Raw genomic sequence first — 72,089 nt, 5'->3', positions numbered from 1 at the left:
GACGCTTGTATTGCTCTCCCACAACCCTGTTTTCACAGTTTAGACTGCTCCCATTTCACTTGCCGCTACTACGGGAATCACTTTTACTTTCTTTTCCTCTGTCGAATATGTATGAAAAATTGTTGGATAAGACAATTAAATAAACAAACCCGAAAGTTGCATGAATATTTCACAAGTGTGTCACGAGTGTCAAAATCGGTAGTGCAGTCGTGAGTCAAAACTAATTCTAAAATCTCTCTCTGTCCTCGTTTTCTAAATCCTTCTTTTAAAACCGAGACTAGAGGCTCGATCATATCACTTATCGTTGAAAAGTTAGTGCCGCACCATCACTTGTCGTTTGAAAGTTCACTAGCATTATTCTCCCAAATTTGTTTAAAAAATTCCAAACTTTTTGGTAAATTATTTTATTTATCAATTTTACCATACTAATATTTGAGGTTATTATTTAAATTTGGATCTTTATGAATTTTTTTTTTTATTTTTAATTATTTAAATAATAAATAAGTAGGTTAAGGTTCAACAAGATGTGATTTAAATGATTTTATTGAGATAGAATAATAGATGAATCAATAGAGATTAGAGAATGACACATAGTAAGATCATAGTAAATGACCATAGTGGGCGAGATATGTGTCTGCCAACCATTTACCCAAAACAATCTCTGTTTCCGTATTAAAATGACCATGATCCCACGAAAAGCCTTCAAATGTGGTAAAGTTTACAGGCAACTCCCGAGAGTCGATAGTAATGATGTCTGGAAGCTCTTTTTGGACTGCATCTTCAGCTGCTCTCACTGCCGGCAAGTTATGAGTATCGTGCTTCATAAAAAAGTCATAAAGGGATATCTTAACAATAATGACCGGTAAAAATCTAGGTTTTATATCATTGCGGATGTCGGTGATGAACGTCTTTAAGTTGTCTTTGTATCTTTGAGCGGTGTCATTCATAGCCGCATCGCTTTCTCCTTGATACCAAAACAAAGCACGCACAACTCCACCTTCTTTTTCTGATGTTTTAATTCGTTCAATGAAATTCTGGTAAAAAGTTGCACTAGGATTGCTAGGGTTTTTCATCCATTGTTCAATTAAAGTGCCACCTCTAGCACAAGGAACCAAACCCACAATGCCAGCCTTTTGTCCAGCTTTTTCTTTGAACTGGTGAGCAAACGGTATCCCCAGACCAATCCCTGGAGTGTGACTAATGTCAATCCCCAAATGGAGAGGTTCATGTGCCATCTCCCATTGGCGCTCAGGGTTCAACCGTAGGATGGATGGGTCGGATTGACACTCTAATGGGACCTTTCCATCCCACGCAAGTTTCCCATTTTGATTTTTCTCTACCCCACCTCGCCCTGCCATGTTGCTCTGACCGGCAAGGATGAATATGTTTGTGGGAGAAGTAGCCCCTGAAAGGGAAGGGCTAAACAATATCATACACAACAAGATTGATAGTTTCAGCAAAACCATTTTGACCCCTTGTGTCTGCAAATAGACACAGAAGAAGAAAAGTATAAAGGAATTAAAAGCTACTTTTTGTGTCTATTTGCACAGACACAACTACTCTCCCGTTAAAACTCTTATCACTCTCCTTCTACTTTATAATTGATCTATGCTTCTCCATTCCTTTGTGAGTGATCCTCACTTTTTATACTTAATTTTGATTCTATTTTTAGTATTATCTAAGTTTCAAAATCAGTTTCAATCGGTCAATATTTGTGGATTGAGAGTATTTTTCGATCTTAATAATCTTAGATCACACCTAATTTGTCTAATATATCTATATATATAGAAGTATAAAAATAAATTTTCAACTATAAATTTTATTTTTATTTTATTTTATTTTGTTATTATTATTATTATTTTTTATCAATCTTGTCTCACATGTCTTATTCTAGATTGGATCTTTTGACATTAAAATATATTAGAAGATTTAAGTTTTGTTGGCTCCCCAAATAAACTCTAAGCTCCTTCTTCTAAATGGATGAATATTGTAGGTTAAATTAAACCAAGTAAAACGAAACCTAGGAACGTTCGACCAAAACGAGATTAGGAGCACGAAGGAGAGCCTAAAACGTTAATGAGTTAGATTTGATGAATTTTTTTGATGCATCAATAACATGTACTCTTTGGCTCTATTTATGTGCTATTATTTATATTATGAAATCTGAATGAACAATGTGATATATGTATGTACTTTCTTTTATCTTTGATGATGGCTGCGATGTTGATGTGACCATGTTTATGCCGTTCGAGACACTATGACGTATCATGTTTGATAAGAATGAAAGAAATACCTTGAATATGTATGTACTCGGATTATAACAACTGTACAAAAAAAAAAAATTAACAATTAAATAATAAAAATAATAAAAATAATAATTTTCCCTAAAACTAATCGCCTCTACCCTCTTCCACTCCCAACCATCTCTCCTCTACCAACTAGTTAGTAAAATTCAGAAGAAGCATAGGTGGTTCCTGTATCAATTAAGAAAAAAAAAAAAAAATACCAACAACAAGATTTACAGGAGAGCTGAAGATTTAATTGGAGAGAGATCTCCTTCTCATATATGAAATCGTGTCACAAGAAATATCAGATTTCCTTTTCCTTTATCTAATTATTCAGAATTATATCTATTGCCCAGTTATTTAGATTTTAATTAGTATGTTAGGGTAGAGAAATAACTAAAATCAATGAGGCCAATATTTGTCAAAAGAATTAAAAGAAAAAAAAGTAAATACGGAATAGAGAGAAAAAAAAAAAAGGAAGATAGAAAGTAAATATAGAGGAAAATGGAAGATTGGGTGAAAGAATAGATGAAATACATAGAATTAAAAAAATGGGAGATATGGAATTGATTATCTTTGCAATTCAAGAACCTATTAAAATTGGCCAAAGATAACTGTGAACGTAATTAAAATAAAAAGAAAAGGAAACACTCCATAGGAGTAAAGAAAATATACTTTAAATATTAAAGAGTTTTAAATGGATGGCATGAAAATGAAATTATAACAAACATAAACAAACATTTAAAACTTTATTCATGCAAAGCCTCTAGTATTCATATGATGTTTAATACATGGGCCAATGTAAATGAGAGAAATAATTTTATAGAAGTTCGAACTTGAAATTGATGTCATGAACTCACATAGGTTGACTTGGATTTCAAAGGACAGAATTAAACTTTCATTAACGATAAATTTGTGACAATAACTTAAACTAATCAGATAAGTGACTATAGGGTAGGCTAAAAATTGTATGAATTATGATGATGTATGAACTGTGTCGTATGATGCCGTATACTAGTATATGATGATGTACAAGTGTATGATGATGTACGAGTTATGATGCATGCTTGATGATGTGCGTAGTATATATATATTTTGATGAATGACTTACTTGATATGCTTGATGCACTTTATGGCAATATGATGAGTATGACGATTGCGTGACGTTTACCTTAATATGATGATGTTTTCCATATGGAGCATGCTATATGATGATGAGTGCCATATTGTATCATGTCGTTAGATTGACATAGGACACAACCCTAAGAGCATGAAAATGATATTAATATAAATATCCATGAGTATGTGTTACCTAGAGTAACAAAGAAATGAGATTAGAGGGTTGTGTCAGAAGAGACATTATGATGGATTTAGAGGGACCTCATGCATATTGTATTTTCATAAGCATAGGGCTACTTCCCCTAGAGATGATAAGTGCGGACGCGCATAGTATGATGATAAGTTCGAATCCACACAGATGAGGGTATTCATGAGATGCATGACACTACGGGGTTCTGCTTACCTCCAGACGTTGCTACAGATTAGTTTGACCAAAGGATCCAGGGGGTGTGCGAGCGCCTTGGAGATTCACATTCGCACGTGTGAATCGTGTGTAGGGAAGTACTACGCATCCAATCTGTCCAAGACTGATGGTCACCCTTATGATGATTAGAGATAGGTCCCTAAATCATTATTGCATGTGCTTGCATTTGCATGGCCCCCTATAGTGGGGCCACTTACTAAGTATTCTACGAAATATTCAGACCGTGTGCCACATCATCGATACCCCAACCACGTGATCGAGACCTATACACCCTACCCCTTCGTATGGTTACAGGTTCAGTCCTTGTAGCGGCGCAGTAGTTAGTAGGTGAACAAGACCTGAGAGAAAAGAGGCAGCAGATTCATATACGGAATCCATACAAATTATTCAAAGCTTTGGAAGGAATTCCAGGAGGCGGGCGGAAAAGGGGGGGGAAAGCTCTCCGTTCCTGGTTCTTCTGTAGCTGGATTCTCCGAAACCACAAGAATCATTAGTTAGAATGGGATTCCAACTCAGTACCTTTTGAGATTTTGATAATAGTTGCTCTTTGGAGAGCACAGTACGATGAAAGTTGTAAGCTGTGTTCGGGGGGAGTCATTGTCTATCGTTGGCCTCTATGGTAGAATCAGTTGGGGGTCTGAGAGGCGGTGGTTTACCCTATGGCGGATGTCAGCAGTTTGAGTTCGCTTATCTCCAACTCGTGAACTAAGCTGATACAAAGCTATATGATAGCACTCCATTTTTTTTCGATTCGGCAGTTCGATCTCGGAATCGAAGAAAAGTAATGAAACCCGCGATGGCTACTAAATAACCTCCATTGACTTTCTCAATAATAAAGCCTTTGACTTTTGTATACGTTTGCAAAATCTTGTTCAGTTCCAAGGGTTCCAAATCTTGTCATCCCTACCTATTACTTATCTTCTAAACAGTAACAAGGAATCAATTGAGGTAAAGGCAAGGCGCACTTGTACGGAGGACGACAGTATCGCGGGCAAAGATTGTGGTACGTGCATAGGGTAGACTCATATTTAAATTCCTAGTCTTAAGTTAGAATAGGTTGTTTTCAATTTCATTATTTTAAATTATTTTGTATTTATTTTTATTTTCTCTAAATTTCAGTATTTCGTATTTAAACACGTAAGACCATGGCTGTGTTTTCCAGAGAAGAAGTTGTTTTAAGCATTTTTCGAAGTTTACATTATAAATGATGTTCATGTAAGAGTTATATTTCCGTATTACAGATGAGCATGAGACGTTAGTAACGACTCTGAGTATGTGGAAATTTAGAGTCGGTACACGTATAGAACTTACAACATGAGTAATATAGAAGTATTGTATCCATCGTTTCATTGAATGATGTTTTTTAATTCGGATCTCGTACATGTTTAATGGGACCTTATACATGCAATATTATTTGCGTTTCTTTCTTTTCTGTCGGTTTTCAGTAGTGTGAAAGTGCGCTTGTCCATAGTTAGGCCTAAGGGGTATGTTTGTAACGACCCGAAAAAAGAAAAAAAAAAGAAAAAAATAATAATTATTATAAAAAATATAATAAAAAATAAAAAATAATAATAATAAAAATAAAGTATGGACCCTCTCTCCACCTTCCCCAAATATCTCCCCAACACCTCCAACTGAAAAGGGATCTGCAAAAGAAAGAAACAGAAGAGAAAAAAAAAATGGCTACTGGGAAGTAATGACTTCACTCCAAGAAGATTCGATAGGAAGGGAAGAGATAAAAAATTTATGGGTAAGTTAGATCTCTTCTTTTATTTTTGCAGGAGATAGAAAAATTGTTTTAGATCTCTCTTTTTTCAATTATTTAGATTTTTGGATCTCTTCTCGGAAATCAAAATTGATTGAAAATGGTTTTGTCAATTGCATGAATCATCATTTTTAGGAAAGAGAAGAAAATCATAATTGATTGATGCAGTTTTATGAAGGAAATTAGAATGGATTGTAAATGAATTTGATAGTGGAAGAGAAAGAAAAAAGAATAGATTGAAAATGACTTTCTGTTAATTGGATAGTCATGTTAGGAAAGGGAGGAGAACAGAATGGATTGAAATTGTTTTATAATTGCATAACCATTTGTAGGAAGAAAACAAAAATACAGAGAGAAGAGAACAAAGAGGTACAAGAAAGAAAATGGAAAATGTGAAAAATTATTATTGTTTGTATCCAGATAATATAATATTATAACAAACCATAATTGGATTGATGATTCAAAGCAGCATGAAATAATATTGACATATTTTCAATTTGAGTTTTAGAAAATTTAGAAACAATGAAAACTTGGAATTCGATTTTTACTGAAACCGTTTGAGAGGCGTATTTCACATTGTTAGTTGGATTATTAATTAAAATGTGAAATACTAATGAAAGGTGACGAACGGTGGGATATGAAGCGAACTCCAGCAACCTTTAGAGCAACTCTCGAGGAACGAGAGCTTACGTTAATTAAATTAGGGAGTACTTCGGCTAAGGCCAACCAGGTAAGTGGCTTTACTATAGGATAGGCTAAAAATTGTATGAGTTACGATGTTGTATGAACTATGTCGTATGATGCGGTATACGAGTTATGATGATGTATGACTTATGATGATGTGTGTGGGTTATGATACCTGATGATGTGCTCAGTATTTATATATTTTGATGAATGTCGTACTTGATATGTTTGATGCACTTTGTGGCAATATGATGAGTATGCGTTTACCTTAATATGATGATGTTTTCCATATTGAGCATGCTATATGATGATGAGTGCCATATTGCATCATGTCGTTAGATCGACATAGGACACAACCTTAAGAGCGTGAAAATGATATTAATATAAATATCCACGAGTATGTGTTACCTAGAGTAACAAAGAGATGAGACTAGAGGGTTGTGTCAGAAGAGACATTATGATGGATTTAGAGGGACCTCATGCATATTGTATGTTCATAAGCATAGGGCTACTTCCCCTAGAGATGATGAGTGCGGACGCGCACCGTATGATGAGCGCGTATGCGCACAGGTGCGAAAGCACACAGATGAGGGTGTTCATGAGGTGCATGACACTATGAGGTTCCGCTGACCTCCGGACATCGCTACAGATTAGCTTGACCAGAGGGTCCAGGGGGTGTGCGAGCGCCCTGGGGATTCACACTCGCACGTGTGAGTTGTGTGTAGGGAAGTACTACACATCCAATTTGTCCGAAACTGGAGGCCACCCCTAAGATGATTAGAGATAGGTCCCCAAATCATGATTGCATGTGTTTGCATTTGCATGGCCCCCTATAGTGGGGCCACTTACTGAGTATTCTTTGAAATACTCAGGCCGTGTGCCACATCATTTTTCAGGTAAAGGCGAGGCGCACTTGTACGGAGGACGGCGGCATTGCGAGCAGAGACTGTGGCACGTGCATAGGGTAGACTCATATTTAAATTTCTAGTCTTAAGTTAGAATAGGTTGTTTTGCATTTCATTGTTTTAAATTATTTTGTATTTGTTTTTGTTTCTCTAAATTTCAGTATTTCATATTTAAACACGTAAAACCATGACAGTGTTTTTCAGAGGAGAAGTTGTTTTTTTTTTTTTTATGAAATTTTCATTATGAATTATGTTCATGTAAGAGTTATATTTCCGCATTATTGATGAGCATGAGACGTTAGTAGCGACTCTGAATATGTGGAAATTTAGGGTCGTTACAATGTTAGCCAGCTGATACAGTGGATTCATGAATACGTATGTAATCCATGTGTAAAGAAGTATTATGCATTCAACTCTACTCGGAAGAGGAAGTCGAGCCCAAGGAATTAGGTGCCACCAATGGTGATACATGTTATAAGTGTATACATATTCTAACCCGAACAATTGGGTCACTTAATATTTTAAATACTCATCCTATGTCCAACATTTTTTTAGGTAAATGTAAGAGTTTCATGTACCGATGTCACGACTTAAAATGGTTGACCTCTACTTACTTAGCAACATTTTTGAGGTAAATGCAACAATAAATGGTTGCCCTCAACCTATTGAGCTAAAGCTCCTAAAGAAACTCGAAGCAACTCTGGCGAAATTCCAATTTCAAATGGTTGTTTGGAGTGAATTTCCCTCTACTTTTTCTTTCTAAATCTCTCCCTCACTCTTTTTTTTTCTTTTCTTTCTTTCTTATTTTTCTTAGTCATTTGCAATCTAATTTAGGCTAATTGCCCCTTGGACTTTGACTAATTTTCTCAAAATTTTAGAGTTTAGTATTCTTTATTTTTCTTGAATTATGTAAGCATTTTTCTCTTCTACCTCGTCTACAAATTCGGTCTCTAAGATTCTTAATAAAATTCAAGAAGTTTGATTTTAGAAAAAAAATCAGGTTTTAATTTTTTCGTGGAGGCTCGAGTGTTACAAATTCTTTCATCCTTAAAAACTTTTGTTCTCAAAACTCTAATGCCCAATTACAAGAGTAGGGCATCCTCTTGTCTATTTTCCTTACCTAAGTTGCTACATTGTCTTGTTGGTAACTCTACTAACGCATGACTACTGACATCGGCTCGTTACATATCAACCTATGGATGATGAACATGTATCAAACTATATAGTCCTTTTGGGAACAATTCCACGTTTCCCTATCCTTGTACGTTGTAACGACCCTAAATTTTCACATATCTAGCGTCGCCACTAACGTCTCATGTTCATCTCTAATGCATAATATAAATCTAAGAATGCTCATCTTTATTAGCGGAAAAATTTAAAACTTCAGATTACGTTCAAACATTAGAAAACACTGCCGGACTTACGTGTTTCAAACATCAAAGTGGAGTTCAAAGTAAGATAAAAACAATTACAAATTAAACAATTTAAATAAATGAAATGCAAGCACCCTATCCTAACAAAGTCCAAGAATTTTAAATATGCAACTATCCTATGCACGCGCCACAGTCTCTGATCGCGATGCCACCGTCAACCGTACATGGGAGCCTTACCTTTACCTGAAAAACAATATGGCACACGGTCACCGCAAGTGTTTGGGTTGCAGGCCGGCTCGATTGGACCGTGGGTCTGGTCTCGGGTTGGTTCAACTGAACCGTAGCTTCTGGCCTGGTTTGAGGTTTGGGCCGCTGTAGTTGGGCTGGGCCGAAGGCATAAGCCGAGGGAAAGAATAGGCTAGCTCTCTTGGTTTTTGGATTCGGGTTGAACCAAATCCGTGGATCTCGTCTTCCTTACCCGACTTCGGCTGATTTTCTGGCGAGTTTTCTCTCTCCTTCCCATGGCGTTTCCGTTGCCAATTTCGGTCCTTTTTCTTCCTTTTCCTCCTAATTTGTTGTCCTTTTTTTTCTTGGAGTTTTGCGGCCTAAAAGTTCCTAAAACCACAGATTTAAGAACGATTAGGAAAATCCAATTTTTCGACCTCGGTTATCGACGACGGCGCTAACGAAAAAGTACAAAACGTACCTTGAGTTATTGTGCTTCTATTAGGGATCCTTCTCGGGGTGGTAACTGATCATTTGGTGTCGGTTTTTGGGTGGTTGAGGGGCTCGTTGAAGAAATTGGAAACTCGCCAACGTTTATCCGAAATCTCTCTCTCTGTCTCTCTCTCTCGTATTTTCTTTCTTTTCTCCCTTTGCAGGTATTCTGATAGGTGCTGGGAGTCGTGGGCTGAAGGCTGAGCGTGGTGTGGCCGTCGTTTCGCGTGGGGGCCGCAAAACTCAGCGATTGAGTTTTTTTTTCATTTTCTTTTTCTTTTTTTTCTTTTTCTTTCCGGGTCGTTACACAGTAGCCTTCTACAGCCCGCAACCCAGACCACGACCCGAACTGGACTGCGACCCGCGCTTCGACTCGACGCTACCGCACGACGTGGCTCGCTTTGCTTGTAACGCCCCGTTAGGTTATATAGAATAATAATAATAATAATAATAATAATAATAATAATAATAATAATAATAATAATAAAATAATAAAATAAGCAAGAAAAAAAATTAAACCTTCCACCTCTCTTTTAATCTCTCCACCCTACCCTAAAATACCTCCTCATCCGTCATCAATAATTCTACAAACAAACCAGAAAAAGAAAGAAAAGATTTTCCAAAGGCAGATAGATCTTCTGTGGAGAAAGGCTATTTTCTGGGAGAAAGACTATTTTCTGGGGAGAATAAAGGCAGATAGATTTCATGGGAGAAAAAAAAAGAAATAATGGACAGATGGTTAGGCAGATAATTGAAGAGATATGTCATTTGAGAAGGTTAGTAGTCAGATTTACCTTTTTCTTTTTCTTGTATGGAAGGATATTAATATGTTGCAATTATTTAGATCTGAGGTAGAAATGATGATATCTTACCAATCAATTAAAATTTGGTAGGAGAAAAGAAATATAAAGAAAGAGGGGAAGATGGGGAAAACAGATCAAACAACAAAGGGAAGAGAGAAAAAAAAAAAAAAGAAGAGAAAGAGAAAGATTTAGAAATAACTCGATAGAAATGGTTGTAAACAACAGAGCAAAAAGAAAATCAGGTAATTAGACAGTTGAACAGAGTTAAAAGAATTAGATATGAGAATAGAATTAGAAAAGAATTAACAGAGTTAAAAGGAATTAGATATGAGAATAGAATTACAAAATAATTAGAATTAAAAGAAAAAAAATGGAAGAGAGGAAGATTTTAAGAAAGGAAAGAAGATTGGAATAGATTGTAAATGATTGCATAAACATTTCTAAGGAAAGAAATGAAAATCAGATTCAATTGAAAATGGCCCGTACAATAAGGAATTAAAAAAAATGACGATTCTTAATATTTTTAGGAAAGAAAAAAAAAAGAAAATCAGAATGATATTTTTAGAAAAGAAAAGAAAATCAGATTCCATGTAGATAAACAGTGATAGAGGTAAGTGAAAAATATGAGAAAATTGTTATGATTTGTACCCATTAAATATAATATTATTAGAAACCATATTTAGATTGAAAGATCCAAATAGCATAAAGTTTATTACCCAATACAATTTAGAAACAATGAAAACATGGAATTCGATTTGTCACTGAGACTGTTTTAGAGCCGTATTTCACATTATTAGTTGGATTATTAATTAAAATGTGAAATACTAATGAAAGGTGACGAACGGTGCGGTATAAAGCAAACTCCAGCAACCTTTGGAGCAGCTCTAGAGGAACGGGAGCTTATGTTAATTAAATTAGGGAATACTCCGGCTAAGGCCAACCAGGTAAGTGGCCTTACTATAGGATAGGCTAAAAATTATATGAGTTACGATGATGTATGAACTATGTCGTACGATGCGGTATATGAGTTATGATGATGTATGAGTTATGATGATTGTGTGGGTTATGATACCTGATGATGTGCTCAGTATATATACATTTTGATGAATTTCGTACTTGATATGTTTGATGCACTTTGTGGCAATATGATGAGTATGATGATTGCGTTACATTTATCTTAATATGATGATGTTTTCCATATTGAGCATGCTATATGATGATGAGTGTCATATTGCATCATGTCGTTAGATTGAGATAGGACACAACCCTAAGAGCGTGAAAATGATATTAATATAAATATCCACGAGTATGTGTTACCTAGAGTAACAAAGAGATGAGACTAGAGGGTTGTGTCAGAAGAGACATTATGATGGATTTAGAGGGACCTCATGCATATTGTATGTTCATAAGCATAGGGCTACTTCCCTTAGAGATGATGAGTGCGGACGCGCACCGTATGATGAGCGCGAATGCGCACAGGTGCGAAAGCACACAGATGAGGGTGTTCATGAGGTGCATGATACTATGGGGTTCCGCTGACCTCCGGACGTCGCTACAGATTAGCTTGACCAGAGGGTCCAGAGGGTGTGCGAGCGCCCTGGGGATTCACACTCGGACGTGTGAGTCGTGTGTAGGGAAGTACTACACATCCAATTTGTCCGAGACTGGAGGCCACCCCTAAGATGATTACAGATAGGTCCCTAAATCATGATTACATGTGTTTGCATTTGCATTTGCATGGCCCCCTATAGTGGGGCCACTTACTGAGTATTCTTTGAAATACTCAGGCCGTGTGTCACATCATTTTTCAGGTAAAGGCAAGGCGCACTTGTACGGAGGACGACGGCATTGCGAGCAGAGACTGTGGCACGTGCATAGGGTAGACTCATATTTAAATTTCTAGTCTTAAGTTAGAATAGGTTGTTTTGCATTTCATTGTTTTAAATTATTTTGTATTTGTTTTTATTTTCTCTAAATTAGTATTTCATTTTTAAACACGTAAGACCATGGCTGTGTTTTCCAGAGAAGAAGTTGTTTTAAACGTTTTTTGAAGTTTACGTTATCAATTATGTTCATATAAGAGTTATATTTCCGCATTATAGATGAGCATGAGACGTTAGTAGTGAATCTGAGTATATGGAAATTTAGGGTCGTTACACTACTGCTGCCACGTGTCACACAGCGGCGCAGGTGGTGCCTTGGCTCGGCTCAGTGCAAACGGCTCGAGCTCCCTCCGGTGACGCTCCAGTGGCTCCCAGCGGTTGTTCAGCTTGGCTCACCTGCTTTCAGCCCGATTTCCACTGTTTTGACCCTCCCAGATCTGTTTTCGGCCCCGATTATGGTATTCGTGGCCGTTTTAGAGCCGTATTTCACATTTATTGAATTATAGGTAAATTAATTGTGAAATACTAACGGAAAGTGGTGAATGGTGTGATAGGAAACAAACTCCGGCAACGTAGGAAGCAGCTCTCACGGAACGGGAGCTTACGTTTAGCTATTTAGGAAGTACTTCGATCAAGGCCAACCAGGTAAGTGGTCTTACTGTAGGATAGACTAAAGATTGTTTGAATTATGATGATGTGTAAGTATGACATTGTGTTGTGATATCTGTTGAATGTGCGCTATTTATGTTTCGATGCATGACGTACATGTTATATTTGATGCACTTAATAGCTTCTATGATGAGTATGATGTATGCATGACGATGTTATTAACATGATGATGTTTTCTATGTTGAACATGCCTTATGATGTTGTTTACCATATTGCATCATGTCGTTAGATCGACATAGGACACAACCCTAAGAGTATGAAAATGATATTAATTAAAATATCCACGAGCACGGGTTACAAAGTGTAACTAAGAGATGAGACTAGAGGGTTGTGTCAGAAGAGATGTATAATTAGACTTAGAGGGACCTCATGCATATTGTATGTTCATAAGCATAGGGCTACTTTCCTTAGAGATGATGAGTGCGGACGTGCACCCTATGATGAGCGCGAATGCGCACAGGTGTGAAAGCGCACAGATGAGGGTGTTCATGAGGTGCATGACACTATGGGGTTCTGCTGACTTTCGGACGTCGCTACAGATTAGCTTGACTAGAGGGTCCAGGGGGTGTGCGAGCGCCCTGGGGATTCACACTCGCACATGTGAGTCGTGTGTAGGGAAGTACTACACATCCAATTTGTCCGAGACTGGAGGCCACCCTTAAGATGATTAGAGATAGGTCCCTAATTCATGATTGCATGTGTTTGCATTAGCATGGCCCCCTATAGTGGGGTCACTTACTGAGTATTTCTGGCCGTGTGCCATATTATTTTTTCAGGTAAAGGCAAGGCTCCCATGTACGGTTGAGAGTGGCATCGTGATCAGAGACTCTGGCGCGTGCATAGGATAGTTGCATATTTAAAATACCTAGACTTGGTTAGGATAGGGTTCTTGCATTTCATTTATTTAAATTATTTAATTTGTAATTGTTTTTTTTTATCTTATTTTGAACTCGAGTATGATGTTTGAAACACATAAGTCCAGCAATATTTTCGAATGTTTTTACGTATTCTGAAGTTTAAAATTTTTCCGCTAATAAAGATGAGCATTCTTAGAGGTATATTCTGCATTAGAGATGAGAATGAGACGTTAGTGGCGACTCTAGATATGTGGAAATTTAAGATTGTTACATACTGGGCCAAGACTAATTGTTGGGCCTCAGCTTATTGTGCTGGGCCGCAAGTGTTTGGGTTGCAGGCTGGCTCGATTGAACCGTGGGTCTGGTCTCGGGTTGGTTCAACTGAACCGTAGCTTATGGGCTGGTTTGAGGTTTGGGCTGTTGTAGTTGGGCTGGGCCGAAGGCAGAGGCCGAGGGAAAGACTGGACTGGCTCTCTCGGGTTTTGGGTTCGGGTTGACCCAGATCCGTGGATCTTGTCTTCCTTACCCGACTTTGGCCGATGACCTCGGTTACCGACGACGGCGCTTACGAAAAAGTACAAAACGTACCTTGAGTTATTGTACTTTCGTTAGGGATTCTTCTCGTGGTGGTAATTGATTGTTTGGTGTCGGTTTTCGGGTGGTTTGGGGGCTCATCGGAGAAACTGGAAACTCGCATCCGAAATCTCTCTCTCGTATTTTCTTTCTTTTCTCCCTTTGCAGGTATTCTGATAGGTGCTGGGAGTTGTGGGCTGAAGGTTGGGCGTGGTGTGACCGTCGTTTCGTGTGGGGTCCGCAAAACTCGGCGGTCGCCGGAAAACTCGCGAGTTTTCTGGCAACTGAGTTTTTTTTTACTTTTTTTTTTCCTTTTCTTTTTCTTTCCCTTTTTCTTTTTCTTTCTTATGGGGTCGTTACATACATGCTTTCAACAACTAGCGTGCTGTCGTTACATACATGCTTTCAACAACTAGGGTGCTCCTATAGCTGCCCCACCCACTCTCCTAGGGTTTTGACTTCAAAATGTCATGAAATCACAATTTGTCTTTTAGAAAATTCTAGAAGGAAAATTTTGATTTATTTTACGAACTTGACGTTGATAAATACTAACAGATGCAAAAAAGAACAATGTTCTGGACACGTAATGGTTGCCAAATCCTCCTATATTTTGATTACTCGTTAATGGTTGCCAAATCCTCCTATATTTTGATTACTCGTTAATGGTTGCCAAATCCTCCTATATTTTGATTACTCGTTAATGGTTGATCCAGTTTGATAGATTCGCCATTCGCCCTCTGAAACCAAATCTATTCGCCGAGCCCTCAATAGTTCTTTGTGGTTTTCAAGCCCAGAGCTATCAACCACTCGGCCATCTCTCCAAAAGAGATTTCTATCTGATTTATATTCCATCCCATCAAATAGAACATTGTTATTTAAGTGGATACCATTATAGTCTATACTATAAAAAAATTTCATTATATTTATGTAGATATATATGATCTAGTATCCCCTTTCTTTTTGTGAATGAAAAAAGGACTACCCTAAATCCCATACATGCTAAAGTCTTAAAAAAGAAGTATTATTAAATTGATACATTTCTCGTATTTCATATCCTCCTTTTTCATTTCCTAACTTGGTTTAGATTCTATTTGTCATCTTATATCTTTATTTCCTTACAAAAAGTAGTAGATCATTTGGTCATGAAATATCATAAGGAGTTTCAAGGACATTTTGGTCATTTCTCCCTAATCATTTTGGTCATTTCTTCCTAATTCTTGGTTTAAACTCTAACGGGCCATTTACATTGAATTGAAAGGTTGGTCATTTTCATATATAATGTTGGCATGCCATAATATGCTTAGCATTAAAATTTTATGGGTAGCAAAGTTTATTTGGTGTGGATTAAGGGTCTTGACTCACGATAACACCAATAATAACTTAGCTGAACTTACTTAAATCTCATAAACAATAACAACTAGGCTTCTGTAAACTCTTTGAAAGATAATATTTCAATGTGGATAATTTCATTTACCTCATTCGATATGTGTCACTCTATGCATCTAGGTTATTATTTTAATTTTGATCTTTAAGAACAAAATTGGATTATTTTTAATTATTTAAATAAGAAACTTCCACAAAAGTGGAGTACTAAGTATGTTATGGTTCAACAAAGATGTGGTTTAAATGATTTTATTGAGATAGAATAATAGATCAATCAATAGAGATTAGAGAATGACACATAGTAAGATCATAGTAAATGACCATAGTGGGCGAGATATGTGTCTGCCAACCATTTACCCAAAACAATCTCTGTTTCCGTATTAAAATGACCATGATCCCACGAAAAGCCTTCAAATGTGGTAAAGTTTACAGGCAACTCCCGAGAGTCGATAGTAATGATGTCTGGAAGCTCTTTTTGGACTGCATCTTCAGCTGCTCTCACTGCCGGCAAGTTATGAGTATCGTGCTTCATAAAAAAGTCATAAAGGGATATCTTAACAATAATGACCGGTAAAAATCTAGGTTTTATATCATTGCGGATGTCGGTGATGAACGTCTTTAAGTTGTCTTTGTATCTTTGAGCGGTGTCATTCATAGCCGCATCGCTTTCTCCTTGATACCAAAACAAAGCACGCACAACTCCACCTTCTTTTTCTGATGTTTTAATTCGTTCAATGAAATTCTGGTAAAAAGTTGCACTAGGATTGCTAGGGTTTTTCATCCATTGTTCAATTAAAGTGCCACCTCTAGCACAAGGAACCAAACCCACAATGCCAGCCTTTTGTCCAGCTTTTTCTTTGAACTGGTGAGCAAACGGTATCCCCGGACCAATCCCTGGAGTGTGACTAATGTCAATCCCCAAATGGAGAGGTTCATGTGCCATCTCCCATTGGCGCTCAGGGTTCAACCGTAGGATGGATGGGTCGGATTGACACTCTAATGGGACCTTTCCATCCCACGCAAGTTTCCCATTTTGATTTTTCTCTACCCCACCTCGCCCTGCCATGTTGCTCTGACCGGCAAGGATGAATATGTTTGTGGGAGAAGTAGCCCCTGAAAGGGAAGGGCTAAACAATATCATACACAACAAGATTGATAGTTTCAGCAAAACCATTTTGACCCCTTGTGTCTGCAAATAGACACAGAAGAAGAAAAGTATAAAGGAATTAAAAGCTACTTTTTGTGTCTATTTGCACAGACACAACTACTCTCCCGTTAAAACTCTTATCACTCTCCTTCTACTTTATAATTGATCTATGCTTCTCCATTCCTTTGTGAGTGATCCTCACTTTTTATACTTAATTTTGATTCTATTTTTAGTATTATCTAAGTTTCAAAATCAGTTTCAATCGGTCAATATTTGTGGATTGAGAGTATTTTTCGATCTTAATAATCTTAGATCACACCTAATTTGTCTAATATATCTATATATATAGAAGTATAAAAATAAATTTTCAACTATAAATTTTATTTTTATTTTATTTTATTTTGTTATTATTATTATTATTTTTTATCAATCTTGTCTCACATGTCTTATTCTAGATTGGATCTTTTGACATTAAAATATATTAGAAGATTTAAGTTTTGTTGGCTCCCCAAATAAACTCTAAGCTCCTTCTTCTAAATGGATGAATATTGTAGGTTAAATTAAACCAAGTAAAACGAAACCTAGGAACGTTCGACCAAAACGAGATTAGGAGCACGAAGGAGAGCCTAAAACGTTAATGAGTTAGATTTGATGAATTTTTTTGATGCATCAATAACATGTACTCTTTGGCTCTATTTATGTGCTATTATTTATATTATGAAATCTGAATGAACAATGTGATATATGTATGTACTTTCTTTTATCTTTGATGATGGCTACGATGTTGATGTGACCATGTTTATGCCGTTCGAGACACTATGACGTATCATGTTTGATAAGAATGAATGAAATACCTTGAATATGTATGTACGTCTCATATTGAACTTTACAACATGACTAATGCGGAAGTATTGTATCCATCGTTTCATTGAACGATAATTTTTAATTGGGATCTAGTATGTGTTTAATGGTACCACATACATGCAATATTATTCGTGTTCCTTTTTAATTGGGTGTTAGTCCACAGTCACGCCTAGAGGGTATGTTAGTTAGCCGACGTAGTGATTCATGCAGACATGTATGATCCATGTGTAGAGATGTATTATGCATTCAACTCTACTTGAAACAAGAAGTAGAGCCCAAGGTATTAGGTCCCATCAATGATGTACATGTTGTATGTGAATATATTGTCACTTAATATTTTAAACACGGTTCCAATACAAATCTACATGGTATTTGGGAATCATCTAGATCATGAATAGAAGATAAGTTACCTTAGGAGCATTATGGTCATTTTACAATGTTGCTTGGTTTAGCTACTTAACCTTATTTAATGACAAAAAAAATTTCAGATATAATCTTAACATGCCATAATATGTTTAACTTTAAAATTTAATGGTTAGTAGAGTTCATTTAGTAGGTTATTTTAACGTTACTTAAATTTCGAGCAAATCGATCAGTTAAGGGTCTTAACTCACGATTCTTGATGTTTTTCTTTCATTCATACTTAGTTTAAGGTTCATACTAAGATCAAGTGATTCCTATATATATTTCTTAAGAAAATTTCAAGTTGGCTACTTACCTCGTCGTCGACGTTAAAGGCCTCCGTTCTCAAGCTTCCAATAGCCACTTATGGTCCTCCCCATGCCTCTTTTGCTGGTTACAACACGTGCACAACAACTCTGCATGTGCTACATATGTCACCAACTACCTCCACTATAAGTCAAGTTTCTCAGCGAACAACTTCTTTTTCGACTGAATGGTGAAACCAAGGCTAACAAACAACACCCTAATCTTGTGAGTAACTAGAACCAACATCCAATTTATCATCGCCCTGAACACGCATGATACTTCCCTCTCGTGGATTGACTACGTCATTGGTGACTTGAATCCGTTGAATAGGGACCCGTGGTTCATCTATCTGTACAAAATGATGGACAATTTATTAAAATCATGTTTGTCATCGAAGGTGAATTTGACGTCAGCTTCATAACCACCACCAATGTCCTTGTCTTGATGACGATCAATGTCCTCGTATTGAAACATTAAGAATGAAGTCATATACTCTTTTGGTCAACATTCACTTACTTTGTGTTTACTCATAATAAAATCAAACTAAAATCTGATGTTTAAGTTGTATGAATGAATCATTCATTCCTTCACGATTCAAAAAAGAGGTCAAATTCATTTTATTTACTAATTAGGTATATCCTTTTGATCAATGGTGTACCTAATATGAAGTAAACAATTCAGTTATTTATTGTGACTAATTTCATGTGACGTGTATATTGTATGAGTAATAAAATTCATTTTAGGCATATTAGTTATATTAATGATATATCTAGTACGAAATTACATTGACATACTTCAATGTAACGACCCTAAATTTCCACATACTTAGAGTCGCTACTAACGTCTCATGCTCATCTCTAATGCGGAAATATAACTCTTAAAATGAACATCATTTATAACATAAACTTCGAAAACGTTTAAGACAACTTTTGCTCTAGAAAACATAGTCATGGTCTTATGTGTTTAAAATACAAAATACTTAAATTTAAAGAAAATAAAAATAAATACAAAATAATTTAAAACAAAGCAAACAATTCTAACCTAAGACTAGGAATATAACTCCGGGAGTTATATCAAGTCTATAATTTAAAACAAAGAAATGCAAAGCAAACTACCATTGATAACTCACTAAAGTAGAGTTATATCGAGCCTTTTTATAGTTAATTTTTAAAATAACCCAGGCCCACCGCTAGCGTCTTCTTTGGGCTTTCCCTTTCGGGCTTCCCTTAAAGGCTTTAAAATGCGTCTCCTAGGGGAAGGTTTCCACACCCTTATAAATGGTAGTTTGTTCTCCTCCCCAACCAATGTGGGACATCACAATAAATGTAACAGATCGGATAAAAAAAATAAATATATAACGGAGTCGTCGGCAGGACCAAAAACTTCAGTGAACGCGAGTTTTCGTTTGCACACGACCCACAAAGGGCGGCCAAAGTCTGGGTTGTCAAGGAAACTTGATCCCAACCTTTAGCCACCCCAAGGCACCTGCAAATAAGAAAAAAATAAGTGAAAATGAAGAAGACAGAGAAAATCCGACGAAACTCCGGCGAGGCCAAACCCTACGAAATCGACATCAAAACCTCGATTTTACCAACAAAAGTAATCCCAGAGCCTTTTACACACATCAGGGATAGATTTAGATGAGTCCTACACGTTGTACACCGTCAGCAAGGGAGACGGAATGTCGGATTTCCGAACTCTCTCAGATCTGGGAGTGTGAGGCCTTTACAAACCAAACCAATACCAAAAACAGAATTAGGGGAGAAAGAGACTCGGGAACGGAGGAAAAAAGAGGAAAAAAGGACGTCGAAACGACATTAACGAGGAGAGAGAGAGGTCAGCGGAAAAACGCGGGCAACCGGGTGGAGAAGACGAAGTCCGACCCGAGGGCTAGATGCCGCAACCCGAATCGAGTCCAACAACCGTAAGCCAGTCCAACACCCGACCACTACCACGACCCAAACGCCTCAGCCCAAACCCGTAAGCCCAATTACGGCCTAACCCATCAGCCACGGCCCGAGAGACCAAACCCAACCAACCCGAGACCCGCAAGCCCAGTCCAACACCGACACACACAGCCCAACCCACCTACACATTTCCCTCAGCCCAGGCCAGCCCATCACCCGCGACGCAAACGAAAACCTACGAGTGACCCGACAACTCGCGCCTCAACCCGAGACCACTGCACATGCGTCGCCCTTTGGTTGTGCCATGTGGCACGTTTGCGGCACAACACCTCTCGGCTCCGGTGGCTTAATTGGCTCGGCGGCGGCTTCTCAGCTCCGACGGCTTATTCAGCTCGAAAAACCTGTTTCCGACCTATTTGTCATCGTTCCGACCCTCCCGGACTTAGTTTCGGCCCCGTTTAAGGTAAAATAGATCATTTTAAGGTCGTATTTCACAAATTCAAGTTGAAAATTAGTTATGTTTGTGAAATACTAACGAAGGTGTCGAATGATCCAATAGGAACCAACCACCAACGAAAGCGTAGAACGTTTATGAGGTGCTAGGAGCTTACGTTTATATTTTAGGGAGTACTTCGTCTAAGGCCTACCAAGTAAGTGGCTCACCCATCATAGGTTACGCGTTATTTATTGTATGTTGACACGTGCCCGTGGATTCACATGTGTCATTAAATTGTATGCTAAATTGTTGTGCTTAAGTACGTAATCATGTGAACGTAAATGTATGCTATGTATGCTGGTTAGTCTGATGTGATATATAATGCTTATGATGTTTATGTTGTTCTTGAATGATTATGGCATAATTGTATGAAATATATGAATGGAAACAGCATGACTTGTATGACATGAAATAAGGTAAACTGCCCAAAAATATAACCCCAACAGTAATATGTATGATACGTAAATGAAAAATGAGAAATGACATGTAAACACGAAATGTGACAGTGGGGTTATGTTCAGTAATGACAAATGTAGAAGTATTGGGGACCTCATGCCTTTTTGTGTGTTCATGCATTTAGGGGGATACCTCTATCCCATCACGAGGGTATGGACGCGTACATCCAATGGTAGAACAACGATCGTTATGCTTTGCATAGCGCTGCCGTGACGGTTCTAGTTTTAACGGGTCCCAGCATAAGGGGCTCCCAGAGTATGCCCACCGGCTAAGGACAGTGGCCCAGCGGTGTGCGAACTAGCTGGTGAGCCCATACTCGCACGTATGGACTGTGTGTAGAGTATATGGTACATGTCCAAAGTTACCCGTTAGGATAGCACCGTAGGAAAAACGAAACGAAAGATAGGTCCCATCATCTCATTGCATGTGATTGTTGCATAACCCCGATAGGGGGTCACTTATTGAGTATTCTAGAAATACTCAAGCCTCGTGCTCCTTTACTGTTTCAGATAAAGGCAAGGCACCCATGTGAGATCGACAGCGGCATCGTACACCTCGAGACCGTGGCACATGCATAGGGTAGTTATTTTTCATTTCCTAGTATAGGTTAGTATAGGTTGAATCGTAATCGCATAATAAACCATAGGGTAGTTTAAGACAATTATTTCAGTATTGTTCTTTTTCCTTTCTTTCCCTTGTATTCGTTTTCTTTTTCACGAGGTAATAAAAGACAAGTGTAAGTCGCATTTATGATAAGAGCCCATTTAATGTAAATTCCGCATTTCAAGGTATAGTAATGACTTTAGATTAAATATGTAAAATTTAGGGTCATTACAATTTTGCACTCATACTCACTATTTTCTCATTAATTGCTCCATTTATTCTAATCAGTATACATGAAATAGTCAATTGCGACTTAATATGAAAAGAAGTTCAATTTGTAAAATCGAGCTTAATTGTATACGTAATTGAGTTATTTGGTAAAATTTTAGAACATTCACGCTGAACCATGATGCTGTAGCAAATCGGGAAACAACACTGCTTGCATCTGGAAATAAATTGTTGACTCTAATGCTGAAGTAATTCGGAACGCAAACTTTTCGGGGATGACATGGAAATTTTAATCCACATTAGCAGTCCACGTTGGTCATTGACTACCAAATTAGAAACATCCTAGGTGGACGATTTTATCCTTTCTAAGCCCTAAATGAAAAGAAACAACATTATAAAAGGAAAATGATACCTAAAATAGAGGAGAGCCACACTTTGGGAGAGAAATCGGATTAGATAGCAACAGCTTCCGCTGCTGTGAACTGCTGTGAAACTAGAGAAGAAGAAGAAAAATCCTAATCCAACAGCTGTTGACAGCAGAAGGAAAAGGAGACCAACAAGGATTGATTAGGGCAAAGAGGTGGACGTGAGAGCTCAAGGGAAAGGAACTTCCATTGACGAACGGCAACAAACCGGGATAACTCTCTATTTCCTTATTCTCTTTTCTCATTCCATCAATTTTACATGATTGAGATGTGAATTCCTCTATTTAATTCAGTTTTTATGGAGAGCTAAACTCCACATGGCGCTCGCACACCCCCTAGACCCTCTGGTCAAGCTAATCTGTAGCGACGTCCGTAGATTAACAGAACCCCATAGTGACATGCGCCTCATGGACACCCTCATCATCATACTTTGCGCATTCGCACTCATCATCATACTGTGCGCATGCACACTCATAATCTCTAGGGGAAGTAGCCCTATGCTTATGAACATACAATATGTCTGAGGTCCCTCTATATCCATCTTAATGTCTCTTCTAACAAAACCCTCTAGTCTCATCTCTTTGTTACTCAAGGTAACACATACTCGAGGATATTTATACTAATATCATTTTCATGCTCTTAAGATTGTGTCGTCTGTCGATCTAATGACATGATGCAATATGGCACTCATCATCGTATAGCATGCTCAATATGGAAAACATCATCATATTAAGGGAAACGTCGTGCAATCATCATACTCATCATATTGCCATAAAGTGCATCAAGCATATCAAGTACGTCATTCATCGAAATATATATATACTACGCACATCATCAAGCATCATAACTCAATCATCATCATAACTCATACAACATAATATACTCATACATCATCGTATACTAACATACGACATCATACGACACAGTTCATACATCATCATAACTCATATAATTTTTAGTCTATCCTATAGTAAGACCACTTACTTGGTTGGCCCTAGCAAAGTACTCCCTAATTACCTAAATGTAAGCTCCCGTTCCTCGAGAGCGGTTGTCGGCGTTCACTTCCAATTACACCGTTCGTCACCTTTCGTTAGTATTTCACATTCTAATCAATAATTCAACTAACAATGTAAAATACGGCTCTAAAAACGGCCTCAATTACCTTAATCAGGGCTGAAAACAGGTCCAAAAGGGTTAGAATGGTGGAAACCGGGCTAAAAATAGAAAACTGATAAGTCACCAGAAAAGTCATCGGAAGATGCCGGAACAGTCGCCGGGAAGCCGCCGGAACAGTCATTGAAAAGTTGTCAGAACAATCACCGGGAAAGCTACCAAAAATCCACTAGAAAGCTGCTGGAAAAGTCAGTCAAAAGCTACTGCCTGTCGCCACAAACCACTGCACCGTCCAAGTCACTCAAGCTGAAGGGCTGCTTGCGTCGTAGCTTGACACGAGACGACATCTGAACGAGCCACAACAGCCCAGGCATCTCAGGTCAAGGCGCTGGTCGAAGTTTAGTTCAGATCGTGGGCTCTAGTTGTAGGCTTGGCTATTGGATCGAGCTACGTTTTAGGCCTCGGTTTAGCAGGCTGGACCGCGGATTGGTTAATGGGCCACTACAGTGAACTGGGATAAAGAAACTTGGGCCACGGGTATCTGATTCGGGTACCCGATTTGGGTCCGGCCTGGATCCATCGAACCTTCTTCACCATAATTTTTCATGATTTTCAATGATGTTTCTCTTTCCTCTATTCATCCTTTTCGATGCCGATTTCCACCCTTTTCCTTCTTCTTCCTCTCTATTTGTCTTCCCTCCTTACCCGAAATTTCGTAGCTTGAAACTACCTATAATCACAAATCTCTAGATGTTTAGAAAACCCAAAAACTCGACCTCGCTTCTCAATGATGACGCTTATGAACACGGTCGCTTATGAACACGGTACGAAATGTACCTTGGGTTGATTGGCAGTCGTCAGGGATCCCTCTTTTGCAGTGTAACTTGGCATTTTGATGTCGGTTTTTTGGGTTGTTTCGTTCGTGGGTTTCATTTTTGGATAAACTACGAATGCTCTCTCTCTCTCAATTTTAATGCTCTTTTCTTTGTTGATTTTTGGCAATCGAGAGGAAATTGTCGACCGAGTAAAAGACGGCCGAAGGAAAACTTCTTTAAAGAAGAAAATAACGAAAAAACAAGGTGAAAAAGAATATTTGAGCTGAAGACCTGATTTTGTCATTCAATTATCATATTTAAATAAAAATCTATCCTTAAAAAAGAAAATGGCAACTTAATTGCCCTCGTTCCACTTAACTTAATTTGTGTCCGTTAATCTAAGAAAGAGGGATCCTTCAACAATAGAATAGGCAATGCTTAATCTAAGAAATAGGGATCCTTTAACAACCAAATATTGGAAATGTGTGGCTTAATAGGAGAAATAGGGATTCTTTAACAATAAAATAGAAAAGGTTTAACTTATCTAAAATTCTCCTATTCGTATTTCTACCTTACTGTTTTGAACTCCAATCTTCAAGTTCGCGCCAGTCAAGATGGTTCACCTCCTCCCAGTAAGTCTTCTATCCTCCGGTACCTAAGCCACCAGACCATCATCGTGATCGGCATCCAACGTCAAATCCACAATACGAGGTGTTGCAAACTTCACTAAATCAGGGGGTGCAGCTGGAGTTGTGGTTGGGGTTGGCGTAGGTGTGTTCGGTGTAGCTGATGGCGGCGGTGACGGTTCCCGATGCTGCACTCCTCCTTCTCTAGGCTCGGTGATAAGGTACTTCACCGTGAATTGATAAGGGTTTTTGTCTGCCACGGTCACGTCGTTCCACTGCTAGAAGGTGGTCTCGTCAAAACTGACGTCGCGCAACACGTGAGCTCGCCCCTCCGCAGGATCATAGAACCTGTACACCTTGCTTCTAGGTTCGTAGCCGATGAAGATGACCTTTAGCCCTCTGGGATCGAGCTTGGCGAGATGGTGACACCCGTCCTTCATGTATGCGAACATAGCCGAACACTTGAAGATGACGTACCGTTGGTTTCTTGTTGTACCAGGCCTCGTGTGGCGTCTTCCCGTTGAGGCTTCGCATTGGCGACCGATTGAGGAGGTAGACGGCCGTCATTACCACCTCTCCCCAGAACCTCCTAAGCATCCTGTCATGATTTTGATGCTCGACGATGGTCTGATTTTGATGCTCCACCACCCCGTTCTGCTGGGGGGAGTAGGACACCATTAGGTGCTACTGTATGCCAAGCTTGTCACAGTGCTTACTGAAGCTCTTCGCCTCGATCCGTGCATAACACTCGCATCTTCTTCCCGCATTCAGCCTCTGCTTGCGCTTGAATGCGTTTAATTGCCTCTGTCGTTTCACTTTTCGTTTGCAGTAGGATCAGCCAAATGAAGTTGCTTTTGTCATTGACCAGCAGGAGGAAGAGGATCTGGTCGCCTGGGGTCGCCAGCTCGAACGGCTTGCCGGCGCGGAAGGATGCCTGAGATGGAAAAGGGGTATGCCTCTGCTTGCCAATGAGACATTTGTCGTACAGCCTGTTCACGCCTTTGATTGTCGGCAAACCGTGCACCATCTTCTCCTTATGTAATTTTTGTAGGGCAGGAAAGTTTAGGTGCTCGTACATTGCGTGCCACCTCCAAGATTCTTCTTAGGTCCTGGCCGAGAAGCTAACTAGTTGCTCTATCTCCAACTCTAGGATGTAAAGGCGGTTTGCCGTGCACCGAACTTGTGTGAGCAGCTGTCGTCGATCATCGCAGATCTTGAGTAGCCCGTGCTCGATGGAAATGTGGCAGCTGGCCTCATCGAGTTGACCCAGGCTCACAAGGTTAGCCTTGAGCCTCGGGATCAAGTACACGCCGGTCAGCTTATGGTGCTTACCTCCCTTGCCAACGAACAGATGGTGTCGCGCCCTTCGATCTCGACGACGAAGCCGTCGCCGAACTTAACCGTCACACGAATACCCGAGTCAAGCTCGGAGAACGTCGAGTAGGACTGATGCACTCACCATGAAAAGAACGTCAGAGAGAACTTAACCGTTCCACGAATCACCTAGAGCTTTGATATCAACTGTAAAGATACTTAATTTCATACATGGTAGGCTAGTCAGGCCTAGGGTATATGTTAGCTAGCCGACGTAGTGGATTCATGTAGACATGTGTAATCCATGTGTAGAGATGTATTATGCATTCAACTCTACCCGAAAGAGGAAGTAAAGCCCAAGAAATTAGGTCCCATCAATGATGATACATGTTGTATGTGAATATATTTTCTCACCCGAATAATCGGGTCACTTATTATTTTAAATACTCATCCTATGTTTAACATTTTTTAGGTAAATGCAAAAGCTTCATGTACAGGTGTCACGACCTAGAATGGTTGTCCTTAACCTATTAAGCAACATTTTTTTAGGTAAATGCAACCACAAAGAATGGTTGCCTATAACCTACCAAGCAAGTCTTGTGAGAAACTCCGGCGAAGTTCACTTCAAACGTCTGTTTGTAACGAATTTTGACTTTCCCTCTCTAACTCTATCTCTCCATAACTCTAAAACCCCATCTCCTATTTCTTTCTCTTTTTTTCTTTTCTTTCTTTCTTCTTTTTGTTCATCGTTGGCAATATAAGGCTCACGCATATCCCTAATAAGGAAGGGATTGTAAATTTTACGAGTCAAGATTGACTCTAACCAATTTTCTCAATTTTCACTCTTCTATATTTTTCTTGAATGTCTCGGATTTAGGTAAGCAATTTTCTCTCTATCTCGTCTAGATATTTGGTCTCTAAGATTCTCAATAAAATCTCAGAAGTTCAACTTTAGAGGGAAAATCAGGTTTTAAATTTCTCGTCGAGGCTCGAGTGTTACAAATTCTCCGCTCCTTCAAAACTTCATTCTCAAAAGTTCTAATGCTCAATTACAAGAGTAGGACATCCTCTTGTCTACTTTTCTTACCCAAGTTGCTACATTGTCTCGGCGGTAACTTTAACGACAAATGACTATGGACATTCGCTCATTACACATCAACCTATGAACGATTAAGACGTATCAAACCACATAGTCCTCTTGGGAATAATTCCTCGGGTTTCCTGTCCATGTACATGTTATCAACAACTAGGGTGCTCCTACAGCTACTCCTGCCACTTACTTGGTTGGCCTTAGCCGAAGTACTCCCTAATTAACTAAACGCAAGCTCCCGTTTCTCGGGAGTTGCTCCAAAGGTTATCGGGGTTCACGTTCAATCACACCGCTCGTCACCTTTCGTTAGTATTTCACATTTTAACCAATCATCCAACTAACAATGTGAAATATGGCTCCAAAATAGCCTCAATTACCTTAATCGAGGTTGAAAATAGGTCCGACCAGGTTGGAATGGTGGAAACTGGGCTAAAAATGGCAAACTAAGAATTCACCGAAAAAATTGTCGGAAAGCTGCTGGAACAGTCACCGGTAAGCCACCGGAAAACTGTCAGAACGTTCGCCGGGAAAGCTGCCAGGAAACCGTCGGAAAGCTACCGGAATAGTCACCGGAAGCCGCCGAAAAACTGCCGACTACCGCCACAAACCGCCGCACGGTCCATGCCGCTCAAGCCGAACGGCTGCTTGCGCCGCGACTTGACACGTGTCAGCATCGGAGAAGGCCACGACGGCACATGCATCTCGGGTCGAGGCACGGGTTTAAGTTCAGTTTGGGTCGTGTTTCGCGGGTCGCAAGCTTTGGTTGTAGGCTGTGCTATTGGGCCGAGCTAAGTTTTGGGCCTCAGTTTAGCATGCTGGACTGCGGATTGGTTATTGGGCCGCTGTAGTGGACCGGTCTTAGGAAACTTTGGCCGCGGGTATTCGAGTCGGGTACCCAATCTAGGTCCGACTCAGATCCATTAGATCCTTTCTTCTTCACCCAAAATGTCAGGGCAATTTTCCAATGATGTTCCCCTCTCCTCCGTTCGTCATTTTTAACGCCGATTTCCGCCGTTTTCCTTCTTTTTCTTCTCTATTTGTCTTCCCTCCTTCCTTACCCGGAGTTTCGTGGCTTGAAACAAACTATAATCACATATCTACGGATGTTTAGGAAAACCAAAATCTCGACCTCGCTTTTCGAAGATGCATATGAACACGGGACGAAACATACTTCGGGTTGATTGGCAATCGCCGGCAACATCAGTAATGTTGGCGCAACTCAAGGAGGGACTTTATGACGGTTAAAGCCTTTACCCAATAAGCCTTGTAATTACGTCTCAAGTTCCTTCAATCCTATTGATGCCATGTTATAAGGCTTTGGGGACGGGGTATTCTTGGTAGGTCTTCCAAAAATACGTCGGGAACTCATTTACTACTGGTACGTTTCCTAGGGACTTTTCTTTTCCTCTTACCTCTACGACACATGTTAATACAGCCCGACCACCTTGTTAGACTAATCTCTTTGCTTTCATCATCAAGACTACCTTTAAAGTAGTCCCGGTACTTGTGCCTTTAAACTCAAAGTTAGGACCCGCTAGTGGTGAGAATACCACTTCCTTTTTATGACAGTCTATACTAGCACGACTTTCCGCTAGCCAATCCATGCTTAGTATTACGTCAAAATCGGTCATCTTTACTAGTATTAGGTGTATGCTTAGAGTTTGGTTTGCTAATATTGCTTGGTCATTCTTTACTCTATCCTTAGTTACTAGGGTTCTAATTCGAACCCGGTCTCTAGCCTCGAGGCTAGCCCTCTTCAGTTTCACCTCATCCTCTTCCTCTAGTAGGGGTTGTCCCCTTCCTCGTCTTACTCTTTCCCGTGGTCTAGGCAGCATGATTCTAGAAACCAAGATAGTATCTCTTAAGTCTAAGGCTCATCAGTATGCATATATACTATTAAAAATACATATACTAAAGTCACATTATATTGCAAACAAAATCACTCAGCATGCAACAAATCACATCATACATTATAATAAATACATGAAATGTCACAAAAATTTCAGTAATATCAATAGAAAAATGCATGAGTTTGAAAACGTTTCTCTTTTCTAATCTTGTGCAAGGCGTACCTGAAGGTGACGGGCCATCGATGTTGGGACCATGGAACGTGCCAAGCCTACATTATAGGCTAGTCTACAAAATCTAAAACCTAGAGCTCTAATACTGACTATAACGACCCTAAATTTTCACATACTCAAAGTCGCTACTAACGTCTCATGCTCATCTCTAATGCGGAAATATAACTCTTCAATTGAAGATCATTTATAACATAAACTTCGAAAATGCTTCAAACAACTTCTTGAAAAACATATAGGTGTTTAAATATGAAATACTGAAATTGAGTGAAAATAAAAACAAATACAAAATCATTTAAAACAATGAAATGAAAAATAACCTATTCTAACCTAACCTTCGTCGCGTTGTAAAGTCTTGAGGGGAAGCCCGAAAGGGAAAGCTCATACCTAGGCTAGGGGGCACTAGGCAACTCATTGGTGGGGTGATACCCAAAAATGACTAAGTACTTGCTGCACTTCCTGAGAAAGAAGTCTTGATAACCGAAATAACCGATTTTAGGTTGGTTGGGTATCGAAATAACCGATCTTTTTAGGTTAGCTAAATAATGGTTGTCAGAAATAACTGATTTTAGGTTGGTTGGGTTAATGACCTGAATAATGAGTTAGTGACCTGAATAATCGACAGAGAGTTCACCACCCAACTCAATCTAACATTTTATTTTTTGGGTTCAATTATATATATTATATTAATAACTAAAATCTTATATAATTAAAATATCAAATATTTATAAGTCTCGATTACAAAAGTTAAATATTCAATGTCTGATTAAAAAAAATGTCAACCTCCAAACATAGAATTTATTTGTTTTAAAAAATTCAATTCAAATTGAAAAAATATTAACACAATCCAGCAATTATAGTTTTAATTAAGTGGTTCGAAGATTAGGTTGGAGAAGATCCAACTATTGAAAACGAAAAGACACTAAATTTTTTACTGGATCTAATTTTCGGTATTTTAGTAATTTTCCATTTTCTAACTATATTATTATTATTCAGAAAAAAAAAAGTCAAAAAAATTCTTTACCCTTGGTTGGTTATTGAGGGAATAGAGCTGAGCGGAGCGAAAATTTTTTTTCCATGAGATAGGAAATTCAAACTATTAGCCTCACACGAGGTTTGTGAATAAGTGATTGTCTGATAATGAGCAAGGAATGTCCGTCTTTCTACTAAAGAGGATACATTGAATTCATTCGATATTCAATCAAAATTTAATTATTTATCAAATCTTTATTTTGTTTCGTTATTCAAACAAAATTTGATTACTTTTAATTATTTAAATAAGAAATCTCCACAAATATTAGATTTAAATGATGATTTTATTGAGATAGAGTAATAGATCAATCAATAGAGATTAAATAATGACACGTAATAGGATCAAAGTAAATGACCATAGTGGGCGAGATATGTGTCAGCCAACCATTTACCCAAAGCAATCTCAGTTGCGGTATTCAAATGACCATGATCCCAGGAGAAGCCTTCAAATGTGGTCAAGTTGATAGGCAACTCCAAAGAGTCAATAGTAATGATGTCTGGAAGCTCTTTTTGGACGGCATCTTCAGCTTCTCTTACTGCTGGCAAATTATGAGTATCGTGCTTCATAAAAAAGTCATAGAGGGCTATCTTAACAATAATGACAGGTAAAAATCTAGGTTTTATATCATTGCGGATGTCGGTGATGAACTTCTTTAAGTTTTCTTTGTATCTTTGAGCAGTGTCATTCATAGCCGCATCGCTTTCTCCTTGATACCAAAACAAAGCACGCACAACCCCACCTTCTTTTTCTGATGTTTTAATTCGTTCAATGAAATTTTGATAAAAAGTTGCACTAGGATTGCTAGGGTTTTTAATCCATTGTTCAATTAAAGTGCCACCCCTAGCACAAGGAACTAAACCCACGATACCTGCCTTTTGTCCAGCTTTTTCTTTCAACTGGTGAGCAAACGGTATTCCCGAACCAATCCCTGGAGTGTGGCCGATGTCAATCCCCAAATGGAGAGGTTCATGTGCTATCTCCCATTGGCGCTCAGGGTTCAACCGTAGGATGGATGGGTCGGATTGACACTCTAATGGGACCTTGCCATCCCACACAAGTTTCCCATTTTGAGTTTTCTCTACCCCACCTCGACCAGCCATGTTGCTCTGACCGGCAAGGATGAATATATTTGTGGGAGAAGTAGCCCCTGAAAGGGAAGGGCTAAACAATATCATAGACAACAAGATTGATAGTTTCAACAAAACCATTTTGACCTCTTGTGTCTGTGCAAATAGACAGAGGAAGAAAAGTATAAATGAATAAAAAGCTTATAACTTTTTGTGCCTAGTTGCAGACACAACTACTCTCCCGTTAAAACTCTTATCACTCTCCTTCTATTTTATAATTGATCTATGACTCTCCATGCCTCTGTGTGTGATCCTCACATTTTATACTTAATTTGATTCTATTTTTAGTATTATTTAAGTTTCAAAATCAATTTCAATCAATATTTGTGGATCAGGATTATTTTTCGATCTTAATCACACCTAATTGTCTAATGTATCTATATATAGAAGTATAAAAATAAACCTTCAACCATCTATTTTTTTTTCTTTTTTTTTTCATCAATCTTTTTTTTTTCATCAATCTTGTCTTGCATGTCTTTTTCTGTAGAATAAAAGACAGATCTTTTTGACATTAAAATATGTTAGGGTTTTTCAATAGAATAAAAGAGTGTAGGTTAAATTAAACCAAGTAACATTCGACCAAAGCGATCTTAGGAGTACCAAGGAGAGCCTACACCGTCAATGAGCTAGATTTGATGAGCTTTTTTATGCATCAATCACATGTACTCTGTGGCTTTATTTATGTGCTATTATTTATGTTATGTGATATGAATGAACAATATGATATATGTATGTAATTTCTTTTATCTTTGATTAAGACTGCGATGTTGATGTGACCATGCTTATGCCCTTTGAGACACTATGACGTATCATGTATGATAAGAATGAATGAAACACCATGAATATGTATATACGTCTCGTATAGAATTTACAACATGACTAATACAATAATATTATATCCATCGTTTCATTGAACGGTGATTTTTAATTGGGATCTCGTACATGTTTAATGGGACCTCATACATGCAATATTATTCATGTTTATTTCTTTTCTGTCGGTTTTCAGTAGTGTGAATGTGAACTAGTCTATAGTCAGGCCTAAGGGGTATGTTAGCTAGCTGACATAGTGGATTCATGCAAACGTGTGTAATCCATGTGTAGAGAAGTATTATGCATCCAACTCTACCTGGAAGAGGAAGTAGAGCCCAAGGAATTAGGTCCCACTAATGATGATACATGTTATATGTAAATACATTTTCTAACCCGAACAATCGGGTCACTTAAGATTTATGTAAGCATTTTTCTCTTCTACCTCATCTACAAATTCGGTCTCTAAGAATCTTAATAAAATCTCAGAAGTTCGACTTTAAAGGAAAAATCAGGTTTTAAATTTCTCGTGTCGAGTGTTACAATTCTCCCCTCCTTAAAAACTTTCATTCTCAAAAAGTTTTAATGCCCAATTACAAGAGTAGACGTTCTCTAGGTTTGATTTAGATTTAATTTAGTTATTTGAATTAGATTTGATTTAGTTATTTGAATTAGATTTGATTTAGTTATTTGATTTAGATTTACTTGTTTCGGTATATACTGTAACCCTATATAATAGCCAATTTCATTCAAAAGGATTGGAGGAGAGATTTCTCCCCATTCTTAGGATATTTTCAGTTTGACATGTCCTAAACTTAGCCAAATTAAAACCAGAAGCAATAGTCTTAAAACTAGAAGAAACAGTCTTCTACGTGTGTCGTAATAAAAGTATGTCGAGTCTTAAAACTAGAAGAAACAGTCTTCTACGTGTGTCGTAATAAAAGTATGTCGATGGAGAGTTCATTTGTGCAGTCTGCAATTCCAAAATTTGATGGGTACTATGATCATTGGACGATGCTCATGGAAAACTTTTTGGGTTCAAAAGAGTACTGGGGTTTGGTGGATAATGGGATTCTTGTAGCAACAAAAGACATCGTTTTCACAAATGCCCCGAAGAAGCACATTGAAGATCAGAAGTTGAAAGATTTGAAAGCAAAGAATTATCTATTTCAAGCATTAGATCGTTCGATCTTGGAGACAATCCTCAACAAGGATATAGCAAAGAACATATGGGATTCTATGAAACAGAAATATCAAGGTTCGACACGAGTAAAGCGTGCACATTTGCAAGCTCTTCAGAAGGAGTTTGAAATGTTTCACATGAAGGCAGGAGAATTTGTGAATGAGTGTTTTGCTCGGACCCTTAGCATAGCCAACAAGATGAATCTAAATGGTGAGAACAAAGAAGATGTTGAAGTAGTTGAAAAGATTCTGAGATCTATGACTGCCAAGTTTGATTATATTGTGTGTTCCAGTGAGGAGTCCAAGGATACAACCATCTTAACCATTGATGAGTTGCAAAGCAACCTGCTTGTGCATGAACAACGCATGAGTTCTCATTTTGAAGAAGAATACGCTTTGAAGATCACTCATGGTTAACAATCTGGAGGAAGGGGTCGAGGTCGTGAAAGTTTTAGAGGTAGAAGAAGGGGATGAGACAGACAAACCTTCAACAGAGCCATAGTGGAGTGCTATAATTGTCACAAGCTAGGACATTTTCAATGGGAATGTCAAAGCAAGGAGAAGGAGACAAACTATGCAGAGACTCAAGAAGAGATGTTGCTGATGGCTTACGTGAATATGAATAAGAGCCAATAGAGAAGATACGTGGTTCCTTGACTTGGGATGTAGCAATCATATGTGTGGGAAGTAGGAATATTTTTCAGATTTTGATGGAAGCTTCAGAGATTCAGTGAAGCTGGGCAACAACTCAAGTATGGTTGTAACAGGAAAGGGTAATGTACGGCTGAAGGGAATGGAATCATACAGATAATCACAGGAGTGTTCTATGTGCCCGAGCTAAAGAACAATTTGTTGAGTATCGAGAAATTGCAAGCAAAGGGGCTTACCATTTTGTTTCAAAATGGAACGTGCAAGGTGTTTCATCCTGAGAGAGGTTTAATCATGGAGACAAAGATGTCTTCGAATCGAATGTTCGTACTGCATGTTATATCTCAGCCTGTAGCATCCACATGTTTCAATACAATCACAAAAGATATTGAGCAACTCTCGCACTGTAGATATGGACATTTGGGCTTTAAGGGATTAAAGACCCTTCAGCAAAAGGAATGGTGGATAGTTTACCACAACTCAAGTCAACATTGAGACTATGTAAAAATTGTCTGGTGGGAAAACAACAAAAACAAACCACAAGAAAAGGTAGTTGATTACTTTCACAAATTACTTTAGCAGAAAAACATGGTTTATTTCTTAATAAAAAATCAAAAACCTTTGCTGTATTTACAAACTTTAAAATTCATGTTGAGAAGGAAACAAACTCATTTATTAATGCCTTACAAGCTGATCGAGGAGGAGAGTTTACATCACAAGAATTCACCAATTTTTGTGATGTAAATGGTATACAAAGACAACTGACAGCTGCATACACACCACAGCAAAACGGAGTTGCGGAACGAAAAAATAGAACTATTATGAATATGGTTCGTAGTATGATTTTATAAAAGAAAATTTCGAAAAGTTTCTGGCCTGAAGCAGTCAACTGGACTGTGCATGTACTAAATCGAAATTCAACATTGGCTGTTAAAAATAAAACTCCAGAAGAAGCTTTGAGTGGAGTCAAACCTTCGGTTGAGCATTTTAGAGTTTTTGGATGTATCTCTCATGTTCATGTGCTTGACAGTAAAAGAACTAAGTTGGATGATAAGAGTTTGAGTTGTATTTTGCTAGGAGTTAGTGAAAAGTCAAAGACTTACAGACTCTATGATCCAACTTCACAAAGGATCATAATAAATAAGGATGTTGTATTCGAGGAAGATAAGAGTTGGGACTGGGTAAGACCTATGAAGAATCCATTATGTGGGATCTAGAATGGGGTGATCAAGAGGAGGCAACAGATGTTTTGTGATGAAAATGAAGAAAGGAGCGAATCTGATATAGAAGCTGCAGAGGAAAATATTTTCTCTGGCTCTTTGGCTGAAGCAAGCTCTCCTAGCTCGAATAAGGGGAGGAATAGGAAACCACCAGTTTGGATGAGAGACTATGAAACAAGAGAAGATCTTTCTGAAGAAGATAATGAAGCTCACTTGGTCATGTCTACCACTACTGATCTTGTAAACTTTGAAGACGCATTGAAGAGTGAGAAATGGAGGCAAGCCATGAATCTGGAAATGAAAGCAATAAACAGAAATGACACATGGGAATTGATGGAGTTACCTGAGGGCGGAAAGAAGGTTGGAGTAAAATGGATTTATAAGACGAAATTCAATGAAAATGGGGAAGTCGACAAATACAAGGCTAGGCTTGTAGCAAAGGGGTATACTCAACAGCATGGGGTAGACTATACTGAAGTATTTGCATCTGTTGCGCGCATGGAGACAATTCGTTTGGTGGTAGCACTTGCAGCTCAAAGAGGCTGGTCCATCTATCAGATGGACATGAAATCTACATTTCTATATGGTGACTTAAATGAAGAGGTCTTTGTGGAGCAACCCTGTGGATATGTGCGAAAGGGACATGAGCAGAAGGTTTACAAGTTAAAGAAAGCACTCTAAGGGCTTAAGCAAGCTCCATGTGCTTGGTACAGCCGTATAGAAACCTATATTATGACGGAAGGTTTTGAGAAGTGTGACTATGAGCATACTTTGTTCATCAAAAGAGGAAAAGAAGTCAAAGTATTAATTGTAAGTCTCTATGTCGATGATCTCATGTTTACTGGAAATGATGAATTAATGTTTACAGAGTTCAAAATTTCATGAAAAATGAGTTTGACATTGATCTTGATAAGATGAGGTATTTTCTTGACCTTGAAGTCTTACCAAATTCTAGTGATATTTTTGTAAGTCAGAAGAGCTATGCTTTGGAGGTGCTGAAACGGTTTGGAATGGACAAAAGTAATTGTGTTCATAATCCTATTGTCCCGGGATGCAAACTTATGAAAGATGAAGATGGAATAAACGTGGACAAAACTTACTATAAGCAAGTTGTAGGCAGTCTTAATTATCTCACAGCAACTCGACTAGACATAATGTTTGTAGCGAGTTTGATTAGTAAATATATGGAGAATCCCACTGAGCTTCATTTACAGGCAGCAAAAAGGGTCCTACATTATTTGAAGGGAACATCTGGGCTTGGAATTTTCTATCGGAAACGAGGAGATGATGATTTTTTTGCATACACAGACACTGATTACGCTGGAGATTTGGATGAGAGAAAGAGTACTTCAGGCTATTTGTTCTTATTGAGTTCTGGAGCAGTATTATGATCGTCAAAGAAACAACCAATAGTAAGTCTATCTTCCACATAGGTGGAATTCATGTGCAATACGAGGCAGTATGGTTAAAAAGGGTGTTGGAAAAGCTGAGTCAGAATCAAGACAAGGTAACTATTATTCGTTGTGATAGTAGCTCTGATATCAAGCTTTCAAATAACCAAGTAATGCATGGTCGGGATAAGCACATAAATGTGCGTTTTCATTTCCTTCAAAAGCTCACAAAGGCTGGCACTGTGGAGTTGGTGCATTGTGGCACACCGGAATAGTTAGCTGATGTGATGACTATACCACTAAAATTAGATGCTTTCTTGAAGTTGAGAGGACAGTCTATTCTGACATAGATATAAATAGATTACTATTTGTATTACTATTTGTGTTCATGAGTGTTTGATTTAGTTATTTGATTTAGGTATTTGATTCAGATTTCCTTGTTTTCAGTGTATTATGTAATGCTATATAATAGTCAATTTCATTCTTCAATAAATGAGAGATTTCTTTCAATTCTTGTGATATTTTCGGTTTTCTCTATTCTTTACATTCTCTTGTCTACTTTCCTTACCCAAGTTGCTACATTGTCTCGTCGTAATTCTACCGACACATCAACCTATGGATGATGAAGACGTATCAAACCACATAGTCCTCTTGGGAACAATTCCTCGAGATCCCTGTCCTTGTACATGTTTTCAACAATTAGGGTGCTCCTAGAGCTACCCACCTTTGATGTTTCACCCTCCTAGGGTTTAATGGTCACAACTAGAGCGTTGTCATCTATTAGAGTGTAATTACAATCACGTGACTTCAAAATGTCATGAAGCCAAAAGATGTTTAGGCCTTGAAATATCATAAAGAGTTCTAAGGACATTGTCTAATGACCACATTTTATCGTTACTTGGTTTAGCTACTTAACTTTGTCTAATGACCACATTTTACTGTCTAATGATGGATGATGAAAGTCCCACAATCTAGGGAATGATCATGAGTTTATAAGTAAAGGAATACACCTCCATTGGTATGAGGCGTTTTGGGGAAGCCCAAAGTAAGAGAGCTTATGCTCAAAGTAGACAATATCATACATTTTGTTGTCTAATGACCACAATTTACTTGGTTTAGCTACTTAACCTTGTCTTATTGTAATTCATAATATCTATCTAAGATTCTATATCTATTATTATCGAAGCAAATAAAGCAAAGGTCTCCTCTTTCCGTCTGCTCTTCCTGAAGTGAGCGAATTGCATGTAGAGATCCATCCGTAGGGGCTTATAGTTTAATTGGTTGAAACGTACCGCTCATAACGATTATATTGTAGGTTTGAGCCCTACTAAGCCTACCATCCCTTCCCTTACCTTGACCTAATACAAGGCAGTCAAAGTCCTTGTCTAATAACGTTGTATTACCGTTACTTGCTTTAACTACTTAACTTTGTTTTAAGAGTTGTTTTATACTAAAAATTTTGCTTTTAATAATAAAATTTTAATAAATTAATTTATTTACCAATTTTGTTATAATAATATTAGAGCTTTAATTTTTTTTTTTTAAAAAAACTATCCTTTAAAAAGATAATATTTCAAAGCTGAAAATTTCATTTGCCTCATTAGATATGCGCCACTCAAAGTTCAACCAGATGTGATTTAAATGATTTTATTGAGATAGAATAATAGATGAATCAATAGAGATTAGAGAATGACACATAATAAGATCATAGTAAATGACCATAGTGGGCGAGATATGTGTTTGCCAACCATTTACCCAAAACAATCTCTGTTTCCGTATTAAAATGACCATGATCCCACGAAAACCCTTCAAATGTGGTAAAGTTTACAGGCAACTCCCGAGAGTCGATAGTAATGATGTCTGGAAGCTCTTTTTGGACTGCATCTTCAGCTGCTCTCACTGCCGGCAAGTTATGAGTATCGTGCTTCATAAAAAAGTCGTAAAGGGATATCTTAACAATAATGACCGGTAAAAATCTAGGTTTTATATCATTGCGGATGTCGGTGATGAACTTCTTTAAGTTGTCTTTGTATCTTTGAGCGGTGTCATTCATAGCCGCATCGCTTTCTCCTTGATACCAAAACAAAGCACGCACAACTCCACCTTCTTTTTCTGAAGTTTTAATTCGTTCAATGAAATTCTGGTAAAATGTTGCACTAGGATTGCTAGGGTTTTTTATCCATTGTTCAATTAAAGTGCCACCTCTAGCACAAGGAACTAAACCCACGATGCCTGCCTTTTGTCCAGCTTTTTCTTTGAACTGGTGAGCAAACGGTATCCCTGGACCAATCCCTGGAGTGTGACTAATGTCAATCCCCAAATGGAGAGGTTCATGTGCTATCTCCCATTGGCGCTCAGGGTTCAACCGTAGGATGGATGGGTCGAATTGACACTCTAATGGGACCTTTCCATCCCACACAAGTTTCCCGTTTTGAATTTTCTCTACCCCACCTCGACCAGCCATGTTGCTCTGACCGGCAAGGATGAATATGTTGGTGGGAGAAGTAGCCCCTGAAAGGGAAGGGTTAAACAATATCATACACAACAAGATTGATAGCTTCAGCAAAACCATTTTGACCCCTTGTGTCTGTGTAAATAGACACAAAAATGAACTAAAAGCTACTTTTTCTTGTTTAAAAGAATAGATAACTTTTTGTGTCTATGTGCACAGACACAACTACTCTCCCCTTAAAACGCTTATCACTCTCCTTCTATTTTATAATTGATCTATGACTCTTCATTCCTTCCTCGAGTGATCCTCACATTTTATACTTAATTTTGATTCTATTTTTAGTATTATTTAAGTTTCAAAATCAATTTCAATCAGTCATTATTTGTGGATCGAGAGTATTTTTCGATCTTATTCATCTTGGATCACACCTAATTTGTCTAATATATCTATATATATAGAAGTATAAAAATAAAACTAGTATAAAAATAAAACTAACCCTAGATGTTTTTTTACACTAATCTTGTCTTACCTGTCTTTTTCTATAGAATAAAAGACGAGATCTTTTGACATTAAAATATATTAGCTTAATATTCAGGAGGTAAATAAATATTTTCTCATTTCTAGGCCAAAAATAGTTTTTTTTTTTTTTTTTTTTTTTGGTTTAAATTTGAAGAAGGTGTAAATATCCACGTTAAGTTACAAAAATTTAATAAGAGTTTTTATGTGATATAATTTGTATCAAATTAGGTTTCTTACTACATGAGTGAAATATGTATGTGAATATTTTGACTTTGTTTTTCATTTATTAATGTATTTATTAATGTGACGTGTTAATGCAAATTATAAATTTGTGAAAGATAATTTCACTACCTAGAACAAATGAATATTACTTGTAAAAATAAAACAATAAATGGATAGCAAAACTTGTTGGAAGATCGTGTAATCTTTTTGTCTTATTCTATTATTTTGAACCGTTTTAAACTCGTTTTTGCCATAGTTATGACCTGAAAATATATAAAACTGAACCTAGGAACGTTCGACCAAAGTGAGTTTAGGGGTATTAAGGAGAGTCTAAACCACCCAATGAGCTGGGTTTGATGAATTTTTTTGAAGCATCCATAACACGTCCTCTATGACTCTATTTATGTTATGTAATCTAAATGAACAATGTGATATATGTATGTACTTTCTTTTTTTATCTTTGATTATGACTGCGATGTTGATGTGACCATGTTTATGCTCTTCGAGACACTATGACGTATCATGTATGATAAGAATGAATGAAATACCATGAATGTGTATGTACATCTCGTATATAATTTACAACATGACTAACACGAAAGTATTTTATCAATCATTTCATTGAACACTGATTTTTAGTTGGGATATTGTACGTGTTTAATGGGACCTCATACATTCAATATTATTCGTGTTTCTTTCTTTTCTTGTCGGTTTTCAGTAGTGTGAATGTACGTAGTCTATAGTCAGGCTTAGGGGGTATGTGTGTAATCCATGTGTAGAGAAGTATTATGCATTCAACTCTACCCGAAAGAGGAAGTAGAGCCCGAGGAATTAGGTCCGATCAATGATGATAGATGTTGAATGTGTATATTTTCAAACCCCAACAATCGGGCCAGTTACTTAATGTTTTAAATATTCATCCAATGTTCAACGTTTTTCATCAAATACTAGAGACTTCATGTACAGGTGTCACGACTTAGAATGGTTGCCCTCAACCTACTGAGCAACATTTTTCAGGTAAATGAAACAATACAGAATGGTTGCCCTTAACCTACCGATCAAGTCTTGTGAAGAAACTCTGGCGAAATTCCAGCTCCGAACGCTGTTTGGAGCGAATTTTGATTTTCCCTCCCTAACTCGACTTTGACCAATTTTCTCAATTTTCACTATTTAATTTTTTATATTTTTCTTGAATTCGTGCGATCTATATAACCATTTTTATCTTCTACCTCATCTAGAAATTCAGTCTCTAAAATTCTCAATAAAATCCCAGAAGTTCGACTTTTAAAGGGAAAATCAGGTTTTAAATTTCTCGTCGAGGTTCAAGCGTTACAAATTCTCCCCTCCTTAAAAACTTTCGTTCTCAAAAGTTGAATGCCCAATTACAAGAATATGATATCCTCTTGTCTACTTTTCTTACCCAAGTTGCTACATTGTCTCGACGGTAACACTACCGACACATGACTACAGGGATGACAAAGCCCTAGTTATGACCCATAAAACCTAGGAGGGTGAAACATCACAAACGAGAGGTAAGGGTAGCTCTAGGAGCATCCTTGGTGTTGATAACATGTACATGGATAGGGAACCCGAGGAATTATTTCCAAGAGGACTGTATGGTTTGATACGTCTTCATCGTCCATACAGTCCTCTTGGAAATAATTCCTCGGGTTCCCTATCCATGCACATGTTATCAACACCAAGGATGCTCCTAGAGCTACCCCTACCTCTCGTTTGTGATGTTTCAACATCCTAGGGTTTAAGGGTCACAACCAGGGCTTTGTCATTCATTAGAGTGTAATTACAACCGCGTGACTTCAAGATGTCATGACGTCAAAATGTGTTATTTAGAAAATTCTAAAAGGGTCTTGGATCTTCGATAAAAATTACTCGAGATATTTTCCTTTGAGCTTTTCTTAGACCCTAACTTGGTTTAGGTTCCAAATTTTCCATGAACAACTTGAAATCTTGAATATATCTATTTCCTTACAAAAGCAGTAGATCATTTGAAAGATGTTTAGGCGTTGAAATATGTTAAAGAGTCTTAAGGGCATTTTGGTCATTTCTCCCTAATTCGACTTCTCAAACTTTACAAAGCCATCAATCATCATGAAAGCAGACCCACATTATTTGGAGATCATTTAGATCATGAACCGAAGATAAGTTACCTCAGAAGCATTACTGTTATTTTACATTGTTGCTTGGTTTTAGCTTGTGCCACACACGTCCAATCTATCCTCACCCTGAACTCACACGACACTTCCCTCTCGTGGATTGACTATGCCCCTAGTGACCTAAACCTGCCGCATACGGACCCTCAGTACATCTGTCTATACAAAATGATGGATAGTTTATTAAGATCATGTTCGTAATCAAAGACCAACTTGACGTCAATTTCATAACCACCACCAATGTCCTCGTCTCGAAGACGATCAATGTCCTCGTCTTGAATACTCTTTTTGTCAACATTCACTTGCTTTGTATTTATTTGTAATAAAATCAAACTAAAATCCAATGTTTAAGTTGTATGAATGAATCATTCATTCCTTCTCGGATATGGAGCCAAGTGTGTATGAGAGAGAAAGAGGTAAAATTCATTTCAGTTCAATTATTTATTGTGACTAATTGCATACTAGTAATATAATTCATTTTAGGTATATTAATTATGTTATTGATATATCTAGTACGAAATTACATTAACTCTCGAGGACTTGAGTGATATGCAAATTACATTCTAGAAATGATAAAGAAAAAGAACCAACCCAACCAGACATTTCAAGTTGGTTGGGTTAATAACCGGAATAATCTAAACATAGTTCACCACTCAACCCAATAAGTTAGTTCGAGAGGATGATCAGCCACACTAGGATTCAGACACAGCCCAGACTCCTACGGGAGGCAACAATGGGGAATTTTCTGCAATGGGCAAAAGCTTGACTGAGCAATGCCGCGTGGAGGTAGAAGGCCTACGGGTCGTGAACTTCTTTTCCCGGAGAAGAAGCACTGACGGTATCTGGGGAATAAGCATCGGCTAACTTTGTGCCAGCAGTCGTGGTAATACAGAGGATGCAAGCGTTATCTGGAATGATTGGGCGTAAAGTGTCTGTAGGTGGCTTTTTAAGTCCGCCGTCAAATCCCAAAGCTCAACCCTAGACAGGCGATGGAAACTACCAAGCTGGAGTACGGTAGGAGCAGAGGGAATTTCTGGTGGAGCGATGAAATACATAGAGATCGGAAAGATCACCAACGACGAAAGCACACTGCTGGGCCGACACTGACACTGAGAGACGAAAGCTAGGGGAGTGAATGAGACTAGATACCCCAGTAGTCATAGCCGTAAATGATGGATACTGGCGCTGTGCGTATTGACCCGTGCAGTGCTGTAGCTAACGCGTTAACTCTCTATTTTTTGGTTGGATTGTCGAAGTGGTTGTTTTTTCTTAATTATTTAAAAAATTATATTTATCCATAATATATATTACATCAATAACTAAAATCCAATAAATTTAAAATATCAGATGTTTATATGTTACAACCCTTCTCTAATATCGATTACAAACTTTAAATACGTAAAAGTAGAGTAGGATAGGGGTAATGTAGGATTGAATTGAATTGAGTTGTAATCCCATTTTTAGGTTGATCGAGTTGACTTGACTATAATACGTCAACCTCCAAACTGGCAGAATTTTCGGTTTTAAAAAATTATGCCCAACTCAAATTGAATTTTTTTTAGCACAACCCATCGGTTATAATTTTAATTAAGTAATCTAAGTTGGTTGAGTTATCAAATTATATGAACACCCCAATGTGGTGATAAAGTTATTTTTAAAAACATGAAATTGATGAACAGTAGAATGATTTTTGTAAGATTATATTATAGATTAAAGAAGATTGATACTTTCATATCAACTGTGCCTATCCACTCCTAATGTTCTAAAACTAGAGCTTCATAATGCCATTATTTTTAATTTAAATTTTGGGCTAAAAATTTGGAGAAAGCAGTTGGACTGTGCAACGATCGAAATTTGGATGGAAACAAATGATTTTTTTTTTTTCGAAATTAATTCGTAATAATCTCCGGATCCAAATGTTCTTCGCTAGCTCATAAACTCCTCAAAATTAGCTGGATTTTTTTTTCATCCGAAGAACAAAAGATGGAGAAATGTAAAAAAAAAGAAAATACAGAACACTTTCTGAAGTCCTGAAAGGAATTCGCAGGTTCTTAATTCTGAATTTCTTCAATTTTTTCAATTTCCCTTTTGTTATTTGCTTCCTGATTCTTCAGAAAATGTCAGGTTAGGGTTGCAAAATCAAATTGATTACGCTACCGGTTGCTATCGAATGATTCGAAATTGAAACCGGTTTTTATTGTACTCGATTAGATTTTCGTTGAATTTATTTTGACTCGTGATTGTTTATGGAATGTTTGTTTTTTCTTATGAAAATTTTACAGGGTTTGTTTCCGGGATTTCTTTGACGAGTGTAGGTCTTTGCATGGGCAATCCATTTTTGAGGTTTGCAAGGACTTGGTGGCGTTGTTAAGATGTACAGGACAGTGGCTACATCTGCGGCCACAACCACAGCAACAACAACAACAGATAGCGTTGATTATGTTGTAAATTTGGATCAAATTCCACGGTGGAGTGATGCAGAACATAGGTCTTCATTGGAGTTCGTCAACGAAGATCCTTCCTTCTCTAATTCGTATTTTCCTGATCCTCTGACGTCTCCATCTGACGCGGAGGGCGGTAATTATCGAGTGGTTTCGAGATTTCCCGTCGATCATGAAATTAATTCCAAAATATATCTGTGGCGGGGGAATCCTTGGAATCTCGAGGTAGATGCTGTCGTGAATTCTACAAACGAGGTGAGTGTTATGTTCTTCATCTCCTTCCTTCTGCAATAGAAAACCTTAATCAAATAAACAAAAGGGAAAGCAATGAGATGCTAAAAGTCCCAAGAACTCAATAATAGTTCCATTAGAACACACGGGACAATCTCAGCCCCGAGTTCTGTACAGTTCAAAGAAGAAGAAAAAACATAGACATAGTTGCAAGCACAATTCTTCAATGGGTACTAATTATCCCTCGTAATCATATGGTTTTATGTGGTTGAGCTTTAAGGTGGGTATCATTTGAAGTGGCATATATTAGTGGGAAAATTAGTTGAAATTGAAAATCTGTTGATTATTATGTTTTGGTATGGCTAATCCACTACGAAACGTATGCATATTTCACATGGGATAAAGTGCCCAAAACTGAAATGCCTGAGCTTAAGCAACATTTAAATTATGGGTGGATTGAAAGTTTTGTCTGATAAAGTTGAAAGGACATAAGTCTGTCCTGTAACATAAGAGATAGAAGATGAGAGCTTCATATCCTCCATTAGTGTTGACTTTTGACTACTGGAAGACGTACTTAATTCCAAGCACCGACCATCATCATCATAGTAGAAAATCATCTTCTCTAACATTGCACCATACCAACCAAGGCAATTATTTTTACGAATTGTTGTATGAGATAATAGAGGAAGTAGGATAGTACATTGATATTTACCTTTATGAAGAGTGAGGGGAGATCATCACTTGTTCCTCTATTTAATGATGAAGGACCTTTTGGTTCAAGACATGCACCTGGAAGTTGTCGGTTAGAGTAATTGAGTTATTAGTGGGTGAATAAGAATTGATATTGAGGAAGATGGATTAGGGAAGACAACCCTAGGTAAGGGGAAAACGAACAATATAGGCAAGAAGATCGTTGCCCTCCCATGTGCTCTTCCTTAACTACTAGGAGAGATGATCAAAAGAAGAAAAATAAGCATCTTTAAAGAAAGTAAGATAAGGTAGTACAACATTTAAACTAGGATAATAGTAATTCCCTTTTTGAACTAAAGATAACCGAAGAAAGTACATATCAAAGATTTTGGGTTTAAACTTTGTGAATCCAAAGCAAACAAGTATAGGCTAATATTTTTGGTCATGAGAAATAAAGGCTTTAGAGGCTTTATAGGAACAAATCCTAACATGAAATTTCGCCAATCTGCATTCAAGCTATTGAAGGAGTTTTATGAAATGGTACAGGAATTTCAGATATTCAAGTAACTCCTCCACAGTCACCATGATTTATCAAACCAACAACCTGACTCTTGATTGAATTGGTTATCGTCAAGACCAAACTGGCATCAACTTGGAACCAAGTTCTTCTAGTGTCATTAGTTGATGGATAGGTCATGTCACATGAGTGTATGATGGAAACCCATTCCATAAACTTGGTGGATAAAATTAAAAACCAGAAACTCTAACCATCTTCTGAAGTGGTTCCACATGATGATCAAGCTTAGCACACAGACAAAATGAGAATGTGAGATGTTGAGACAAGAACTAGTAATGAAAGTAAACAGAAGTCGGACTTACTCACTATATTATGCTATTTGGTTGCTATCTTTATTGTATTGGGTTTGAATAAGTTAAATTTTATGTACAATTGTCATGCCTCTATAGGATGTAGAGATGCTTAGCTCATTGTTTATGACTTGACAGTATCTCAATCTATTCATATTGAAAGAAAATGAAGAGGTTGTCAGCACAATTGTAGGCATGGTGGTGGTCTATGGCCTATCACTTTAAAACCTCTTAGCATAAAAGCCTGTTTGGTGAGAGTTATGTTGTTGATACTGGTTGATCTGCAACACGGATTTGTATCTGTAATCAGAAAACTCCTTTTCCGGTTAAGTTTATATAAAATGAAATAAGCTGCTAATTTCTATATCTGCCATCTTTAATGATTGTAAAATTAAATTATACAGAACTTGGATGAAGCACACAGTAGCCCTGGTTTGCATGCTGCAGCAGGACCTGGTCTATCAGAAGAATGTGGAACACTTGTACGCCTGTGATTCTATTTACTTCAGTTTAGCCTTTGTTTATTGTTTTTTCCCTGATTAAGAACTGGAAATATTCACAAATTAACATATGCATATATCTTATAAGAAAAAACTGTGGATAGTTTTGGCCTTTTAGAGGTACAATGGAGGACTGCACTATTTTCAGAAAGATTTCTTTATAGAACTTCTTTAGACAATAAGAATGTCAAAACCTGACTCATTATATACATTTCACATCCTGAAGGGTGGTTGTCGCACAGGAATGGCAAAAGTCACTAATGCTTATGACCTTCCTGCTAGGTGAGTATGCAGTTGATGTTTGGATCTAGAGTAAAGACCTATACATCCATTTAATCTTTGGCATTCTCTTTTAGGAAGGTCATGCATACTGTAGGTCCAAAATATGCTGTCAAATACCATACTGCTGCAGAGAATGCTCTGAGTCATTGCTACCGTTCTTGCCTTGAACTTCTCATCGAAAATGGGCTTCAGAGGTTGTGAAAGTAGTTGATGCCACATTATTTTTTTTCTCCATATCGTTTGCTCATCTCATGCATCTCTTGCCATTTTTAGCTTACATGTTAATGACGATTTAATGCAGCATTGCTATGGGTTGTATATATACAGAGGGAAAAAACTATCCTCGTGAACCTGCTGCTCACGTAGCAATAAGTGAGATATTTTCCTACATGTTCCTTTAAGATGTCTATGTTTTTCTCTATTCTACTATGATTCAATTTTCTTGTGCTACTTTTGTTCACAAATTATGGCATCCATTAACTGCCAATTTACCTAGTATGTTTAGCTTAGTAGGGATGTTATCAGGGCGGGGTAGGGGCTCGGAAGTATTTTGGAGCTAACCTACTAGGGAGTTGGGCTTGAGGACTTGCACTGATCCATGCTAGCAAGCTCTGGTATAAGAAACACAAAATTGTGAAAAGTTTTCTAAATTTTTTATCACTTCTTTATTATTTTTCTTTGATGGTTATAGGTCCATTTGGATCTAATCTTTACGATTTGTGATTGTTACCAACTTGCATTCTGTAAATCAGCATAGCGATTGCATTTAAATCATCGGAGATGATGAAATTTCCAGTAGGTAGCGGAGGGAAAGTAAAGAAAATTTAACATCTTATCCTCATTTTTATTTTGCTTCTTCTTCTGTTTAGGAACTGTGCGTCGTTTTCTTGAGAAGCAGAAAGGTAAAATTAAAGCTGTTGTATTTTGTACAACATCATCAATCGATACTGAAATATACAAAAGGTACTTCACTTTCAAGTAACTGAGGCCTGTCATTCCTAAAGGATATATTTTCCATGCCGTATACAATATAACAATCCTTGTTGCATTTATTCGATTTGCTTTTATATGTTTCTGAGCCAGGTTGCTTCCTCTGTACTTTCCCCGTGATAAACACGAGGAAGAAGTTGCATTGTCAAAGCTTCCTGCAGATGTTGGAGATGAGAATGGTGAGACTATTATAGATGAGCGGAAAATCAGGATAAACACTTTGCCCAAAAAGAATGTTCTGAAACCTCCCCAAGTTCCCGATGATCCTCCTGTCAGTCATGTAAGGTTGACACAGAGGTTAGTGTAATGATTTATGCAATGTAACAGTTCTTTTTCAAAAAATATTTCGTCTTCTATCTGATGGTAGATTCATGAAAATTGCATACCTGTATGAGTCAGAGTTGCCCTGAATTTGATGACATTGATCTGTGGCATCTACTTTATCTGCGTTTATCATGACTCCCAGGCCAGTTATATTTATTTGAAAGAAACGAAATTATACTGAAAACCTGAAAATCACGAAGGTAGAGCAATCCACCCTACAAGCTATGGGGATCACCAAAGTGGACCCCTATCAGCAAAAGTACGAGGAAGATTGTAGTTACAAAGATCTTGATGAAGAGAAAAAGTGCAAGGTTTCTTGCATTCTACAACTCCGAAGGGAAGGTCGTGATTGCATCAGACCATTTGTTTTTTTTTTTTTTTTTTTGATATTCGTCGAGTGGGTGGGCTAGCTTGACTATTCTCATAGAATAACTACTTGACTTTCTACATTTGGTTGTCAAGGTAGTTGTAAGATATTAAATCCTAGATAGGTGACCACCATGGCTTGAACCCATTATCTCTAGGCTCTTTGTAATCTCTAAGGTTGACTCTGAGAAAACTTTATGATCATGTTGATTAGATCTTCTTGGATACAAAAGAAGGGTTTTGGGATGAAAAAAATTGGCGAGTTTGGATGTGGAATTGTATTAGGTCAATAAACTTTTCCATCTTTGTTAGAGGGAGGCCCCAAGGCAAGGGTAAAATTTTCGCTATGAGGTTATCTGCTATTGCCTTTCCTCTTCCTCTTAGTGGTTGATGCCCTAAGTAGGTTAGTGTGGGAACAGAGAAGGGTGCGATTGAGGGTTTTAAGATGGTAAAGGATTTGGTTCATCGGTCACCTGTAGTTTGCAGAGATAGTACTTTCTTTTATTGTTTGGGTCGGGTGGTGTCTTTTGTCGATTTGAATAGGTTTTTGTCATTTTCCAAAGAGATTTTTAGCCTTAAGATGAATAGGGGGAAAAGTTCCATTATAGGTTTAAACTGTTGTCCTTCCAAGCAAGGCTCGTGGGCTGCAATGGTAAGGTGAGGGGTTTCCCATTCTTATTTTTAGGGCTTCCAAGCAAGAATCTTGAGTGGATGATGAGGAATTTCTTATGGGAAAGGGTGGAGGAGGGGGAGGATCCCACTTGTTAAGTGGGAGATGGTGTTGAAGCTTGTGTAACTTGGAGGAGTATGTATAGGGAGCTTGAGATTACGTAATGAAGCTTTTTTAGCTAAATGGTTGTGGTGATTCTTCGTGGCTGACACGCTATGGGTGGGTTTATAGTGGGGAGTTGAGGGGCTCAAGCAAAAACCTTATTTATCTCAATTTGTCAGTTGCTCTCCCCAACACAAAGTTTATTTTTGGGATGATCTGTAATGACCTACTTTTTCAAATACATTTCATGGACTTAAATAATCATATGTAATATTGTAAAACATAATCGAAATGGAAAGAAAATATCCCTTATTAAAGTTTAGAATTGGAAATGCTACTAATCTACCCTAACAAAGAAGTTATGACACATAAGTGTGGAAAACTATCTAACTTGACTTTATTTCCATGGCCTCCTTAGTTGGTGCCATCATTTGTACATAGGGCCCATGTCGGTTGAATTTGACCCACGATTGAGATATGTTGAAACAAGTAAAAGAGGGGGAAAAAAAACTTGAGGAGAGAGAGTTTTTGGAACAAAGTAATCTTAAGCACTTTGTTGTTGTGTTGTTGTGAAAAAAGCATACTTCTCCTGCGTATTTATAGTGGAGAAAGCACTAACTTGCTTCCTAAACTTTCTTCCCAAGCTAAGAACTACTCACAATCTTCCTAATTAAAGCACAAAGCTTGGTTCACAACTACAACAAAACTTAGTCCACAATTTGGCAACTACTAATTCTCCTATAGTTGCTCCATAAGTTAGTTAGTAACTTGTTCTACTAAGTCTACTAACAATACCTCTACTCAGTCTGCTAACAATTCTCCTAAAGTTTCTATAAAAGTTAGTAACTTGTTCAACTAGCTCAAGTTTATTAGCTCACAATCTCCTCTGTAAACTTGATTTTGTTCGAGATTCTTCACTCCTAGCAATTCCTGCATCTCTACAAACTTAACCCTTGCTAGGGCCTTGGTTAGAATATCTGCACATTGCTCTCTAGTGCATACGAACTCCAAACGGTTTGTCTCTTCTCAACACACTCCACGGATGAAGTGGAAGCTAGTGTCACTGTGTTTGTTGTATCCGTGAAATACCAGATTTTTCATGAGTGCATCTACAAATTTGTTGTCGACTTAGAGAGTTACCGGCTTTAGTTCACTTTTAGTCACTTCACTCAACAAATTTTTCAACCACAATGCTTAGAACGACGCCGCAGTTGCTGCCATGAACTCGGCCTCACAGGAAGATAGTGCCACAATTCCCTGCTTCTGAGATTGCTAAGAGATCAAATTTTCGTTGAGATAAGATGCCATTCCTGCGGTGCTTTTTCTATCGTCAATGTCTTCAGTTTAATCACTATCAGTAAAATCGACTAGTTCTTTAGGACCACACCCTCTTTGATACTTCAACCCGTAGCTTGTGGTTCCCTTCACACAGCGGAGAATGCGCTTAATCGCTTGATGATGCATCATAGTGGACTTTTCCATGTACCTACTCATTATTCCAACAACATATGAAAGGTCCGGACGGGAATAAGTCAAGTACCTTAGGCTTTCGATGACACACCTATATTTAGTGGAATTCACCAAGTTTTCGTTAGCATCTTTCCCGAGTTGTAACTTCGCTTCCATGGGATACTTGGTCGGGTTGCACTCTGCCATCTTAAATTGCGGCAACAACTTCTTAGCGTAGGCCGATTGCTTTAGCATGATGCAATCTTTCCTTTGGTCCATTTCAACACCGAGGTAGTACGTGAGTAAACCGAGATTAGTCATCTCAAATTCTTTCATCATTTGCTGTTTAAACTCTTTGACGCCTTCCACATTTGTACTAGTAACGATTAGGTCATCAACATACACGCCAACTATGAGTGTTTTAGTCCCATTGTTTCTTGTATACACTGCTTGTTCTTGCGAGCACTTCATGAAGTTTAGACTCTTTAAGCTCTTGTCTAGACGTATGTTCCACGCTCTCGGTGCTTGCCGTAAACCGTAGAGGGCCTTTAACAACTTGTACACTTTGTTCTCTTCGGCTTTGATGACGAACTCTTCAGGTTTGGCAACATACACTTCTTCTTGGAGGTCACTATTTAGGGATGCTAATTTGACGTCCAAGTGATGGACCTCCCATCCGTGTTGAGCTGCGAGGGCAAGAATCAACTTTAGAGTGTCCAATCTAGCCACAGGCGTGAAAACCTCCTCAAAATCAACTCCTTGTCGCTGCACGTATCCCTTCGCCACGAGTCTTGCTTTATGCTTGATGACATTTCCTTCGCTATTCTTCTTTAATTTAAACACCCACTTCAAACCGATGGGCTTGTGTCCGGATGGTAAGTTAGTTAATTCCCATGTCTTGTTCTTCTCAATGGCTTCAAGCTCTTTTTGCATGGCCTCTTTCCAAATCGTCTCAGATGCTGCCTCACAATAGGTGGTCGGCTCCTCGGTCGCGAACAACACTAACTCATCAGGATCCAATACTTCTTCAAGTGTATCCGCATAAATTTCTGCAAGAGTAAGAGACTTCTTTGGTCCATCCTCTATTGTGGATCCTCTTGTACCCTCGCTTGAGCTCTCTTGTTCTAGAGAGTTCATCAAGCCTTTCGATGTCATCGGTGATGATATGTGTGGACTTGTTGGTGTTGCTGTAGGGGCACTTTCTAGGTCTGATGCGTCTCCCTCTTCTTCTAGAGTAGTGAACTCTATAACAGTCTGCCTGTTATCGCCAACACTGCACCAATCCCACTCCTCTTCTTTGAATATGACATCTCTACTTGCACGAATTTTCTCATGTTGCAAATCATATAGTCTTTGCCTTGGTCCCATCCTCTACGCCAAAATACATCATCTTTTGGTTTCTGTTATCAAGCTTTTTGATATATGACTTTGCCCTTTTAACATGTGTTGTACAACCGAAGACTATTAGGTACTTGAAGTGAGGTGTCTTGCCGAACCATGCTTTATAGGGGTTGTGAGTGTCCAACACCTTTGTCGGTAAACAGTTTAGAAGATAAACCGCATGTTGTATTGCCTCACCCCATAAAATCGCCGGGACTTGCATGCTCTTGAGTGAACTTCTTGCAGTGTTCATTATGGTGTGGTTTCTTCGTTCGACCACAACGTTTTGTTGTGGAGTGTACATTGCGGTGAGTTGACGCTTGATACCTTCCTCTTCATAAAACATCGAGAAGTTTTGGGATAAGAACTCGCCACCTTGGTCGGTGCGCAAGGTTTTCAGCTTGTGATCAGACCCGTTTTTAACGAGTCTTTTGAACTTTTTGAATGCACATAATGCCTCTCCTTTTTCTTTGAGCATGTACACCCACATCCAACTGCTATAATCGTCAACAAGTAAGAGAAAATATATGTTACCAGCAATCGATGAGGGGGTGATCGAGCCATACAAATTTGCATGAGTCAGTTGTAGTGGTCGCTCAGCACGAAAATTGGTTTGAGCTGGGAACGATAGTCTTGTTTGTTTGGAGACTAGGCAACTTTCACATAGCTGGTTTGGGTGTATGATTTTGGGTAGCCCCGTAGCCATCTTCTTCTTTGCCATCATTTTAAGTGTCTGAAAGTTCACATGCCCAAGTCTTTTATACTATAGCCAAACTGGGTATGCAAGTGTTGTCAATAGGGATATAGGCTAGCTGGTCTCCAATAGTATCTTGTACAGGCGGTTATGCGACCGTTTTACCTTCATCAACAAAGTTCCTTTTCTATCGAACATCTTGAGGAACTAGCCAGCTAACTCCACTCTACTTCCTTCTTCTGTCATCTGAACAAGACTAATAATATTACTCTTCAAGTTTGGGATATAGTATACCTTGGTCAATAAACATTGGTCACCATTCTTGCATTGAAACAAGATGGATCCTTTGCCTTGGATCGATACAATTGATCCATCGCCAAATTTCACGTTTCCAATGAGCTCCTCATCAAGCCCCTGAACTTTGTTTGATCTCCGGTCGTGTTTGCTGGCTCCGTTGTCAAGGTACCACATGTTGGTCTCCACTCGGTCTTTTCCATTTGTGAGAAGGTTCGCCATAACCTTTTCTTCGTTGAGCATCAACAGGTTAGTCATCTTCTCGGCCAACATTAGTGCGGGCTCTTGATCTTGCGTGAGTGTGAGGTTTGCCTCCTCATCTCGCTTCTTGTGGCACTCTATCATATAGTGCCCATATTTTTCACAAGAGAAACACTTGATCACACTCTTGTCCTTCCAGTGGGTGGCATTGTCATGGGTTTTTGAGGTATTGTCATGGCCTCCTCTACCACCACGTCCACGACCTCTATTTTCCTTGTTAGGGCTGCCATGCCCCCTCGTACTTGAAAAAGAAGAGTCAGCCACATCATTCTTTTTTGTCCGTGCGAGTCACTCCTCATGTGTGAGAAGAGGTCTTTTTCCTTCTCTTTGTCTTCATAGCTACGAATTCTCTCCTCATGGACCCTCAGACGACCAACGACCTCCACAACTGATATGTTCTTGAGGTCGCCAAATTGCTCGATGGAGGTAACAATTTGCATGAATCTTGGGGGAACAATTTGAAGGAACTTCTTGACGAAGGAGATCTCCTCCACCATGTTGCCTAATGAACGGATGTCACTGACAATCGCTGTCAACTTCATGGCAAAGTTGTTTATTGACTCACCATTCTAAATGCGGATAGCCTCCAACTCACTCTTCAAGGTCTGTACCTTTGCTTCCTTGACACGTTCCACACCCACATGCATTGTTTGTAGCGTCTCCCATGTTGCCTTTGTTGAGTCCTTCTCTGCCAACATGAGAAGAATGTCCTCTGGGACTACTTGATAGATGGCGGCAAGAGCCATCCTATCCTTACGCTCCTCAACGTCACCATGCTCGATGGCATACCATATGCCTTGTGCCTGAAAGTTGACACGCATCTTGATCGACCATGCTGCGTAGTTACTCTTCGTGAATAACGGGTACTGGAGCATTACACTCCCCTCCTTTCCGCTTTTTATTGTTGTCACTTCTCCTCCGGTGACTTTGTATGGTGACGACATTTGTTTTGGCATCCTAGCTCTGATACCAAGTGTTAGATTTGACCCACAATTGACATATGTCGAAACAAGTAAAAAAGGTAAAAGAGAAACTTGAGGGGAGAGAGCTTTTGGAACAAAGTAATCTTAAGCACTTTGTTGTTTGTGTTGTGAAAAAAACATATTTCTCATCGGTATTTATAGGGGGAGAAAACACTAACTTGCTTCCTAAACTTTCTCCTCAAGTTAAAAACTACTAACAATCTTCTTAATTATAGCACAAAGTTTGGTCCAGAACCACAAAACTTGGCCCACAATTTGACAACTACTACTAATTCTCCTATAGTTGTTCCATAAGTTAGTAATTTATTCTAATAAATCTACTGACAATTCTCCTAAGGTTACTCTATAAGTTAATAACTTGTTCTACTAAGTCTATTGACCATTCTCCTAAAGTTACTATATAAGAACACCGGAAAAAATGATAAGACATAGGATTAATATTTAAAAATACTTAAATAAGTGACCCCACTATGTTTGGGAAATACAATCATATATAACATGGTTCATGACTTGTGAGACCTATTTTTTTATGACGGTTTCTTGGGCTCTACTTTCTTTTTTGAGTAGGTTGTATGCAAAGTACTTCTTTATACATAGTTCACACATGCATGCACGCAACTACTAGGCAGACCCATATATGTACCCTTAGGCCTGATTATGGGCGAGCACACGCTTATGCTGCTGAAAGCCAACGGAAAAGAAAAGAGAGCATAAAATATTGTGGTATACACGTCCGTACGCAACATCATAACATAGAATAATATCACATAAAAAGGTCATAGATTATGTGATATTCATGCTTCATTCAACCTAGCATTCAACCTAGTCTAGAGGCAGTAAGTCCACTTATAGACTCAACTTGGTTCTCTAAGCTCACCTTAGCTGATAGTTCCTAGATTCAATTTCAACTGAAATTCGATTTCACCTAGGATATTCCATTCATTCAAAAAACCAAACTTAGAGCCTATTCATGTAAACTATCCAAAATTAATTGACTCTTCATCTCCACCTTGCTTCCCACTCTGCCTTCCTCACCTTCTATAACAGAAAATACATCTGGCTCTCCATGTAAGCATTGATTCCATAGTTCAAATTTCTCAGGAAAGTTCTCTAGCATAGATGGTCAGTTCTTCAGTCCAAGATGTACGATTCTTGTCTCTTCCTCAATGTGGAACGGCTAAGCACGCATCTTCCCTAGTTGCAAGCTAGTCATCTTGAAATAATCGTATGATGGCAGTAACCCGTTCTCATACAACCCTTCAAAGCCCCTCTCAGGCACTATTCTGTTTTGTGGATCTAAGGATTTTCAAGTCTGTCTGCTCTGCCCCTCCTTTTCAGGTTCAAACCCTCCTTTTCTAGTTTTCTTTATTCTTGGAGCCTAAATAGAACCGTATTAATGAACTCCCTTCTAGATTTGATCCGGTCGGAGTTTCTGATTTTTTTCTCTCTTTCATTTGATAGTGTTATTACCTCCAGATATTCACCCACTTTGATTAAGAACTTTCAGCATCCAACAATAATTTAGCCATTCTTGTTTTATTGAAAAACTTCGTTAAGACACCTGAACACGTTTCGAATCGTTTCTTTCAATCATCATGTCTGCTGCCATCCCAAGACTGAAAAAAAAAAAAAAATTAGTTCATTCTATCCTCAAATTTCACTCTTCAAAATTCAGTTTCCCTGTCCTAATCCTACTGAGAAGGCATTTCTGTTCTACCCCATAGTTATGTTTTCTGGTAGTTCGTGCTGCCTTCAAGGCCATTAGAAATGAAAAGAGAGATTGTACCAAAGCAAAGGCAAGAGAAATGTCATTTTACGCTTGCGTTTTCTTTTAATATGAAGAAAGTGTAGTATCACTTTTGATGGGCGGGAATAGAAACCACAGGCACTACTGCATCATTACCCAGATGAGAGTGAAACCTGTAATCTGGAATTTGATCCTTTCGGTACTGTGTTGCTTCATTTCCACATTTGGTTTCATATGTTTTCTTTTCCATTTTAGTAAAAGAAATTAGTTTCTTAAGAAGAAAAGGAAATAAGAAAAAGAACTGATTATTGCTAACGTGCACGGTGCTTTATTCTTCATCTATTTCCATCCCCACACAAGACCTCATCTACTTTGATCATTTCAACTATCAAGAGCTAATATGGTTCCTGCACTTAGGTCTCTTCTGAAATAGTTTTGTTTCGGGATTTAGGTCTTCTCGATCCTTGTTGCATCTGTTAAACGTATTTTTACTTGACTAATGGTGCATGGTATTTTAGGAACCCATCATATTTGGATTCATACCTGGATCCTGCTTTCATGGCTTTAATCAAAGATCCGGATCAAAGACGCAAGGAACAATGGGAAAAAACTGCCCAGGCTCAGACTGGATGGAATTATGGTAGAATACTTGGATTTGGTGAACTTGGTGGAGCTCCTTTATCTGCTGCTGAAGAATACTCACTTCATTCAAGATACCTTGCTAAAGCAAATTCTCTTAATCTCTCTGAAATTGGGGAGATGAAAATTGTGTGAGTATCAAATTTCTTGTTTGTTTCCACATGCTTATGTATATAGTGGTTCGCTTAAATTTTGTATACTTGATAATAATTTATGCTTTCTTTGCTGAAATCATTTATCCAAGGATAGTTTCTCTTGAAGTTCTGGATCTTCAGAGCAATTAGTATTGATTTTACTTCTCTTCGGTCTTCACTTTTTGAGGAGCTTTGTTACTTTTGCCTTTGTCTAGAACATTTCAAGGAAGTTGATTTCTTTGAGTCATTAGAGTTTATATGTGCCAGTGGTTAATCGAAGTGTATATCGAGAAATATCATGTTGTTTCCCATTACGGAATGTACCGAGTTCTAGTTTATGTCTCTCTTGGGCATGTTAATTAGTCAGACGTTTGTGAAAACCAGTTGAGTCAGATGCTTATACTGAACATATTCGGTTTGTGCATTTCTGATTATATTACTAGCTCAAGATGCATATAATTATACTCTATTGCAGTTACCGTGGTGGAGTTGATAGCGAGGGTCGCCCTGTTATGGTCGTTGTGGGAGCACATTTTCTACTGCGTTGTCTCGACCTTGAGCGATTTGTGCTCTATGTTGTAAAGGTAATTTTGTTATAATCTTGAATAATATGTTTTTGTTTCTTATATTGAATTTTTATATCTTTAGACTTCTGATTAAGCCTTTGGTGGCGCGGTGGCTAATGGCATTAGGGGGCCAAGCCATATATGAGGCTAGCCTCATTTTCCTTGTTTATAATTTCATTCTCTTTGTTAGTTATTAACTTCTTAGTTGATTCGTATTTATTGATTTGTTGTAATATATTCCCGGAAATTGATTTCCTTATGGTGTTTCTTCTATTTAAGAAACCCCTTTATTCTCATGATAAAATAGATAAGAGTATTATTTCTCTTATATTTTGCACTGTCATAAGAGCATTAGGACCCTAAAAAACCAACCCTAAGCCTGGTCATTTCTGCCGCCCGTTCGCATTTACCGAACACCACCCTCACCCGGTCTAAGTTCGCGTCTCCTTGGTCTCCACAAAATCAGTCTTCATTCATGGATTCACATTCTTTGTTCCAGTTTCATACACGGATTTGGGTGGGTGTTTGCACATGAGTTTGTTGCTGCTTTGCCGTCATCCACCACTGTTACAGCTTTCGTCGTTGACCACCACAACTTGTACCATCAACGCCATTGCCTGTACGGTTGATAAGCCGCACCACCACTATTGGTCAGCCAAGTGTTGTGCCCTTCTGCCATGTTTCTTGCCCTGATTTTTTGGTTCTCTGTTATCTTTTTTGGCTGCTGTTTTTTGTGGGTTTGGTTTCTGTTTCTTGTTCAGTTTTGAAATTTGTTGCATCAATACACATCCCAGTCCTTTCTTAGTTGCATCGCTGTAGATCACGTACCCTTTAGAACTCTTGGGTACTGTGAGTACTGGGGCGGTTATCAACCTCTGTTTTAGGTCTTGAAGCTTGCCTCACAAGCATTGTTCCATGCAAACGGTACACCCTATCCTAGTGAAGTCCTGCACAAACCTTCGATAGTATCCCGCCAACCCTAGGAAGCTTCGCACCTCTGTAACTGTAGTTGGGCGTTCTCACTTCGTAACGTTTCAACTTTAGTGGGATCTATGGATATTTCGTCCTTTGACACCACGTGTCCTAAGAACGAAACTTGTTGCAGCCAGAACTAACATTTAGAGAACTTGACATACAACTTGTTCTCCCTCAGGGTGGTCAAGACTTTTCGTAGGGGTTCTTGGTGTTCTAAGTTTGTTTTCGAGTATACAAGGATGGTGTGTATGAACACGATAACAAATGTGTACAATAGTCTTTGAATACGCGGTTCATTAATTCCATCAACATAGCTGGGACATTGGTGAGACCAAACAACATCACTACGAATTCGTAGTGACTGTATTTTGTTCTAAGAAACACTGTCTTTAGTACGTCTTTTTCTTTAATTTTGATTTGGTGGTAACCTGACTGAAGGTCTATCTTAAAGAATATCGTTTCCTCCCTGAGTTGATCGAATAGGTTTTCTATACGAGGCAGAAGGTATTTGTTCTTTATTGTTCTCTTATTTAGCTCTGTATAATTGATGCACAGACGCATCAATCTGTCTTTCTTTTTGACAAACAACACTGGCGCACCCCAAGGGGATATGTTAGGTCGAATGAAACCTTTGTCCAATAGCTCTTGTAACTGTGCCTTAAGTTCTTTCACCTCCGCTAGCGCCATACGATAGGGTGCTTTGAACATAGGTCTAGTTCCCGGTTCGAGTTCTATAGCGAAGTCGACCGCTCGGGAAGGGGGTATTCTTGGTAGGTCTTCTAGAAATACGTTGGGAACTCATTTACTATTGGTACGTTGTCTAAGGTCTTTTCTTTTCCTCTTACATCTAGACACATGCTAATATAGCCCAACCGCCTTGTTGGACTAGTTTCTTTGCTTTCATCATCGAGACTACCTTTGGAGCAGTCCTAGAGCTTGTGCCTTTAAACTTAAAACTGGCTCCTGCTAGTGGTGAGAATACTACCTCCTTTTTGCGACAGTCTATAGTAGCACGGTTTTCAGCTAACCAATTCATGCCTAGTATTACGTCGAAGTTAGATATGTTAACTACTATCAGGTCTACACTTAGGTTTTAGTCTGTTATGATTACTTGACCATTCTTTACTAGCCTAGATCTACCCCGGAGGGGTGCTTACAACCAATTCATGCAATAAGGGTTCTAATTCATACCGTGTGTTTGTGCAACAAAAAGCATAGAGATAGAATCAAATAAAGTAAAAATGTAATGACCTAAAATGGGTAGTGTACCTCACCACGGTATCGGACCTCCCAGTGTCCCTGTTGGTGGATGCATATGCCTTAGCTTGAGCTTGTGTTTGCACCAGCTGGTCCGCCTCTTCCATTGCTCTAGGCGGGTTAGGTTGGGTTTCGGTGTCCTTGGTCGTGCAGTTGACAGTGATGTGACCTTGACCACATCGATAACGGGCTTGCGATCCAACCATGCACCTTTATCCATGCATTCTTCCACATATCCTACACCCCGCTTCTCCCCTTCCTCTAGCCCCATCCTGATTTACGAGGTTTCGTTCAGTGCGTCAGGGAGGGTACCTCTCATTCTATCATAGGGCAGGTCTGTTGTTATAGCGGGGCCTACACTGAATCATGTGGACGCTTACGTCCAATTGTTACTGGTTGTTCCCGTCGCGCCTCATCCTTAGGTTTTTCTAAAGCCTTGGCAGTTCTCAAGGCTTCGTCATAGGTCTTTGGATATATGGCTTCCACCGTGCAACGAATCTTTGGTTCCAAACCCAAAACAAACTTCTCTATTATCTTCTGCTCTTGTGTCAACCAAGGACGACGTGAATCTCTTCAGCCTCATGAACTCTCTATCATATTTCTCTATGGTAAGTCCGCCTTGCACTAGATGGACGAACTCTTGTTGTCTCTTGAGCTGTTCCGCCTTAGGATAGTTTTGTTTAGGAAAGCTTTCTTAAACGGTTTCCACTCCATTGCTCTCCCGCTGGGTTTAGACTCTCTTTGTTGTCCCTCCACCACACTTCAGTGTCCTTCTGTAGGACGAATGTCACACAGGCGACCTTTTGGTTATCAGGACACCCCATCGACTTAAATATGGTTTATACAGATGAAATCCACGTCTTTGCCTCTATTGGATCCTTTGAGGTACTGGTGAATGTCGAGGGTCGTACTGCTTGAAGTCCTTTAGCCAGTTTGCCCCTCTAGTAGGTTGCAGAGGGTTAGCCGGGGCGTTGGCCTATTGGGTGACTATTAAGGTGTGGATTAAGGCCTGGAGAGACTCCCACATCAGTCTGGTAGTAGCGTCTACTCCAGCCACAGGGGCCGCAGCCTTAGGTGTGGCTTGCCGTGGCGGCGCAGGTTGTGGTGGTGGTGCATTTTGTGGTGGCACAAATGGTTGCAAGAGGTGGAGGAGCAACTCGTTGCGGCGGCATAGCTGTACCCGATCCAGTCTATAATCCTTCTCGAGGTGGGTTCTCTTCAGCCTCACCTTGTCCTCTTCCTCTAATAGGGTGTAACGACCCACAGACCCACCGGTAGCAGATATTGTCCTCTTTGGGCTTTCCCTTTCAGGCTTCCCCTCAAGGCTTTAAAACGCATCTACTAGAGGAAGGTTTCCACACCCTTATAAAGGGTGGTTTGTTCTCCTCCCCAACCAATGTGGGACATCACAATCCACCCCCCTTCGGGGCCCAGCGTCCTCGCTGGCACTCTCTCCTTCCTTCAATCGATGTTGGACCGCCCCTAAATCCACCCCCTTTAGGGCCCAGTGTCCTTACTGGCACACCGCCTCGTGTCTACCTCCCTTCGGGGAACAACGAGAAGGCTGGCACATCGTCCGGTGTCTGGCTCTCATACCATTTGTAACGACCCAAATCCACTGCTAGCAGATATTGTCCTCTTTGGGCTTCCCCTTTCAGGCTTCCCCTCAAGGCTTTAAAACGCTTCTACTAGGGGAAGGTTTCCACCTCCTCCCCAACCAATGTGGGACATCACATAGGAGATCGTCCCCTTCCTCGTTTTCCTCTTTTACATCCTCTAGACGGCATGGTTCTAGAAACCAAGATAACGTTACTTAATTCTAAGGCTCATTACTATGAACATATACTATATCTCACGTCATCTGATTTCACATCATATTGAATCAATCAACATGCTACAATCACATCATACTCTTTAATTTAAAGCACATGGAATGTCAATTCAACACAACGACATTGTAAAAACAATTGCTTGCGAGTTTCTAAAAGCATTTACTTTTTCTTATCTTATGCAAGGTATACCTGAACGGTGACGGTGCATCGACGTTTGGACCATAGGATGTGCCAAAAGCCTATGTCGTAGGCTAGTCTACAAAATCTATAACCTAGAGCTTTGATACTAACTATAACGACCTTAAATTTCTACTTACTCAGAATCGCTACTAACATCTCATGCTCAACTCGTATGCAGAATTTAACTCTTAAAAGAAACATCATTTATACATAAATATCAAAAAATTTAAAAACAACTTTATCTCTGGAAAACACGGTCGTGGTCTTATATGTTTCATACGAAATACTAAAATTTAAAATAAAATAAATATCAAATAATTTAAAACATATGAAATGCAAGACAACCTATTCTAACCTAAGACTAGGAATTTAAATATGCAACTATCCTATGCATGTGTCATGGTCTCTACTCGCGATGTTGCCATCATCCGTATATGGGTGCCTTGCCTTCACCTGAAAAATGATATGGCACACGGCTTGAGTATTTCGAAAAATACTCTGTAAGTGACCCCACTATAGGGGCCATGTTGAATGCAAACACATGCAAATATGCTCTAGGGACCTATCTCTATCTCATACTAGGGGTAGCCTTCAGTCGGGACTAACTTGGATCTGTAGGACTTTCCTACACACAACCCACACGTGCGAGTGTGAATCCCCAGGTGGTTCACACCCCACCTGGTCCCATACTGGTCAAGCTATCTGTCTGACGTTCGGAGGTCAGTAGACCCTTGGGTGTCATGCTCAACATGATCATTGTCATCATCATACTATGCACGTCCGCACTCATCATCATAAAGGGAATGTATCCCGATGCTTATGTACACACAACATGCATGAAGTCCCTCGATTTATCGTCTTAAAACATTCTTCTGTCACAACCCTAGTCTCATCTCTATATTACATTTAGTAATACATGCTCATTAGATATTTATATTAATATCATTATTCATGCTCTTAGGGTTGTGTCCTAGGTCGATCTCTCGACATGATGCAACATGACATTCATCATTATAAAGCATGCTTAATATGGAAAACATCATCATATTAAGGTAAACGTCATACATCATAATCATCATAATGTCATCAAATGCATCAAGCACAACAAGTACATCATATATCATCATATAACTCACTTATGTCATCATACATCATCACAGAATTCACGTACGGTATCATACGTCACAGCTCATACATCATACATCATATAATTCACATACGTCATCATAAGTCATCATACAACATAGCTCATACAATTTTTCTACCACATCCTATAGTAAGGCCACTTACTTGGTTGGCCTTAGCCAGCGTTCTCCCTAATTATTATACGTTAGCTCTCGTTCCTCGAAAGCTGTTCCAAACGTTGTTGGAGTTCGTTTCCTATTTTTGAAAGAGATGAATGACATTAAACAAAATTGCACATTGGACATAGTAGAATTACCCAATGATAAGAAACAATAGGACCCAAATGAGTGTTTTCTATAAAGTGCAAAGCCTATGGTAGCTTTGAAAGATTCAAAACCGGACTCGTTGCTTAAGGCTTCACTCAGACCTATGAAATTGGTTAGCAAGAAACGTTTTCTCTTGTTGCGATAACTAACTCTAATGCTTTTCTCCATGGGGAACTTGGAGAAGAGGTATTTAAGAACTTACCACTAGGTTTTGAGGAAGATCTCATCCTTTTGGATAAGGTGCGTAAAGATTTATAGAAACCTCTTCCTTTTGGGATGCTGTGGTGGTGGGTTCTCTTCTGAGTCCAACACCCTTTTGACATAGGATCATTCCGAGTAAATACGGTCTTCAGCCTTTCGAGTGGCTTAACGAACTTACAGAAACCCTTGGAAAGACATTTCTTTCAAGCTCCCTCTCTTCTTTTGTCCAGCAAGGTGGGGGGATGGGAAGGAAACGTACTTCGAAAGGATAATCCGTCAGGGGATAGGCCCCTCTATGCTATGTCTCCCTATTTATACCATTCATCTTTTATGAAAAATTATTATGTGGCTGACTTTCTAGACCCTTGTGGGAGCTCTCCCTCCTCATTTGGTTTCCTTGTCCGTTATCCCGTAGGGAATCAACATACAGCTTAGCTCTCTTATCCTTGATTAGGGAGGTCATTCATAGATAGGGGAGGAAGTTTTTTTTGTTCTTGAGCCCTAACCCGACTCAGGGTTTTTCTTGTCGCGGGTTCTTTTAGTGCTTATATTGAGGCCCTCCTCAATTGGCTAGTTGATTTTTCTTTGTTATGAAAGGTGAAAGTTCCAAAAAAGTTCAGTTCTTCGTTTTACCGATCATCCATGAAAGAAAAAATAAGCTTGATTGACACCCTTTTGACAATCGCAATAAGAATCTTATTTTATTTTTTTCATTTTCGACCGTGATTGAAATGTCTCGGGGAGAATTTAGGCTAATTTATATAAAAAATACTCATATTCTTCCAAAAGGTACAAAAAGTTACAATAATTTTGTTTAAGAGATTATAAGTTGCAATATTACCCTTTACCGTTCATAAGCGTTTCTAAATTACTTGGAACGTTTTTAATTTTGTTCAACCATAATTGAAGAGTGTTAGGAAGTATTTTTGTTTGAACTATGGTCTGTGATATGTCTCCCTTCCATTTCTAGCCAGATTGATAACTTTCTGGAGTTGATTTTGTAACTTGGGGGCTGTCCATCTTTAAGTTCTTGATTCTGTAAAGTTAGGAAAAAAATTACTATATGAAGTTGAAATTCTTCAGAATGTTGGACAGGAAATCGACGGAGCGGTGACTGGAATAACGTGTCGTGACTAGGATGCTTGTTTGGACTAAGTTTATAAGACTCTCATTTAATTTCATTGACTATTCGTCCAACATTCTAATGGTTTTTTTTTTTTTGGTCTACGTGCAATTTTGAAAGTTCAAGAATAGTACGACGACTTTCGAAATAATAGAAGTATTTTTTAACCAAAAGACGAAGTTCCGATATATTTTTTATAATTTAGCCTAGAATTTTTTTCCATTTCAGTTGATTTAACTCTAGTGAATGGTAGCACATGAAACTCTATTCAAAAGTTCATATTTTTGGTTCCTGGTTAACCTCTAATCTTGCCACTACTTTCTGGAACATTCTTTCTTTGCTGTTTGGTGCCGACATTTTTTAGAAGTTATGCACTTAGTCTTGTTATTAAATTCCAGGAATTTGAGCCATTAATTCAGAAGCCTTACACCATTGTGTACTTCCACTCAGCAGCTTCTTTACAGCCGTAAGTGATCTTCTATATTTATTTTAAAACGAGCAAGGAACTTTGGGATGAACACACTTCTATTCAAATGGAAAGCTTAGACAATGAGAAGTTGTGTGCATTTTGTTCTTGATTTTGTATCGGTTAGTAGTCTACTGGAAGTTATTCAACTTTTCTGACCGTGTTTACGGTTTCTATACCGTTAGTCGGCCCGACATGGGATGGATGAAGAGATTGCAGCAGATTCTTGGCCGAAAACACCAGCGAAACCTCCAGGTATGAACTCCAACTTATCCGAATGCTAGATGCGTACTGAGCAAAAATCTCCCTTTATCTTTCTCATCTATCGGTATGATTTTTGTAGGCAATATACGTTCTTCACCCGACTTTCGGATTGAAAGCTGCAGTATTTGCCATGCAATTGCTCGTGGATAACGCGGTAGGCTTAAAGTTTGTTTAAATATCTCGTTTTTAAGCATGGAATGAGATTAAAAGTGTTAGTAACCTGAAGTAACTGATATCCAGGTATGGAACAAGGTTGTGTATATCGATCGACTACTACAGCTGTTCAAATATGTTCCACGAGAGCAGTTGACCATCCCGGACTTCGTATTTCAGTGAGTTCATGCTTCCTTTGAACTTTTATTCAACAATGATTACAAATCCTCGAATTTAGAGGATAGATGCCTTGTATTATGCCTTTGTTCGTGAAGTTTACAATTAAGATAACTTAGATGCATCGTTCTATGATAAATGCAGGCACGACTTAGAAGTAAATGGAGGGAAGGGCCTCATTGTGGATCCTCGAACAAAATACGTATATCATCGACCTTAACATCGAAGAAAATGTATGGATAATTATCCATTAGCGTCTCGTATTAGGTGGGTAGGCGTTGGTTATGTTTGTAGAAATGGCATACCATTTTCTTTCATCCTTATTTTTGTTGAAGTATTGGTTCGTTTGCGTAATGAAGATGAAATAACGTTATTCGTTTTGTATATTATGTCGGATAAGCCTTTTTAATAAAATGAAGAAAAGAAAAAGTTGGTTTGATGATTTTTCACAGTTTATTATTTTTTTTTAAAAAAATAGTTATTTTTAAGAAATTTTTTAATTTATGATTTTAATTTTTCCATATAAATTAATTAGCGATCATTGAGTTAATAGAAATTGGAGTTGGAATACCTCGATAATAAAGTTATTTTACGTGCATTAGTAAATAAAATATAAACTTAATTTATGTTTAAATTAGAAACAAAATATAAAATTAATCTAGAAATGTAAAATCACGTGCCATTTATGATTTATGTTATATAATTATGTGATGATGTTATATGAAGATGTGTCGAGTATTAAGATATAAAGATGTTTAAGGAATATATTTGGTTGTTTAGGAGTTATGGGCTCTTTTTATCTTATTTTCAAGAGTATATTTTATGTTATTTTTCAGAATTTGACTAGTAGTATACTTTATCTCATTTGTAGGAGCTAATTGATAGTTTGTATTTTATTTAAAGAACATTAGTGAAAATTGCACTATCGATCCCGAGTATTCTTAAATATAAAATTTTTTCTTTATGGCAGAATCAGCCAAATCCAACTTTAATACTTCGGATATTAATTTAACACATCTTTATTACATATCACTCTGATAACCCACGATATTCACTTGTTCCAATAAAAGTAAATTAGACATATTACCGATCCTAAAGTAAATCTGGAATCAGTGAAACAGTATGATATTATCTTGGTTAACTCATTCCCGCTATCCGCCCAGGATCAGGATAATAGGTTAATGTTTTTAATTTAATAGGATAAATTATTAAGTATAGTTGATCCCGCTATCCGCTCAGGATCAGGATAATAGGTTAATGTTTTTAATTTAATAGGATAAATTATTAAGTATAGTTGATCCCGCTATCCGCCCAGGATCAGGATAATAGGTTAATGTTTTTAATTTAATAGGATAAATTATTAAGTATAATTGACCGTGATAGTATAGTGGTTCTATCCTCCCCCTTCTTTTCTTTTCCTCCCATCCGGAAAGAAAAAAAAGCTAATATTAATAGTCATTAATTAATAGTTACCAAGATCAAACCTAAATTTTTTAGACAAAAAAATTTGATTTTGCGGAGACAGGATTTGAACCCGTGACTTCAAGGTTATGAGCCTTGCAAACTACCAAGCTGCTCTACTCCGCGAAGAACTGTGAACTAATAGACAAACAAAGATTGAATGCACCCCTATACCATATCTGTACAAATAGAATAGTCTATTTATACAGAATGGTAAAGGGGGTCCCTCTATGATCATAGAAATGAATAGAAAGGGATATTTGAATCCTTACCAACTTGATCTTGTTGCCCCAGGCAACAAGCATGCATGAACCATTTCACGAAGTATGTGTCCAGATAGCCCAAAGTCTCGATTGTTAGCTCTCGGTCTTCCGGTTAAAAAACAACGTCGATGAAGACGTGTGGGTGTACTATTATGCGGTGGGGATTGTAACTTTCCATGAATTTCCCATTTCTCACTCAACGATGAAACTTTGCTTATTTCTTTTTTTAAGGATTGACGAATCAAATGATATTTTTGTTCCAATTTTTGCCTCTTCTTCTCCCTCTGAATTAAACTTTTCCTTGCCATAATGATTCCATTCCTAGTAGTATCAATGATACAAGTCAGATCCTAGATGTAGAAATATAAGAAAGAAGATCCCCTTCTCCATCGAAAGAAATGAGATTTTCGAGGATACAACACATACAAAATTAACCAAATTTGCCTGATGTAGAGGCAATCAAGAAAGCCGCATANGCGGTGGGGATTGTAACTTTCCATGAATTTCCCATTTCTCACTCAACGATGGAACTTTGCTTATTTCTTTTTTTAAGGATTGACGAATCAAATGATATTTTTGTTCCAATTTTTGCCTCTTCTTCTCCCTCTGAATTAAACTTTTCCTTGCCATAATGATTCCATTCCTAGTAGTATCAATGATACAAGTCAGATCCTAGCAATTTTTCAAATACAAAAGCCGATAGCAACGATGTCACAGGGAATCATGTCAGCATATTTCACCAAGCTCAAAGCACTCTGGGATGAATTGGAAGCGCATCACATACCATTTACTTGTAATCAACGCCAATACATGTTGATCAATGCGAAGAAGAAAAGTTGATGCAACTATTCATAAGGCTCAATGAATCTTATAAAATGGTGAAATCTAACCTATTGATGATGACTCCATTACCTAATATGAGACAAGTCTATTCATTATTTGTATAAGAAGAGATGCAGTGTCACATAACTTCTAAACCTACTGAGAATTTCTCAATTGCAGCAGTAGTGCAGAAGAAGACAACATATTCAAAATTCACCAAGTAAAAATCATGTAAACACTAAAATAAAAGTGGTTATACAACTGATGAGTGTCAAATTCTTAAGTTTCACTAAATTTTGTGATAAGAGGGATTTACAGAAGATCAATGTTGACAGAAAAATAATTTTGGAAGGGCAATACAAGTCAATCAACACAGCAAATGTGACTATCGACATGTGCAAATACGGCCGATATTTCTCAGCTAAATACAGAAGAATGATCACCTAATTTCATTCCAAAATTTTATTTTAAGCAATTATAACGGATAACACAAGTCTTATCTGCACCTAAGTCACATACTTGCAATGTTTCATTTAATCTTGAGTTTAAATTAAACCATGTTTTATGTGCGCCTTCATTCAATTTAAACATGATGTCCATCAGCAAACTTATCAATGGCTTGAATGTTATGTCACCTTCTATCATGATTCTTGTGCTATGCAAGACTTGGCTATGGAGAAGATGATTGGCTCAGGTAAACGATTCGGAGGTTCTATCATATTTCTTCATCTCTAATCAAATCTTCAGCTCATCAAGTATCTCAGTCACATAAGTCATCATTCATTTTCTCGTTTTAAATTTCTTGTTGATCAATTGCATCTTAATAATGCTATTTTTCTCATAACTATAGTATTTGTCTGTTACCAAAACAAACTAGGTTGTCTTTTTCAAGAAACTCAATAACAACACATTCTGCCTTTGATCTATTACATTGTGATGTTTGGGAACCTCGTAAAATTCTTATCCATTATAGTTTACTTTTTTTTCTCACTATTGTTGATGATTTTACTTGATGTACTTGAGTTTTTCTTATGCAACATAAATCAGAAGTATATCATTTGTTAATGAACTTTGTTAAATTCGTTCAAACTCAATTTCATACTACTATCAAGATAGTACGATCAGACAATGGGACTGAGTTCTTATCTTTGCGACCATTTTTTTATTTCTTGTGGCATTGAATTTCAACGCGCTTGTGTCTATACTCCACAAAGAAAAATGGAGTGGAGAACGTAAGCATCGTCATATCCTAAATATAGTTAGGTCTCTTCTCTTTCAGTCACATGTTCCACATAATTTTTGGGGAGAGTGTATTTTAACAGTTGTTTATCTTATAAATAGAACATCATCACAATTGTTATTTAACAAGACACTTATTTTAACTATTGTTTATCTTATAAATAGAACATCATCACCATTGTTATTTAACAAGACACCCTTTGAAGCACTCTACACACAACCACCTACATTATCACAAAATTTTTTGCTGTAAATGTTATGCAACTGTAGTACATTCTATGCAAAATTTTGAACATTGGCAATTCCTTGCGTTTTTGTAGGATATCCTTATGGTCACAAAAGATACAAGTTGTATGACATGCAATTTCACAAATTCTTTATCAGCCATGATGTAAATTTTGTGAAGATAATTTTCCTTTTTCATCAGCTTCACAACCTTTGACATTAGCTCATTCATTCGACTCCCCTTCTACCACTTCATGATTCATCCTACTCAAACATTTATTCTAATCCTATCCCTCCTTCTATTCCTTCACCTTCTAATCCTTCTCCAAATTCACCCACTAATTTTAATCATATTCCACCAGATACATTAGATCCACTCCAACGTTCTACTCGTACCAAACAGCCTCCAGCTTGGCATAATGATTATGAGATGTCTTCTACAACCAATCATTTAACCTCTAACTCAAGTCCCGGCACTGGCGCCAGGTATCCCCTTCATCATTACCTTTCATTCTCTCGTTTTTCTCTTGCTCAACGTGCTATTCTAGCTCTTATTATAACCCAAACATAACTTAAAACCTATGATGTAACAACCGAGAAAAATAAAATAAAATAGTAATAATAATAATAATAACAATAATAATAATAAAAATAATAATAAAATAAATAAATAACTAATAAAAAAAAATATAAAAATATATGTATATATATATTTGGTAACGGATCCCTCTTCCTTCCTTCAATCTCTCACCACTCTTTCCCTAAAAATAAATCTGCCAACAAATCACGAATTCTTTTATGTAAAAACAACGTTGATTTACCCACAATTTCTTCCTTCCTACAAAAACAAATAGAAAAAAAAAACAAAAGGTTTATGCAGATTTATTTGGGCCCGGTAGATATGTCATTAGATGTCATTGGAAGAGGTCAGTAGTGGTATGTTAAATCTCCCTCTTATTTTATTAAGTAATATTAATTTGATCACAATTATTTAGTTTTGAATTAGAGATTAAACGAAAAGAATTTTGTATGAGTTTTAGGAAATCATAACTAATTATATTTTAGATTTCCTGAATTGTTGTAATGATTTAGGTTGTCAATACTTTTATATGAATTATAGAAAAAGAATATAACCAAATGAATCGATTAAATTAAAAACTAAGAATATAATTGTTAACTAAACGAGACAAAACAAATGAAACAAGAAAAAAAACGAAATAGAGATAGAAATCCTGACTACTGTTAACTTAAAAGAAAAAAAAAAAGAAGATTTGGAAGTAAGGATAGATTAGGATAGATTAACAAAATTAACCAATAATATCTCCAAAATAATTACAGGGGAAGAGGGAAGATTAAGGAAAGATTTGTTGAACTTAATTTTAAAAAATAAAACAGTAAATATCAAAGGGCAAGGAACTCCATCAAATTTCCTCTCAAATATCAGAATTTAACAATAGCCAAGGTAAATTAGAGAAATAATTTGATAGAGTTCAAACTTGAAACTGATGTCATGGACTCACATAGATTGATTTGGATTTCAATGGACTTTCATTAAGGATAACGACGGAACATCTGCCTAAGTTAACCAGGTAAGTGACCTTACTATCGGCATGGTTATATTTGCTGTTGACACGTGCCCCGTGGTTCTGCACGTATCATATATATGATATGTGTGAATTGTCTGTGGATCGATATGTTTCTTATTTGTTATGTATATATTATAATATGTGAATTGTTTGATAATAATTACGGTACGATGTGTTTAATGATATGTTTGAGATAGGACACAAGAAGGATGCACAAAACGAAATGTAACGATAGGAGTAAAATACGTTCATTAAACGTTAAGGTTAGGTTAGATACCGGAGTGATATGGATAAGAGAGATTGATGGAAGAATATGGTTAGGCTACGGGTAGAAAGGGATAGGTTTGTGATAGATTGATAGAACGATAGCGTTAGGATTGATAGAATGATAGCGTTTGGTTACATTCTTGTGATGATATGACTGAGGTACATTCACGTAATGATATGTCTGTGATAGGTATAAGAACGTTAAGGCTATGATAAGTTAAAAAACGATATGACTACGATTTACGTTATGACTTGTTTATGATATGACACATTGTGATGCAATATGTCATGGTATGATGTGTATATGATGAAATGTTATGTTAAAAGCATAGAACGTTATGTTAGGTCTCTTAAATTGTGTGTATACAGCCTAATATGAACTGAAGAATGAGAAATGATATGATATGAATGATGAATGATATCTGAAACGATATGAAAAATGATATGATATGTAC

General features: G+C 37.9%; 3 protein-coding genes across 7 annotated transcripts; 1 reads left to right on the top strand and 2 right to left on the bottom strand.

Moving 5' to 3' along the window:
* Positions 1-30,684: 30,684 nt before the first annotated feature.
* LOC111454647 (probable carbohydrate esterase At4g34215) lies at positions 30,685-31,443 on the bottom strand. Its single transcript, XM_023096141.1, has one exon. It carries the CDS (start codon positions 31,441-31,443, stop codon positions 30,685-30,687), a length of 759 nt encoding a protein of 252 aa, XP_022951909.1.
* Positions 31,444-38,346: 6,903 nt separating this feature from the next.
* LOC111454406 (probable carbohydrate esterase At4g34215) lies at positions 38,347-39,451 on the bottom strand. 2 transcript variants are annotated; one of them, XM_023095891.1, is made up of 2 exons: positions 39,349-39,451; positions 38,347-39,306 (listed from the first exon to the last, which is right to left on the bottom strand). In XM_023095891.1, the coding sequence occupies exon 2, from the start codon at positions 39,288-39,290 to the stop codon at positions 38,424-38,426; it is 867 nt and encodes a 288-aa protein (XP_022951659.1). In that variant the 5' UTR covers positions 39,291-39,306; positions 39,349-39,451; the 3' UTR covers positions 38,347-38,423. The 2 variants fall into 2 exon arrangements, with proteins under 2 accessions (XP_022951659.1, XP_022951660.1); XM_023095892.1 differs by having other exon boundaries at positions 38,347-39,314; positions 39,357-39,448.
* A 4,412-nt stretch (positions 39,452-43,863) lies between these two features.
* Positions 43,864-65,998, top strand: LOC111454405 (protein GDAP2 homolog). 4 transcript variants are annotated; one of them, XM_023095889.1, is made up of 16 exons: positions 43,865-44,129; positions 44,207-44,272; positions 44,365-44,778; positions 46,716-46,793; positions 47,038-47,093; positions 47,168-47,287; positions 47,395-47,465; positions 47,963-48,056; positions 48,177-48,380; positions 56,872-57,123; positions 57,602-57,710; positions 65,110-65,177; positions 65,363-65,432; positions 65,521-65,595; positions 65,682-65,773; positions 65,916-65,998. In XM_023095889.1, the coding sequence occupies exons 3-16, from the start codon at positions 44,455-44,457 to the stop codon at positions 65,989-65,991; spliced, it is 1,689 nt and encodes a 562-aa protein (XP_022951657.1). In that variant the 5' UTR covers positions 43,865-44,129; positions 44,207-44,272; positions 44,365-44,454; the 3' UTR covers positions 65,992-65,998. The 4 variants fall into 4 exon arrangements, with proteins under 4 accessions (XP_022951658.1, XP_022951657.1, XP_022951654.1 ...); XM_023095890.1 differs by lacking the exon at positions 44,207-44,272 and having other exon boundaries at positions 43,864-44,129; positions 44,398-44,778; XM_023095886.1 differs by lacking the exon at positions 44,207-44,272.
* The last annotated feature ends 6,091 nt before the right edge of the window (positions 65,999-72,089 follow it).

Source organism: Cucurbita moschata, unplaced genomic scaffold (assembly GCF_002738365.1).
Source record: "Cucurbita moschata cultivar Rifu unplaced genomic scaffold, Cmos_1.0 Cmo_Scf00016, whole genome shotgun sequence".
Classification (NCBI taxonomy): Eukaryota; Viridiplantae; Streptophyta; class Magnoliopsida; order Cucurbitales; family Cucurbitaceae; genus Cucurbita; species Cucurbita moschata.
Note: the sequence above shows the minus strand (reverse complement) of the source record. Positions and strands in the feature narration are given on the sequence as shown.

What these genes read in the sequence shown, in the direction of transcription:
- LOC111454647 (XM_023096141.1), bottom strand. Translation starts at nt 31,443, where the DNA reads ATGGCTGGTCGAGGTGGGGTAGAGAAAACTCAAAATGGGAAACTTGTG.
- LOC111454406 (XM_023095891.1), bottom strand. Translation starts at nt 39,290, where the DNA reads ATGGTTTTGCTGAAGCTATCAATCTTGTTGTGTATGATATTGTTTAAC.
- LOC111454405 (XM_023095890.1), top strand. Translation starts at nt 44,455, where the DNA reads ATGTACAGGACAGTGGCTACATCTGCGGCCACAACCACAGCAACAACA. An exon ending in GCTTATGACCTTCCTGCTAG is followed by an intron (nt 47,094 to 47,167) that starts GTGAGTATGCAG and finishes ATTCTCTTTTAG; the next exon opens with GAAGGTCATGCATACTGTAG. An exon ending in AATTGCTCGTGGATAACGCG is followed by an intron (nt 65,596 to 65,681) that starts GTAGGCTTAAAG and finishes ACTGATATCCAG; the next exon opens with GTATGGAACAAGGTTGTGTA.